Here is a 72,089-nt window from a genome sequence, read left to right as displayed (position 1 = left end):
TGAAATAGCAAGGTCAAGGCAGTGCAATTTTTCACATTAACCTGAAAAGGCTCAGAATGACAGCAGTGTGATGCTAATGGTAATGTCTTCTATGACAGCATCTCTCAGACTTAAATGATGAATGTGCAATTACTTTGTGTTAAAAACTTGCAGTCTGAGGGAGAACTTTTGGTCAAAACATGTTAAAAAACAATATCAGTCTCTGTGAAAACAGTTCAGTTTTATGTTAATTATTTTGTCTGTTTTACTGTCCAGCTCAAATTTTAACTGTGAGTATGGACTGCTATGTTTGAAATTGTTTATCTCTATCTATGTTGTGAACAGTCCCATCTATGGTCAGATGGCTTTGCTTTGTTAATCTTGAATGTAGCATTCATATAAATATGGACCTTGGTTATAAAAGCCCTTTTGTGAAAGTATCAAAGTGGGGGAAAAAGTGGATACTGTATGTGTCATTCGTTCTCTATTATCAAGAGTTATTTTTTAGCCATTAGTTTACAAATATTCTGTGCGGCCCACGAACCCCCAGTGATTTTCATATTTGGCCCACTTGCTATTGAAGTTGAATAGCCCTGGCCTACAGTATGTAGTTTAAAGGCCATGTATTGAGATGTTGTTTTATTACGTTTTCCTACTTTTTACATTTATATTATTACATTACATATATTATTATTTACATTATAGTTTTATTCTTTAACATTTCTTACTAATCATAAAATGCTACAATGAAGAAGTTATTCATGTTTTCTTACAGAGTAAATTAATTATCATCAGTTCAAATGTGTTCATGTTGATATAAATGACTTTTTGATTCATGAACAAATACTGAGACATCCTTTCATGTTTTAATGTGGAACTTTTTTCATTATTTGTGACAGATGATGATGTGTTGAACAAGTCAAGTTAAACACCAGAAAATAGTTTTTTGTTTTTTTCATCTTTTAACACAACTAAGTACATAATGACATGTGCTAAACATAATGATGATGATGATGATGATGATGATGATGAAGGCCTACAGTAAACAATTTAAAGGCTATGTAATGACTTTTTTTACATTTACATTTATTTTTACAATTTTATTCTTTAACATTTTAACTTTTTTCATTATTTTTGACAGAAACTGTTTTGTTGTGTTTTGAACATTTTATCGTTTCTTTATATTTTTTCATTTTACTTTTTAATGAGTACAACTATGTATATAATGATGATGATGATGATGATGATGAAGTACAAAGGCCATGTGAACATGTGTTTTCTAACATGTCATCAATATTCTTTAATATTTTATATAAAACAATTTAAAGACTATGTAATGAAACTTTTGACTTTTTACATTTTTAAATAGTTTTATTCTTTATCATTTCTAACTTTGTTCATTATTTGTGACAGATGATGATGTGTTGAACAAGTCAAGTTAAACACCACAAAACTGTTTTATTATATTTTAAAAACATTATTATTGTTTTTACTCTTTTCTTTCACTTTTTAATGAATACAAAGATTTTATTATATTCATATTTTAACAACTAAGTACATAATGACATGTTCTAAAGATAATGATGATGATTATAATGATGATGATGATGATGATGAAGGCCTACAGTATATAATTTAAAGGCTATGTAATGACATTTTTTACTTTTACATTTATTTCACTTTTTACAGTTTTATTCTTTAACATTTTAACTTTTTTCATTATTTTTGACAGAAAACAGTTTTGTTGTGTTTTGGAAATATTATCATTTCTTTATATTTTTTCATTTTACTTTTTAATGAGTACAACTATGTACATAATAACATGCTAAATATAATGATGATTCACAGTTTCATTTCTAACAGGAACATGCTAAACATTTGATCTTTTGATGTGTGTTTGATGAAAGTTAGTGAATAAGAAGTCTTTATGTTTAAATATTGTCTAAACAAGCCAACTGTGGGAATAATGTGGCATCTTCTGGTCTGTTGATCCTGTTGAACTTCTGACTTACATGTTTTCAGACACAATGAATTAAACAAGATACAAAGAAGTTGAGCTTTGTCAGTGTTTCTTTTTTCTTCTTTTTTTTACATGTTGACATAAAGTAAAGTTATGTGCATAATGATAAGTGATAGTGATAATATACTGTATGTACAAAGATCATGTGGCCAAATGTGTTTCATATTACCAATTACTGATTTGATTAATGCACAAATAGACTATAAAGTATAATAATGTATAAAGTTTAATTCTACAAATGTATTACTTTAGTTTTATGTTTTTAAAGCTGTGATCAAAGCCACTGCACTACTGACAACAATGGTGTCAGTCTTTACCAGCTGTCAGTAGATCCTTTATTTCCATTGTGCATTGCATTATGGGACAACAGTGTCAACAGCAGTTATCCATTATTAATCAACACTACAGACTCAGAACATGTTTAGATTTAAATTGTGTAAAATTAAGACCCAATGTTAGAAAGTATGATTCACAGAGTGGTGTACAGGTATTTGGAGGGTTATTATTACATGCTGGAATATCTCTCTATTTCTTGTTTTATCATCACAGTTTTTGAGATATTTGTCTCTGAGATTTTTATGATATTTAAAAGACTTTCATGTCTTTCTAAAACGATGTTCCCATATATTCTGGACACATTCTCAACAATTCTGAGATTTTCAATTTAACAAATTTGACATTTTTTGCAGCATTTTCTGAGATCTCCACAAATTAAATCCCATTAATATTCATTGAATTGTGATAGCAGCAGAAATACTACAGAAACATTTAAAATTGTAAGAGGTTTTGGGTGGACCAGTCCTTCAACAAACTCAGCCAGTGGACATCAGTAGATGCTCTGATCATTTAATTTACGTATATTATTGAAATATGCAGAAGATTAAAGGCTTTCTGTTGTATGAATAAATACTTCAGCACCACTTCACCATTTGAAAAGCACACAGTGAATGCAACAAAGTCATAGTGATACAAAGCTGAGCAGTTCAGACTTCTACCACATGAGGGCACAAGTGTCAAATCTACAGTCCAGCTTTTCAAATGAGAAATTAAGAGGTGATATTCATAAAAGTGTCTGTAATCAGCACAGTGAGACAACACAGTCTATCTAATCTACATATATAAATAAATGTGTTAGATGTAACAAGATGAGAATATATTTAAAAATCTGTATGTTAAAGTAAAAGTGTTTGTCCTGTCAGTCCCTTATTATTGTTAAACATCATAACTGATATTCAGCAGATTACCTGACTCCTGACTCTCTGTTTGTCTCTATCACTTATTGACTCATGTGTCAATTTAAGTTTGAGTCGGTCTCATTGTGCTTTTAGATGTAGGAAAATTCCTGTTTTATATTCTGACATTTGTTGTTTGAGACTCTCTCTGTTTGTCCAACATATTCTAACAACACTTGTATTGAGACAGGCTCAGTATCAACTGAATAGCTACATAAATATCTCACATGTAAACCCGTTAAGGTGGATGATAAGTAAACACTAATTCAATTTAGTGAAGATAGAAACAATAGTTATTACACAATAAAGTAATAAACCAAATTTGACCCTTTTGTGTGTTAATTTTAATTTGACCAAGCTTTTCAAATATAAACCGAAATAAATAGATACATTAAATTGAATTACGTTTTTTCAATTAACTTTTTGTTATCCAGGTAGTATCACATTCAGTTTATGGTCCTCCTTTATTTATTCCTCAGTTGCTAATTGTTGCTTTTTTCTTTGCAAGTATAGTTCAGTTCAGTCTAGTCAATAAGTTTCCTTTTATTCAGTCGACTAAATAGTTTCAGTTCAATTATTGTTCTTTTATTTTGCTTAAACTTATCTGACATCCAAGTGAAGATCCAGAACATCCAGGTACAGCAGCGTCCTGGCTCAGACTCTCCCACACGGACAGCAGGGGTCGCTGTTTTACCTCCAGCTCTCTGAAGATCCAGAACAATACCTCAGTTAATGTCAAGTTATTTATTTATTATAGTATGCTGATTCATATCAATATCTTATGGTTATTTTTACCCTTTTCTGAGCTTGCTGCTGGCTTCATTGTTACAAACAGTACATAACAAACATGCCAATAAATAAAATAAATAAATTTCACGAGGCAATAATGTCTGCCAGCAATAGTATCTCACATCACATATTACTCATATCACACACATTTTCACAGTGCCTCTGTTTTAGTTTTTTCCACTCAAAATCATGAAGTTAGCATTAGCTAACATCAGTTTCTTAATCTATTACTGAACAGAAAAACACACTCACCGGAGAATTTGTCATCAAAAACACATCTAATAGCGATCCTCCTTCTTCATCCTCTGGCAAACAACAACATCCTAAAACAAGGAAGGTCTCTTCTGGTGTTTACCGCCACCCGCTGGATGTTTAGTGAAACTGCAACAACATTAACAGTCAACCGGACTGAATATCTGTTAAATTTAAGTAAATGAAAGTTACATATGAATCTATATATATATAAATTAAATGAAGATTTAACTATAACTGCAAGTTTCTTATGTCTACTTGTATTGGAACTGTTTATTTACTGCTAGAACTTCCAGGCCAATAGGGGGCAATGTTCTTTCATTTATCGTTCGTATTGCAGCCTCAGCCGATAGCAAATAACAGGAAGTGATGCAACAAGAACTTGCTTTGTTTACCTACGCCACAATAAGAGTTTGGTATTGTCATGGCAACGGAAAAATGCTCCGCCTTTATATGAAGTTATTTAGTTGGTTATATTTGTTACTAGCCCTTTGAGTGGAAATATAAGTAAGTGAACATGTTATAGATAATTATTAGAATGTATACTGTTAATTATTGTGACATATTGGGAACGTTTAGCAACGTTTTTGAGTAACTTTGTTGGCACGTATGACCGTTGATGCAGTATAACGGTAGATTTCAGCCTTCACGAGACCGTTATATTGACCGTTGATGTAATATACTGTGTTGTTTAGTTTGAGTTCAATGACTAATGTGTTACTTACCTCATTACTTACCTGATTAGTTCTGTCATATTTAGTATCATAATTTGAATCATACTTACCCGTGAATACTTACATGTAAATCTACAGATAGAGATTAGATTGGTTCTCCTAGCCATGATAAGCTATTCTGTATTGTGTATTAATGAATGAACCATAATAAGCTAACTTTCATATATGACAAGCTATTCTATATTGTGTATTAATGAATGAGCCATGATAAGCTAACTTGTATATATGACAAGCTATTCTATATTGTTTATTTATGAATGTCTTTCTGTATTTTTATATGTCCATTTCAGTTTCACACTTTCTTGTAATAAATCCTAACCTACTACAACACCTGCCTGTTCCTTGGAGGATATGATGCAAGGGAGCGTTTAGCTGGCTGTGAATCTCAATACACGACAAGAGTCACATTGGGTGCAACAGTACACTCATGTAAACAACTATAAACAAATGGACTCAAACAATAGCTTAGTCTGTTAAATTTATGGGAGTTACAATATTATAACCTTTTATTCTTTTGAACCCATCAAAATTAATCACACTGGGCTTCATTTAATAGGAAATATCATATGTAAATGTAGTGATTGTAACAGCAGCACTAATGTCAAGAGTGCTGCTGTTAACACTAACCCTTCCACGCACTGGGAAGAGTTTTACCATCAAAACATTCATAAATGGCAACACATCAGTAATTAAATGCTTACATGCTCCTGTGGACAAACAAAGAGACAGACATCAAATCTCAGAACATTGGCACAGGTAACATAGAATATGTCACATCCAAACACTAGCATGAAGCCTGTCATGGCTCTCCAGCCACTCTGCATTTCAACATGAATCTACCAAAACTACTCTATCAGCGACAGATTTCAACACTCAACACAGTGACACCTGCTGTACTGAATGATGATTTTGTTTCAAACGCTTCCTCAGAGCAACTAGAAAATATGTAACTTCAGATAGAACTGTTAAATTGTATGGTGGTTGCCATTTTTATTAGTAGGTTATTATAAGAAAATATGTATATATTATCATGTGACCCTTAAAGTCAATCACCTGCTGGCCTATCATCTGTCCTCTATGGCCAACTGTTGAACTAGTAAGAAAGGCAGGGGAGTTGCTGCCATCTTTAAATCTGTATTTCAGTGAAAGGAAATTACATTAAAGGTGATCAAAAGTACTTTTTTAATTATATCCAACATACTCAGGAAAATTCATTGATGAGTTTTCTGAACTGCTGTCAGTTATCTGCACTGACTACAACTTTTTTTTAAATCATAACAGAGGATATTAACATTCACATAGACAATATAATAATAACTCTCTGCTCTACTGGACACTTTTGGCCTGTTGCAACATGTGAAAGGGCCCACACACACTCGAGGCCACACTCTGGATCTGGTTATCTCTAAAGGTGTTGACGTTTCTTCTGTTGATGTTAAGGACTTGGCTCTTTCTGATCATTTCTGTGTGTTCTTTGACTTACAGATCATTCCAAATGTTCAGTTAACCTCTGTGTCTGTTAGGAAAAGGTACATAAATGAGATTATCAGTGCCAAGTTTATGGAGGCAATATCTATGTCACCAACTGTGAGTGCAGAGTCAGTTGATGAACTCCTGGATAACTTTTAACTGGAAAATCTCAAACGTCATGGATGCTGTTGCACCTATTAAAACCAAGATCAAGAATCAAGAATACTTTATTGTCATTCTGCCCATGAGACATGAAAAGAACGAAATGCGGGACTCAGGTCTTGGTGTAATAATAAATAAGACACAATAAATACTTATTTAAATCACTGTATAAGATGACACTGAGTAGACAGAAAACACCATGGAGGAACACTATGATGGTAAAGGCATTGAAAACAGAATGCAGGAAAGAAGAGCGTAAGTGGAGAAAAACTAAACTTCAAATTCACCATGACCTCTACAAACAAAGTCTTTGTCATTTTAACTATGAGTTATTCAAGTCTAGCGACACTTTTCTGAAATTATTAATAATAACAACAATACTTGCATGGCTGATAAGCTTACAAATAGTTCCAGAGCTCCTTTCCACAGAAATCCACAGCAATTAATTTGATTTTGTAGTGAAAATACAACCTTTAACTTGTGTAGCTTTAGTAAAAATATTAAGATCATATTTGTATTCATCAAGAGTCTCAGAATCCCTTCTTTAAATTGTGCACATTTTAAGCACATAACTCTCCATAACAATAATAACTTAGCTTTATTATAGCAGATTTGTTTTGTCTGGTTATCTTAACTGGGATTTATTTGAACCAGTATCTTGTTGTGATTCCAACAATCTTGAATCCATCTGTCCAAATCTGCAATTCCCTGGAAAGTCTACCTTAATTGACTTAATTCTAACTAATGTTCCTCATAAATGTTCTGCTGTTTTTTGCAATGACCTAAGCGACCGTGTTGTTGCCTCCATCAGGAACACAACAGTCCTTAAACTGAAACCACGTCATTTGTAAGAAGAATCTTAAACATTTTCATGAACAGAGTTTTTTATTATCACGATTTGTTTCATTTTTAAATGGAGTTGAATGGAGCTGATTCCTGACGTGCAGACAGCCTGAATATTCTGTAATGATGGTTTTATGCTAATCATAAATACACATGCCTCCTGCAACAGAGGATAACTCTAGCAGATACTTTTTTTGAGTTTATCTTGGCTTGGACTAAGACAAAGACAGTAGCTTCAACCACTGACTGGCTTGTTTGTGGTCAACTAAGAAACAAATGTTCCTCCTTTATCAAGAAAGTCGAATCAGAATATTATTTGTGATTATTTCATCACTGAAAATTGAAATGACCCTTTAAAATCACTTTATGAAGCAGTACCTCATGAAGCACTCTGTTGCTGTTAATGACAAAATGGAAATATTTAATTGTTTTAATGAGCATTTTATCTCTTGCAAATCTTTTTAAACTTTAAGTTGAAAATAAAGAAATTCCAAGAATATGGAAATTTGCCTTTGTTCTCCCTTTATTAAAGGAGGGTTATACAACTATTTTAGGTAATTATAGGCCAATATCTAATTTACCAGTACTGGCTAAAAGTCTTGAAGCTCTTGTAAGTGATCAATTAAAGGAGTTGTATATGTCATTTTATCAATATATTAGTCAGGCTTTAGTAAAATGCCCGTAACTTGAGGGACAGTCATATTTATAACAGATGATCAAGGCTGCAAGTTAAGTCATCTGAATGCTTCAATGGAAGGGATACAACCTCTCAATCTGACCTTTTGTATAAAGGAGTTAAGTTGGTAAATGCCACAAATTTGTTGTTAGGTACCTAGAAATTGTACAGAATACTTTGTAATCGTATTTTACATGTCATTACTTCTTATGGTTTCTAAAAATATTTCAGAATATTTCCAGGTTTTACATAAAAAATATCAAAGATTTTCAATACTTTGGATCCCTTTATGTAATTTTCTGCTGTCTCTTTTTCTAATGATGAACATTGACAAACTGAACAATTTAAACTTGTTACAATACATTACATAGTAGACAATAAATTAAAATGAATCATTAGCATTGTAGATTATGTTGTGTGTTGATGACTGTGTATCTCTGTATATTATGCCCTCATTTCCTCCCCAACATAGATATGCAGATAGCCAAACCAACTGTTCACTATAAGACAGACAACTTTTATTAAGGTTTATTTGTTGTTTCCAGTGGCAGAGTGTAAATTGAAACAGATAATACAATTATTAATGTTAATAATATTTCTACATGTGGTGGTTTTATGCATTAATTATTTATTATGAAACTTGCAACATGATCTTTGTACATACAGTATATTATCACTATCACTTATCATTATGCACATAACTATACTGTATGTCAACATGTAAAAAAAAAAAAAAAAAAAAGAAACACTGACAAAGCTCAACTTCTTTGTATCTTGTTTAATTCATTGTGTCTGAAAACATGTAAGTCAGAAGTTCAACATGATCAACAGACCAGAAGATGCCACATTATTCCCACAGTTGGCTTGTTTAGACAATATTTAAACATAAAGATTTCTTATTCACTAACTTTCATCAAACACACATCAAAAGATCAAATGTTTTACATGTTCCTAGGGGTATCATAAAATCATAAAATCAAGATCACGATTTTATCACAATTCTTTTTTACATTGATTTTTTAAACTAATTTGCAAGTTTCTGAACAGTGCAACCAAACCATTTCCCTATGTAAAACATAGCCCTAAAAGAAAAAAGAAAACAGACAATTTAGGCCAAAGAACCTTTCTGAACAGATTTTAAATTAAATAGTTTGTGCAATTTTGCCAAATAAAAATGCAAACTTAAGTAACTGTGGTTATCTCTTAAAGTGCAATGATTTTGAACAAAAATTATCAAACTGTAATGTCTGTAGCAGCTCTTCTGCACTTTATACTGTATACTGGTTGAAGTGGCAATATGGAGACTCCCATTAAAGAGTCCGGGACCGGAAGTCTTCATTTAGTGAACATTTAATTATAATTCTTCATCAGCAGATGTTACAGGTGATGGTATAGAGATGATTGGAGGTGGATGATGTGAGGATGTGATGATATTTGGGTGTGTGTGGTCTGGAAACAATGTAAAAAACAGTAACGTTAATCACCATGGCAACAATGGTATATGGCTATCGTGTAAATCATAAACATTCAATAAACATAAGAATTGACTTCAATAAACATTACAATTTCTCTCAAAGCAATATATTAATGTGTTAATGGTGATAAAATAACTTGTTACTATTTATAGCACTGATAACAGAAAACTTATAACTGTTATAGAAATGCGCTAGCATAATGCTAACGAGTGCTTTAACTGCCGTTTAAATTCTATAAATGCCGTCAAATTGACATAAATCAATAAACAGGTTATGGTCAAACAAACAATCAGTGAAACATCACTTGACATAACTTACTTATCATTTAAGGACGCACATTAGGGAAAATAAAGTTAGCCGGCTTCATAGTGTGTAACGCATTAACCGGACGGGGAGGAAACCAAGGCAACAACAAACATGCATAATTTAAAGAAAATGTGTTTATTTGTTTTTTTATCAATGTTTACTATATCAGTTGGCCAACAATTTGTTTACATTTCCAAAGACTGATTTTGAGGTCTTATTTATTCATCCACTTGCTGGAACACACAGATGAGGAATGTGTAGGTGGATCCAAATCTCTCTAATTTACTAAGCCATGGCGACTTTAAAGCAAATCAATCAAATCTGACTGATTTCAACATACCCTTTTGAAACTGCACTCCACGTATATTCAGTTTCACTCATTAATACATAGCGTTGTGAAAGCTAACTGTCATGTCACCATGACTTTAAAGCCCCTTATGTGTATGATTTTAAAATCTTTAAAAAAACCTTCTTAAAAACAAACAAAATCTATGCAATATATATATATATATATATATATGCACGCCACTGTATATATATATATATATATATATATACAGTGGCGTGCACAGACATTTTGGGGGGCAGGTGCTCAGTGAAAAATAAGGGCACTTTGTGCGGCATGTGGAACTGCTGCCTTATTATAGCAGTGTGAGACACAAAAAAACATTACAGGCACATGTTGAATGTAATTGCATATTTATTTATGTCAATATGTTATCAATTCATCATTCATCAGTTATCAATTGGACTATAGCACTGATCAGTCAATCACTGTTGTCTTATTTCTCTGGAATATACACACATGGAGAGTTTTTTAGCAAGCTAGGCAGCTACAATGATAGATCAGTGTACTGGTTGCAAAATAAGAAACGTGTTTTTTCCTGTCAGAACAAAAGAAGTGTACAAAGTGTCAGTTTGAAGTGAGGAGTGAAGAGTGAGCATTACCATTCTCTAAAGCAGCATCCTCCTCGGTGGTCATCACGTCATATCTATTATTGATTTGGGCTAACGTCGCTATAGCTTGGCAACTGAGGCTTAGGGGGCAAACAATACACTCGACTCGATTCACTTATGTGTTACCTGGCTGGTGGGGCAGGGGAGGTGTGTGGGCTGCAGCTGTGCACTGCTGCTGCAACGTGCCTCTGTTTGTGTCCGCTCTGCGCGTTCACGTTGACAAAGGAAGAGAGGTGTGTGCGGAGGAGGAGGAGGAGGGGCGCATATTGGGGCATTATTATCACACGCTTTTAATTGTCGAACATCTATAGATTATCATGTCAACATGGGCCACATACAATACATTGTAAAAAAAACAACGAACTTTCGAAAGGGCACTTGCTTGGTCCAGAGGGCAAAGGTCAGGTGCTATAGCACCACCTAGTGTCTATCTATGCGCGCCACTGTATATATATATATATATATATATATATATTATATTAACTTCACTGGCTCCCGGTACAATACCGCATCCAATACAAAAACCTCCTCTTCACATAAAAAGCTCTCCACCATCTAGCCCCTTCTTACCTCTGCAACCTCCTCCAGGATTACAGCCCCTCCCGCACCCTCCACTCAACCTCCGCTGGTCTATTAACCATCCCCACATCACGCCTCAGCACCATGGGTGCCCTAGCCTTCAGCTGCTATATATATATATATATATATATATATATATATATATATAATAGCATGACTTTGCCAGTCTAGGAAACCAATGGCTTGGTTTGTCATTGGATAATATGTTGGCAAGTACATTTTGCTACTTGCTAAAGCAAATGGTAAGGACAATTTACACAGGTCGAAAGTCCACACAATACACAATCAGCAATATTGTTTTAGCTGATTTAGGTCCAGATGACACTTGGTCCAATGAGTTCTGTCCCTTTTACTCCCTACAAACACTATTTACAGTAAACCAAACACATAAATGGAAACCAGAACCCTTTCGATATCAAAATCTTGTTCCATGCCAACATATTCTCCATTTATATGCAGTTATTTGTTTATAGAGATCTTACCTGCCCTGTGAAGAAAGTCATGGCCAAATTCCTCAGCAATGATCTGGAATGAGTAGAGAATAAATTATTTGTGACTCGATACAATTTACTAAATTCAGACTGTATCAAACTAACTGTGTTCTATACCTGTGGTGTGAGGAACTTCTGCATCCTGCAGGAGAGGAAAGGTTCATCCAGTATGCTGCTGACTGAGGGTCTCTGTTCAGGGTCACAATTCAACAGGTGAGACAAGAGAGAACGCAGTTCTTGGGAGTAGTGATCAGACACAGGAGGGTATGAGCCACTGATGATCTTCTGATACATGTTTGCCGTACCACAAGCCTTAAACTGGAAATAGGAGGAAAGAAAAGATGACCCATTCTTGTTTGTCAACCATTAGACATACAGGGAACAGATCTAAATCAGTATGTGAGAGAGCTTATTAGTTTATGATACATTAAATCTACATGAATTAGTAAACATCTCACAAACAGAATACTTACTGCAGGCTTAAGAGAGCACAGTCCACACAGGACACAACCTAGAGCCCAAATATCACTGAAAGTCAGAGGAGAGAGGACAGAGCAGACAAACAGACAGGCTGGGATCAGTTATCTGCGTATCTCAGTTTCATTGCTATGAAAAAAATTACTTAGACATTGAGAATGAGAGGTTTAAGTTTATAATAATAAATCTCCACTGAGCCAAGAAACCCAGACAGCCTTCCATGACTGCCTGTAGATGAGTGAAAATTCTTTAAAACTGAATGAGGACGGGGGGCGCTCGAGAGCAGCAACATGTGAACATGTATCCTTCCTGAGCTCCGCATGAAAACAACAATTTCGCTAAATTTCAGCCTCTAAAGCAACACCATACCTATGTAAAACAAGTCATAAACCTCTTACGATAATATAGCTGCACTTTTTTTTTCTCTTATCTCAGGTTTTTTCAAACTTAAAATCAAGCAACGTGTTCATGTCCAGCAAGAACAGGCCAAGACCAACTACAACTAAAGCCTCGGACTTCCCTGAGACGGGACCCCCCAAGGGCACGCCGGATCTGGCCGTCGCTACCATCATGGAAGCCATCAAAGCCTCGGACAATCGGTCTTGACTAAAATAGAAGGCTCAGTGACCGCACTGTCGACAGACCTGCATAATAAGATAGAAAGCCTCTCCAAAGAGCTCCGTGGAGAAATGGCCAAAGTTAGCTCCGAGCTACACGAAGCCCTGGAGAATGCTAACCAGGAGCTAAAGCTACACGCTACATCAATACGTAGCCTGGAGGACGGGGCTAACCAATACTCCGACCGGGTCACTGAGCTAGAAACACAGCTCACATCATTAACCTCCCATGTCAAGCAACTGGCAGTCAAGACTGAAGATTTGGAGTCAAGGCAACGCAGAGATAATTGTCGTATTATTGGCGTGGATGAAAGCTTCGGGGATGTCCGTATGGAGCGGCCAGTCGCTAAACTACTACAGGACTCACTGGGTCTGGACTATACCCCGAAACTCGACCGTGCACACAGAAGCTTACAGCCGAAGCCTAAACAGGGGGATCCCCCGCGGCCGATTGTTGTTAAGTTCCACTATTTCCAGGAAAAGATGGATATCCTGAGAAAAGCATCAAGCCAGCGCCCCATCCAGCATAACAACAAACGGATCTTCATTTATCCGGACTAAATCGCTGCTGTGAGGAAGCGTCGGGCTGCCTTCAGAGAAGCAAGAGAGCTGCTGAGCTGCTGCCCTAACACCAAGTTTGGCCTCCTGTTTCCCGTGACGTTGAAATCACTGCCCCACACGGTGAACAGAGATCATTCGATAACCCGGCTGAGGCAAAGGAGTACATTATCCGACGCTTACAGTCTGGGTACTCAGGTAACAGAGGTTGTGAATCCCACACCCACATGAAAAGCTGTGATGCCGCATATGTGACACACGGCCAGATTTGCTAAGCTATAACAGTGTTGAAAGCTGACATTAATCGATGTGACAATGTTTCTTCTATCATGGGTTTGTTTGTGCAAATGAGTTCGTAAATTATTAATATGTTGGTAATCAGCTTTCTCCCCCACTGTGCTACTTCATTACTCTTCTTGTAGTCATTCAGTTATTTATTTTATCTCCAAAATCAGCAGGAGGGATTCATTTAGAGTGGCTTTGTAGTCCGATTGGCTCTCTCTCCACTTTTGGTTTATCTTCAGCTTATTTTACTTAAATGAATCCCTCTAAATTTATATCTGCTCACCCTTGTTTGTTTTTTTAAAATTTTATTAATGTTATTATTATTATTATCATAATTTTTTTTTTTTCTCTTTCTCAGTTTTTTATTTTATTTTATTTTATTATTTATTTTCGACGTTTTTATAGCAACTAATTTTGGGAATTCTAGTTTTGAGGACAGTTACTTCTCTGCATTGTTTGACTCATGCATAGCTCCCTTAGTGTTTAGTTTAGTACCAAGTGTCCTTGTCGATGGTATGCTCGCCTGGAGACGGAGCAACCTACTTGATGGGCTGTTAGCCTACGGGGATGGGTACCAAGAGTTTTTATTTTCTTACTATTGTTTGTTAGCTTTCCACAATTGGGCTTTAAATTGGTTTGAACTATGTGTCTGTATTGTTAGACCCGACTATCTTCTGCAAGGACTTGATGACATAGCATATCTTTGTAAGTTTGAAATAACATGACATCGCAAAGACAGATAAACAGAGCTCCTGGCTCTGTCTCCTTCATTTCATGGAACATTAGAGGCATGAGCAATGCAATTAAACGCAATAACATTTTTAGCCATTTGAGATCATTTAACCCAGACGTCATATTTTTACAGGAGACACATTTAAAGGTCAACCATCATACAAGGCTGAGGAATAATTGGATTGGTCAGGTCTACCATTCCAACTTTAACCATAACTCTAGGGGTGTTGCAATCCTTTTTAAGAAGGGAGCTCAAATTTAGCCATACCAAAACGATTACAGACTCCAATGGTAGATTCATTATATTAATAGGTAAGCTTTGTAATTTCCCAATTATCCTCGTAAATATTTATGGTCCCAACTGGGATGATCCACAGTTCTTTACTAAATTAATTGCCTCTTTACCTGATGTCAACACCCATCAGCTTATCATGGCCGGAGATCTAAATTGCGTACTGCACCCACAATTAGATAGATCTAATCCCAAACCGGACAGTCAACTATCTAAATCAGGTGGTGTCCTTCAGTCTTTCATGCAGTTTTACAGCCTCACAGATCCATGGAGGAAACTAAATCTGGATACAAAACAATTCTCTTTTTTTTCACCTGTCCACAAAAGCTACTCAAGGATAGACTATTTTTTAATTAACAATAATAATAATAATCTCTATCCACATGTTACCATCTAAAAGTACCACAGTATTGTGGTATTGGATCACTCTCCTGTACAATTGGACATCCATTTTCCAGATAATGTCCAGCCCCAACGAACGTGGCAGCTTGACCATTCTCTGTTGCTATGTACTGAATTTAAGAAATTTGTTGCAGAGCAAATTGACCTCTTTCTCGAAACAAATGATTGTCCAGACATATCACAACGCATTCTTTGGGAAACACATAAAGTCTACATTAGAGGCCAGATAATTTCATATGTAGCCCATCAGAATAAACTACGCAATAAACGTCTCTTAGAAATTGAACAGTCCATATTGGACATTGATAAAAAATACTCAACATCTGCCACATCAGAGTTACAGAAAGAACGCACTTTGCTTCAGATGGAATTCAATAACCTCTGCACCAACCAAGCAGTAAGAAACTTACTTAAAAGATAAACAAAAACTCTACGAACATGGTGAGAAAGCAGGTCGACTACTCACACATCAACTCCGTCAAACAAACAGTAACTCTCAAATCACAGAAATAAACGTTGGTTCAGGTGTAACTACATGTGACCCAAAATGTATTAACAGTCAATTCAGAAAGTATTATTCAGACCTATATACATCGAATACTGATGCAAAGGCATGTTCAATACAATCCTTCTTAGACTCTCTAAATATTCCCACTCTTAATTCAGATGCTCAAACTTCGCTTGATCAGCCTCTCACCGCTAATGAGATACAAATTGCGATTAACTCCATGCAGAGTGGACGGGCCCGGGACCCGATGGGTTTCCCATAGAATATTACAGGACATTTGCATCCAAATTAGTACCTATTATGAAATCAATGTATGACGAAACTTTAGAATATGGCAGCCTACCACCAACCCTCACCCAAGCGACTATATCACTTATATTGAAGAAAGACAAGAATCCACTTGACTGCTCATCCTACAGGCCCATCAGTCTCCTCTGTTGTGACTATAAAATCCTGACTAAATCGTTGGCAAACTATTTGAATGATGTGATACCAACACTTATTCACCAGGACCAAACTGGTTTTAATCCAGGTCGGCAGCCATTTTTTAATACGAGGCGGCTCTTTAATGTAATGTACTCCACTCACCCAATATAGCTGCCTGAGGTAATCCTATCACTTGACGCCGAAAAGGCCTTTGATAGAATAGAGTGGGAATACCTGCACGCAGTCATGAAGACATTTGGATTTGGCGAAATGTTTTGTAATTTGATCAAAATTCTCTATAGTAACCCTACCTAAAACAAATGGTTTACTATCAACATACTTTCAAATCTTTAACGGGACACGTCAGGGCTGTTGCTTGTCACCATTTTTGTTTGACCTAGCCATATAACCTCTTGCTATAGTGGTGAGAGGTGATGAGGGAATCAAGGGCATTACGAGAGGAAACAAAATTCATAAGGCTGCGCTATATGCGGATGACCTACTTCTTTTTGTCACCGATCCGATTCAGTCTATACCTCACCTTCTACTTTTATTACAGGAATTTGGGAGTTTTTTTTCTTCCACCTGAGACATGTTGACAAAGTACGACCATTTTTAACCCAACAGTGTGTTAACTAAGAGATCACATCACTCTCATTTTAACTGACTGCACTGACTTCCTGTTTCTTTTAGAAATGATTTTAAAGTCTTTTTCATTACCTACAAAGCTCTTAATGGTATAGCACCTTCATGCATCTCAGACTTTTAAAAATATCCAATCACAGAAAGGCCTGAGATCCTCCACAGCTGATCATTTGATCATGTTCAAAGCTCCACATAGAAAGAGAGAAGCTGCTCTCATGATATATGCCTCAGTAGAGGCCGTTCTCCTCCTCTATTCGTATGATATCGTACAAAAAGTTAAGCTCTACTTTTCGTACGATATTATTATCGGAATTTAAATACAAGCAGTAACACGAGTGATCTTTGCACCTGCAGAAACAAGTCTCACTGCAGTTCTTAAAATAGCCACAAAATGTAATCTATTGATTAATATCCACGAATGTTATGTATTACTTTAAAAAAATAAAGGCTATATTATTTAACATTTAACCAGGAGATTTTACCCCTGTTGTGTCTTTATAAGTCCCAGGAAGACCAGATAATTCACTGACGATTTTATTTATATCCTCAACATTTCTTGACACAAAAACAAGAAGGTGTTGTGGATAACGCAACTAAATGCTGGGTGAATGTTATGACCATCAGTTTAATTATTTCACATTCGAGTTTTGTTTCTGCTGTTTTGGACATTAGCGGCTACTTTAGCCTACCCATGATCCTCAGCGAATGTTATTTGTTGTGAGGAATAATAAGAGAAAAAAACATTTGTGTCTCAAATCTTCTGCTCATAATTGTCTACAGCCTCTGCAGCTCAGATACACACTATGAGGATAATTATAAGGCTATGAAACAAGAATTTACATTAGTGGGCATTCCCAGTGACATCATGCACCCCTGCAATTCTGTCAGAAAATACACCACCTCTTCTAGAAAACTGTTGAAATTACAAATGTTTTGGTATTCATGTTTATTATGTTTAAATCATTGGCACCTTGTCCAAATTGTAAGAAATAATTGCATTTCAAGCATGTGATGCTCCTGTAATTTATATTTAAATTCACCTGTGGCAAGTAAGAGGTGCTGGCAATATAGAAATCACACTTGCAACCAGTTAAAATGGAGAGAAGTTGACTCAACCTTTGTGTTGTGTGTCTGTGTACCGAGCATGGAGAAAAGAAAGAAGAGCTAATAGTTGACTGACGATTTGGGAGCCAAAATTGTGTAAAAACAACCACTGTGCACAATGTCATCAAGACGTTTACAGCCCATGCCATGGCAAAGCCAAAATCCTTCTGGGAGAACGTACTGTGGACAGATGAAACCAAAAAGAGCTGTTTGCAGCAGTTTGCAAAAGAAGATTTAAGTAGAGAGGTGTAAGAAACTCTTTCGTCATTACAGGAAGCGATTGATTTCAGTTATTTTTCCATTGGGTGTGCTACCAAACATTAAAGCTGAGGGGTGCCGATAATTTTGTGCGGTCCATTTTTTGAGTTTGACTTTTTTTCTCCGTTTTTTGTGTTATTCCAATGCAAACGAAACAAATAAACATGTATACCAAAACATTTGTAATTGCAATCATTTTCTGGGAGAAGTAGTGTATTATCTGACAGAAGTGAAGGGGTGCCAATATTTTTTGGTCTGGCTGCATGTTAGTATGAAGACTCTACATGGCTCATGCTTTAAAAAATACTGACCTTTGAACATATTAGAAAGCTTAAAATAGGGTTTTAAAATGATATTTTTACTCAGTGTATCTGCTTCAGCTGAACTAGTAACTTCTGTATTTAGATGATCTGTGTTAAGAAAAAGTAAAGTATTGCTTTATTCCGGATATTACAGCCAAAACAAGAGTCGCACATTACCGGCCATAAGGATACCGGGTTGAGTCCTTAGCAACCACCATAGCAACATAATTAGATGTGAAAAAATCAGTAGGGACTAATTATAAAATCATACCAGCTCCATGCTGTGAAGGGTCAGAATATGAACTGTTTCGTAACTATCTCACTTTGTAATCCATTTACATGAATGAAGATGTAGTTTCAATGTAGACACTCGTGGGATCACTGGTGTGTCTGGCTAGTGGAGCGATGAATAAGACAAAGTGACGTACTTCCTGTTTTTTCTCTTTTTATTCCTCACAACAAGTAACGCTGAGGATCATGGGTAGGCTAATGTAGCCACTCCCATCATTGTTGTCCAAAACAGCAGAAACAAAATGTATTTAGTCGAGTTATCCAGGACACTTTCTTGTTTTTGTGTTAAGAAATGTTGAGGATATAAATAAAATATGTGAATTATCGGGTCTTTCCGGGACTTATAAAGACACAACAGGGGTAAAATCTCCTGGTTAAATGTAGAATAATATAGCGTATATATATATTTTTAAAGTAATATATAATATTCGTGGATTACTGGATTTTAATCAACAGATTAAATTTCGTGGCTATTTTAAGAACTGCCGTAAGACTTGGTTCTGTACTGATCACTCCTGTTATTGCATGTATTTAGATTCGTATGATGTCGTACGAAAAGTAGTGCACAACTTTTCGTACGATATCATGCGAATAGAGGATGAGAATACATTGACCAAAACTGTGGAACACCCTGATTTCGTAAACTATATGGGCAACCACTGTGGACATATTTAAAAAATAACTTAAAACATACCTTTACAGCAAAGCTTTTAATTAGTCTGTATTTTTAATCTTGTGTTTAAAAACGTATCTTTATATAGTTTCATTTTTTAATCTTTTTAACTTTTACCTCCTCTTATTTAAGTTTTTTTTCCCTCTATGCTTTTGAATTTTACTTGTTGTACTTGTTTGTTCTCATTTTATTGCTCCAAATGTAAAGCACTCTGAGCTGCATTTTATGTATGGAGGGTGCTATATAAATAAAGTTATTGTTATTATATTTAAAAAAACACAACATATCAGACTATCAGTTATTGAATGGTGGAATCCTGGACTTATGGCCATTGTTGTCCCTGACATGTTGCTTAATTTACATGCATACTTTAAATTAAGTAAGTTAATATTAACTTTATTGTCCTGAAGGAAATTTGTCTTGGGCTAAAAGTGCTGAATACAGCTGCACATAAACAACATACATGACAGACACAGTGACAGGACCAAAATATGTAAACAGTGAACACAATAACATAAGTATCCAATGAGGTAGGTGAGTTTCCTACTGCACATAGTTGAATATTGCACGTTTTCTTAAATAAACACATTAACATATTAAGGCACAAGGTAAAGAAGAAAATAATTACAATAAAACTACAATAAATACGCTACATGTCAAGACCTGACCAATAATAAATATTAATAAATAGTAAGTCTGTCTATCCATCTATATACATTAACATTCATTTACTATAATTGCATTCACTAATTTAAACTGCTTCCAGTGTTCTCTGAGCTTTCTCTTTCACAGGTAACCCGGGATTATTGACGTCAGGATGATAGATTAATGCTGTCGACCCGCTATTCTCCCATCCAGGACCTACTAACTTGTTGATTTTCTTTTTCAATGTACTTTCTCTCTCTTTACACCATAAATGAGACAAAAACAACATAGTGCATCAAGTTAGTACCTTTTGTTGTTGTATGGTTTCTCCTTACAGATCTCTGGTGATAGGTAAAGTGGTGTTCCTATCCATGTTGTTGCCAGTTCTCCAGTGCTGGAAATGATGAGAGAATAGTAAGTAGGCTGTATTATTATTTACTATTTCCATTTTAATCTTGGCTCTACAGAGATCTGCAGTCAGGGGATATTTTACAAACCTGTTCAGCACTCTTGCAACTCCAAAGTCCCCAAGCTGTACAGTCCCATCTTTAGTCAAAAATATGTTCTATGTAGAAATCATAAAATATATAATATCATTATCATGAGAAAAATGCATCATCATTGAGAAGATCATGTAGTACATGAAGTAATACCTGTGGTTTAATGTCCCTGTGGAAGGTTTTTCTATCATGGATGTGTTTTAGTGCCAAACAAATCTGCACAAACCAGTCCAGGATCTAAGAAAGGCAGAGGAACGTAAAGACATACTGAAAGTATCAACTTCCACTTTACACATAGTTTGTAATTCCAATGACCGAAAAAGCCAGGAAATAATATAAGGACATTAAAAAGATTTTAAAGACATATACAGTTAAGTGAAATAGAAAGTGATGAATTGTATCAACATGTTGTAAAGTTTCATCCTACAGATTAACAGACAGATCCTAAACATTAATTATTAACTTCAATAGTTAGTATCTTACTTGCTCTTCTGAGAAAAGTTTTCCTTCCTGAGATTTGATCTTCTTGGAGAGGTCTCCACCTTCACAGTAGTCCATCACAATATACAGACAGTCCCCCTCTAAAAGATTTTATACAGCGTAAGGAACATACAAATATCTGTGCATCAGGATATCATTACAGTCAATGACCTCTGTGATTCTTAAAGGTTTCAGCTAAGAACATTTTTACCTTCAAAAGATTCCTTATACTGGACAATGAAGGGATGACTCATGTTGGAAAGAACTTTAACTTCTTGTTGAGCTTTCTGCCTCTCTTCAGTCGACATCTGTCAAAGTGAGAGGAACAGATAATGATGTGAAAGAGCCAAGTAGTAAAGGAGAGCTCATATGAACACTGAAACTGTTGAACATTATACATGGACTGTATTTATACAGTCCATGTATACATATGGTGCTTACATCAGATATGTTAATCTCCTTGATGACATATTGGTGTCCATCTTCTTTGGATTTGACAAGGATGACTCTTCCAAATCCACCTTTGCCAATTTCCTTAACCTGTTCATACTTGTCCATGTTAGTGGAATGACTGTCACTGCATGTTTGTTCTGCAGAGAGAAGAACATATTGTAAAGCTGGAGCCTATCAGGGTTTCATATCAAGAACTGCAGAGACTGTAAAAAAACACAATATAATAAATCATTTGGACTGTGTGTCATCTTGTAACCTTTCTATCTTTGGGTTAGGGTTACCAGTGTCAAAAAGATGGCTCACTTTTAACTCTATGGTTGTTCCACTCATGTGAATTTAACAGTCCTTAAACCTCTTTCTTGTACAATGATAACTCTTTCTCTCACACATTTGTTTCCTCTCCCAATTTTTTCTCAGCTTTTGTCTATTTTGGTGTCTCATAAGCAGATATTAGTGTTACCAATGAACAAACAGATAAGAGCATTTTAACTGTACACTTTTTTGGTATGTGATGAAGCTTTTAAATAGTTTATGTAGAATGTTTTCATAATTCTACATGAGAGCATTTCAATTGTGTTCAGTACACTTTACTAGTACATGTAAAGACTTTACAATATTAAATAATAAATAAAGTGTTCCAGTTGTGTATGTAACATACAGCTGTATGTGTGTGAATGAGCCTTGTTTTACATGTGTATGTGAGGAAAAGTACATGTATATGCATGGTAATTATGAATAATGTCCCTAATGTTGCCTCATAGTGAGATGCGCCTTAGTGAAGGGGAACATGAAGTGAGAGAGGTAAAGCAAAGACATTGCTTGAGCTGAAAGCTGTTTTAAAACTAAGTTAGTCACTGTCAGTGATCAGGTGCAGAATAGTGATGAATAGTAACTCGAGATGGGTTTACTCGCAGGAGCAAACAAGAGGACAGCGAGCGAGGGTGTAAATGATTCTGAAAATGGTCTGTTGATGTTAATTTGATGCATAGCCTTGTTTTCCCTTTAGTTCCGTTATCCACTTCCTGTTTCCTAAAGCTTTTGTTTTGACAGTGTATTTTTTTTTTTTTGGATCTTTTATTTCGAAACATGAAGTGGACGCAACTGTCATCTTAGAGACGGTGCCTTGACAACAAAAGGGGCCCGTCAATTAAAGGTGAATGGAAAGTTATTCAGTTAATTTGTGATAAATTAGTATTACGTCTGTGATAATCAAGTGGTATAGCTGGAATGGGAACAAGGTATTATTTGTTTTATTTTCTTAAAAGATTATATATAATATATTTATGTTAAGTAGCCTAATATTTGATGATAACAGATATATGTAAATGTTATATTATAACGTTACTTGTGATTTATGTTTGATAAAGATGTTAGTGAATCATAGCCTAATCTATCTGTTAATTTTAATGGAGTTTGATTGACGTTTGTGTTTGTGATTTGTGTTATATACGCTAATTTTTGAACATACATAATAAAAAGCTTCTTTAAACATCAGTACGCTTAACCACTCTCCGGCTGAGGTCGATACACAGATAGCTAGAGAGTGAATGAGAAAGAGGGATGACAAACTAAGTGAATAAGAGAAATTAGACTTCATTTGCTGGTAGTGATAATCACAGTGATTGTTTTCAAATAAGAAACAAAAAAACATCAAACACTCATCAGATTATTTACTGTGGAGACAGGTTCAGAGTACTGCAGTGAAGTTAGTTTTAAGTTGGATACTCGACAGACATTCGCTCCAGCGTGGGTAAACCTCTTTTGTAGCGCCCATGGATGGTAGCCTACCACCCAGTGCGACTCTAGCGACGCTTCAACATTTCAAGTGCACCCGTATTGCAAACACATTGTAGAACTTTCCAGTAGGCAGTTTCTGTGTGGGAGGGGGCGTGTGCTGTTCATTACCAAGGGCAGGTGGTTAAGTTTCGTTTTCATCATTACACTAATTCTCAGGACCGGTACGCTTGTCGGTGAGTAAGGAACAATAGTAGTAATATTTCTATGTTAAAATTAAGAGTGCAGGGATAAGTGTGTTATTTTGTGAATAATACCTTGTTCTGTGGTTATGTTGCAGGTTTACAACCTAATAATACTAGTTCTACAACTATGTATGTGCAATAAAATCGTGTGGAGAACTGAGTTGTGTCCACCGTACTTGTCCTGAGACCGTTCCAGAGGGAGTTTATTATACCAAGCAGTGTGAAAAGCAAAGCAGTTTAATAAAATCTGGACACACATGGACACAGAAGACGGCTACAGCGTGTACCGACTTCCTGTTTTCAAAATAAAAATTAATCACCGTCAGATCCTGATCGATCCGGTCTATCGCGTGCGTAAATGCGCACCTCCTCTCTTTCTCAGTTTGGAGATGGACTTATTGTTCAGCTGCTGTATGAAGTTGCAGCTGACTGTCACATACAGCCATCTGCGTGTCACTCTCAGCTGCAGATTAGCTCAAAATCTTTTGTGGGTAGATCCATAAAACAGAGCAGACTGCAGGTGAAAATACTTCACGGTGCTTTAACATTCTCAGAGAAAGCCTCTGATGAAACACCACCACACTCTGAACAATATTACACACACAGCATAGGCGAAGTTTGAACTTTAAAAATAACTAAAAATGTAATGTACAGCTATAGGCTGCAACACAAGGATTCATACATGAAAATTGATCAGGATAGCCCACAGGCTACTGCAGGTGTGTTTTCATAACTAATATGCCCAATGGATGAAATTACTATGGCAGCAGAATTCGCCAAAACCGCAAAATAAAACGGCTGCCGTGGCACCTACTGCAGCTATAATTAGGCTATAACACAGAGGTCTGTAGGATAAATTTTATGTAACCCATGTGCAATTACGCATTGCGCATGCACAATCATTTACTTTGGTTGGCTGACTGTGGGCAGTTTGTTTTCTGCTGGACCAGTGTGGGATGAATAGGGTAATATTTTATTGATTCATTTCTTGTTCAGTCTATGGGAGAGTCTGAGACTGAAACGAGACGGCTGAAGAGCTTTTCCACATTAAAAGCCGCAGGCGCAGCTGTCGGCTTCAAGAGCTTTCAAGAACTTTGTCTCGTCACTTCAAAATTTCAATTCATTTATTTTTCGTTCTCATAACAGCTTTATGCAGATGACACGCAGATATACCTAGCACTGTCCCCCAATGACTACAGACCAATACAGTCATTGTGTCACTGTTTAGAGCAAGTAACACATTGGATGAACCAACATTTCCTTCAATTAAACCAGGAAAAAACTGAGGTAATTGTTTTTGGCAATAAAGAGAAGAGGATTGCTGTCAGTAAACATCTCGAGTCACTCTCTCTAAAAACTAGCGACCAAGTCCGAAACCTTGGCGTGCTGATAGACTCAGATCTGACCTTCAGCAGTCACATCAAATCAATCACCAAAACCGCCTTCTATCAGCTTAAGAACATATCCAGAGTGAAGGGTTTTATGTCTCAAACAGACCAGGAGAAGTTGATTCATGCTTTCATCTCCAGTAGACTCGACTACTGTAACGGTCTTCTGACTGGACTCCCACAAAAAAGCATTAAACAGCTGCAGCTCATTCAGAACGCTGCAGCTCCAGTTTTAACCAGAACAAAGAGATCAGAGCACATTACTCCTGTTCTCTTTACACTGGCTCCCAGTCAGCTATATAATAGATTTTAAAGTTATGCTACTGGTCTACAAATCACTGAATGGTTTAGGTCCAGAATACATGAATGACATGTAAGGGTTATATGTATGTTTTAATGTTTGGGTTTTATTTTTATTTCTCAAATTGCATGTTTTTATGTTTTTTATTTCCAATTCTTACTGTTAAATGTTTGTTTTCTGTAAAGCACATTGAGTTACCATTGTGTATGAAATGCGCTATATAAATAAAGCTGCCTTTAAACATATTTCTAAATGTTTAAATAGCAAAACGAAAAATCAACTCAGTTCATAATAAAGTTCTCAAACAGTGATCGAAACATTATATCTCCACCAATACGTTATGGATCCATTCAGTAAAAAAGGCAAATAATAATAGAATTCAGAATAGAATTCACACAAAATAAATAAAAAGTAATTCAAGTGTGCTGTAATTTAGTAAACAAATACACAAGCTGTACAAATAGCTATTCCTTATTCAATTGTTTTTCTCCCATCAGGCACATCACAGAAAGATCACTGACAAAAGTATAACTCACCTTACATTTATCAATCTCTGAGTTGTTTTCACCCATGCAGCACTCAGCTGGTAAAATGTCTATTCGTCCTGGCTGTTGATGGAGTGAAACACTAACCTTCATATGTCAAAGAGGTTCTGCTTTACCTTTTTTTAACTGTTGGTGAAGCTACTTTCACTTTTAGTTTGCACATAATGATCATCTGGTTTCTCTGAAACAAAGCCTCCATTTACAGTAAATCACATGATGAAACCTAAACCTGTCTCAGTGCAGAGTTAATTTTAAAAAATGATTCAGGGTTAAATTTCTCACATAAACATTTCAGTTATAATGGAAAACAGATGTTCATTGAAATACAGTACACAAACATAAGAACACAAACAAGAAACATGAGTACAACTGCCAGGCAAGGTAAGTTTATTTGTTTAACACATTTCATCAACAAGGCAATTCAAAGAGCTTTATAAAACATAAAAATAAAAACCGGTGTATAAGGCTCAGTCTGTTTTGGGCAGTGTCATCCTGAGAAAAACACTTTTCAATTAAAGACTGGTTTATTTGAATGCATCAGTAGTTATTCATTTATAAACACATATGTTTATACTCCAAAACTTTCCCAATTGACTTTTATTAGAAACACAATTAAAACACACATATTACACCTGAAACAGTGTGTTGGGTTAATGGTCCAGTAATGATTTGTTTAACTGAACTGGACCAGTATATTAACTCAGACCGGGTTCAGTTAGGCTAAGTTTAAATAACCTTTTAAAATAACACAGTAACTTTACATATTTAATACAGTGTGTAGCTGTGTGCTCACTGAGTCCCAAAAACTTTTCATCAGAGCTGTCGCTGTGCTGTAAGTCTCACCAAGCTCTCCAAAATAAGACGATCCGATATGTATCTCGATACATGGAGTACAATACGTTTCAGGAACGATACATTTTAAAATGTGATTCGATTCGGTATGATTCAATGGATTATGATGTAATCTCATACAGTCCTTTGTTTAAAGTGGACATTAATTTTACATTATAAATTAACATTAATCAATCCTATAAAAATGGAATTGCTTACCTTCAAATATATGTATTATATAAAAGACCAGGGAACAAGTGTTTTTGTTATTTTTGACATGTATCAGTTCAGAACCACGTCATTTTGTTTATGACATTATGTTTTATAATACATTGCATGTTGAGAACGTTGCAATACCCCTCTGACAATGAAAAGAAACCTAATATTCAATCTTCATTATTGGCACAAATTAGAGGCAAAGAAACTAGTAAAGGAGGTGAAAGAAATAAAACATTTAGAGAGAGTTCTGTTTAGGCTCTGATCAGAGCCTGAGCTGCTGAGGTAGAACATTAAAACACAATTTAAAAAGACATCCCTTGTTTCATTTTGTAATGTCATAAGTGTTGAGCCAACACAAGAGAGTTAAAGTAAAAATCGGTATCCAGCCTGACATTTCCAGTAAAACCTGCAAATATAATTTTAACTTTGGAAACAGACAGATGACTATTTATTCTAAAGCTCTGCTCCTCTCTCAGCATGGACTGACACTGTGGGGAATTAACTGCAGCTTCCTTAAAAGACGAAGCGGGACATCGTTGTTGTAGTTTTGGTTTTTACTAACAAACGGCAGTAAACGTTACATCTTTCTCGTCTTACTTATTATTAGTCTAAACTACTTCTTCTTTTGTTCTCAACTTTGACCTCTCATACAACACAAATGCCACCTTGTGGTCTTAAAGTGCTATAACCTAAATTAAATAATGTTTTTACCTTAACTTAAAGGTACATTTTATCCTTAATATAAATCATGAAATATACATAAATCAACTTTACGCACCATTGTTGCCACCTTTTGGAGAAATCATCTGGCAGCTCCTCGTCCCAGTCTATGCCCCTCTGCCAAATGTCCTGAAAGAGACATTTCACTCTTATTGTGAATGGTGTCAGAAATCCCATAGGATCGAACAACTTGGCTGAAGAGCGCAATACACTCCTCTTTGTGATTTCTTTGTCCTTAAAATGTCCATAAGGTGTTGGATGTTAAAAACAAAATCATCAGTCTCTGGCCTTCACACTAGGCCAAGCACCTTTAACACACAGCCGTGTGTCTCCGTTTCCTTGGTGAAGTCAAAGTCACTCTGGAGCCACTTGGCCTTCAGTTCGAGTGAGTTTGTTGTCCACTTGCAGAGGATCATGCTTGCATCAGACATGATGTCCTTTGCACTCGTTGTCAGTGTGTTAGCTGACTTGTGGATGACTTGTTTGGTATTTCTCTAGATCAGTGGTCTCCAACCCTGCTCCTGGAGAGCTACTGCCCTGCATGTTTTAGGTATCTCCTCACTCTAACACACCTGATTCTAATAATCAACTCGTTATCAAGCCCTTTGACGAGCCTCAGCTGCTTGATAACGAGTTAGAGTGAGGAGATACCTAAAACATGCAGGTCAGTAGCTCTCCAGGAGCAGGGTTGGAGACCACTGCTCTAGATGATGCCTAATTGTGGCTGCCAGCAAAAATGGACTTGATGACACACCAAACACCACACGAGTTTTTCTGAGTACACGTAGCTTGGTGTCCTTAGCATCAGGGGGACCAGTGAGCCACAGGAACATCAACACATCTCTGTCCTCTTCTGTGATGGATATCTGTAGGAAGGCCTTTGTAATGTCTGACATGAATGCAATTGGATGCAACCTGAACCTGACAAGGATGGTGAGGAGGTCTGGGTTCAAGTTCGGCCCTGTGAGCAGACAGTCATTGAGAGATGGACAGTCGTCCCCATGTGCAGAGGCATCAAAAACGACTCTCAGCTTGCTCGTTGCCTTGTCCTCTCTTATCACAGCATGGTGAGGTAAGTAGTTATTTTCAGCTCCAACTGTGACCTGGGTCTCTCGGACATCTTCACATATCCTCTGTTGGAGATAGTCCTCAATCACATCATTGTACCTCTTAAACAGAGTCACATCAACCTTAAGTTTTCTTTTCAGACCTTCAAATCTCTTTTGGGCAATTCTCAGATTGTCTGGAAGTTCTGGTGCATCTTGGTGCCATGGCATCTCAACGTCATATTGCCCTTCCTTGTAGTTGTCCTCTGCTCGTTCCTCACCTTTGCTGGATATGCCCAGGAACTCTATTTCCCAGAATGCACACAGCTGGTCTGAAACCTGCACAGTCTCTTCAGTGCAGATCTTCATGCATGAAGCTTCACTCATGCTTAACATGGACACTGGGCCTTGTACTGTCCAGCCAAACATGGTTTCTATAGCAACTAAGAGGTCTGACAGTCTCTCAACTCTGCCAGAAACCATTCTCCAGTAGTAGTCAGCACCTATCAATACTGACAGTTCCAGGTCTTTATTAGTACTGTCTGAGACATCTGCTGATGTCAGTCCTCTTCTCTTTAACTGTTGTCAGATTTGCTCTCCAGGAACCTGCATGATGGCAGAGCTATCTTGTGGCCTTTCAACAGCTTCAATCTCAAGTGTTTTTTCTTTGTCACAGATGTTTTGCAGAGTTAACTTCACAACATTGCGCTCAACTGTTACTGGTGTGTCACAGTCAAATGTGTGTAGCTTTAAAGTCTCTTTTCTCACAACAGGCAATCCTAGGGCCTTTACCTGCTTCTCCAGAACAAAGCTCCGTTGACTCCCTCCATCCATAAGACAGCGCACTTCCTTCTTCCAACTTGTTCCCTCTGCCAAAGCTGTTATTGTTTGCAGGAGAACTGTATTCTGCTCTACAGGGCTTTTTTCTACGTAAATCATCAGCTACTCTTCACATCACACTGAACTTGGAATTACTTGAATGTGGAATTATCCTCACTGTGTTGTCTATAAGTTTATGAAGTTTTCAAAGTAGACAACGCATGTAGGCCCATATAAAGAAGGTTGTAACTGTTAGCACCCCTCCACTATTCCAGCAGCTATGTTCATATTCAGCCACATCTGCCTTATGTCAGGGCAGGAAATGTTTTCTTCATGAACAGAAATTTTCCCCTGGACTAAAGAGATTACAGATGTATGTTTATTTATTTTAAACATTCACTAATCAAATGACATGACAATAAACTGGACCGTGTGTTGACCACAACAGAGCGCGTCCCCTCATGCTGTGGCTGTAGTTATATCTCACACAGACTTCGCCCTCTACTGGACTCTATGGGTATAACCTTCCTCCAATCGCATACACGCGATGGCCCACTGAAAATTTACTACCGCTGGTCGCGTGATTTCCTTGTCCACCGTCGGCTCACGCCACGTTTGGCTAGGCCTCACCGCCCTCCCCAGAAGGGAATGAGAGGAACTTCTACGGCGGGGCAGAGGACAAACTGCCCCGCCGTAACGCAACGGCAAGGAGGAGAGAGCGTCGCCAGCGTCAAAGCTTCCCCACGGCGACCCCCTTTGCAAACCCCACCGGGGCGCTACACAGCAGCACCCTCCGTGGGACCCCAGCGCGGCTCGTCCAGCAGTACGCGGCACCAGCAGACAGACGCCCAGGCCGAGACTGTCCGGCTCCTGGGGCGTGCAGCGACCGGCCAAATGACTAACAGGAGGGATGGCGCAGACAGGCTGCCGCGCCACCCTCCCTCATTGATCACATGGTTTTGTGTGTAAATGTTCTGCTTGTGCCACTGAGTGTTATTGTTCTGTGGATGTTCAAATGTTTTTATTAAAACATGTTACTCCACCAAAAGAGATTTATCCTCCATGCCCCCGGCTTCCTGTGCGGCCCCGGCCGATGTAGCCCTCACTGCGCCGTCAGACGGGCTGCCGGTATTGTGTGCTTCATTGTTACACCCCCGCAGCGGGCCTCGTACACGGGCCCCTTCGGTCGCGGTTACACAAGCACACTCACACAACACACCCTCTGTCTCCTCCGTTGTGAGAAACTCGGCAGAGCGGAGCACTGTTGTCTCTTCCAACCGGGTAAAGACTGCCGTTGTTCCCCCATATGAGCGCTACAACCGGTGGCGATGCATGAGAAATGATCGCTCCCCACTGGTTGTAGCGACCACACAGTTAGCCTCACACGTTTCTGGCCGACACCATGTTACTCCCTCGGTCGGGCCGGTGCAGCGTGCTCACGGGCTGAGTGATGATTGTCAACGCTGTGCCTGTGGTTACGACGGCGAATACATCCATCGCTCAGGCCGGTGTGACAGGGCTATGTCCCCGAACAATGAGACGGTTGTCTCGCGTAACGCCCGCTCAAACCGTAACATTGGCTATTTGTTCTTTCGTTCGCTTAACCCGCACCGCTGTAGTGAAACGATCGGGTTAACGCGAGCTATCTCCCCGTCGAACACCGGAGCAGTCAAGGTTATTAGCTGCTCCACAACCCAGGGGATGACAGCTGGCTGCTCGCTGGTGGTACCTGCAGCCCCTCGCAAGCACCGAGTGGATCACGCTGCCTCGAGGGTCACGCTGCCTTGAGGGTCACGCTGCCTTGAGGATCCATGACGCATGAAGCTGCAACGGGGCCCACGTGTTACAGCCTTGACGGTTATGCAGGCGCTGGGGCACATGGCAGCGGACACCCGGTGGTTCCACTGGGACTGCTTCACATGCGTCGCCTGCAGAGATGGTTCGCCAGCCTATGCTTAGACCTCAGGAGGCAGAAGTTTCGGCTGCTGAAGGTCCCCCAAACAGTGCAGGGCAACCTGCGGTACTGGGGGTCCCCACAACGTTTGTTGACCGGGACACCGCTGGGACGAGTGACCTCGTACACGTCGGTGTTCACGGATGCCTCCCTGATGGGGTGGGGAGGCACCTGCCTGGGGAGGGCGGTAGGTGGTGTGTAGCATAACACAGACAAGCTAACAGTGATATTAAGTTAAGGAAACAAACACAGGCGGCTGGCTAAAACATAAATCTACATCATCTGAGGCAGAACCTGCTCAGAAAAAAACGACAAACTAGAAAAGAAAAACTAATGCAAACAGCGCCATGTGATGTCAACATTATCAACGTTAATCCTCAGACAAGTAACTGTGACGTTACTATAGTAACACGTTTCAGGCTAACGGCTCAGAGTATATGAACGGCTCCAACTAAACAGGTGATATTAGCTGCGCAATGTGTAAAATGCTGCGGTGCTGCGCGTTTTATCAGCTGATCAGCTACAAAACGTCAATTTTAAGTCACTCAGATGTTTCTCATTCAGCAGACCGGAAGAGAAAGAGTGAGGCAGAAACAACAAACACGTGATGCTACTGAAGCTGAATATCACTACTTAACTGTATAATACTATATAACTTGTAATTACTATAAAATATAGTACAGAGAATAAGTTAACTATATAAGATAGACTCAATGGCTTAACCTGTGCAATCTAATTTAATCCAATACAGCAGCTCTGCTATAAATTCTACATTTATGAAGCTTATACATTTTTTTGACAAAAAGGTGAAAATTCTGCTTTATGTTTATTATTGAGTGATGGTGGTGTATTAGGATGCATTATATTGAAAGGTGTTCCTAATATTTTGTCCACTCCATTAACATACAATGAGAGGGGCAAAATATTAGGAACATCATTCAATGTAATGCACCCGAGTACACCACCACCACTTAGTACAACCTCATTAATAAACAAAGTAGAATTATCAAATTTTTTAAAATGTCAACAAAAACTAAAAATGTATGAACTTAAAAAAAAGCAGAATTTATAGCAGAGCTGTTTTATTGGATTAAATTATATTGTATTGCACGTGTTCCTAATGAAGTTGCAGGTGACTATAGTTCAGAGAATAAAACTACTAAAGTGTATACTAAATAACTAATTACTATATTATATAGTTCAGAGAATACCTTAAATTGAAGGAAAGTGACAGAATACAATTTGCGGTAGTAGTAGGCTATCTGAAATTATTACAATAGGTGTAATGTTTTATTGTCAAGGCTAGTTTACACGTGGCTGACTTATAGCCTACTTTTGACAAGACCCCCCCCTCCCGGTCAGACGGCAACCTCTCTTTTTTGTGCCTCAGGATCATTGGGAGCATGATTAATCACAGAAGGAGGTGACCCCTTAGCCCATGAAGCTCCAGCATCCAGATAATTTCATAGTCAGAGTCATAACCATACCGTCAACTGTCAAAGTAGGGTGCACCCCAACAGAAACAATGCCTTGCACTAGACCACAGTCAAAATATTGATCCTTCCAGTGCCCTGACAATAATTACACACTCTGTCACGACCATCTTTAACATGAGAGGCTTTAAATAAAATAATTTGCTGGCTCAGATGCTGAACTGTGTTTGCTTTCTGTTCACTCACAGTTACAATGTGCTGAGGGAGGGAGTTTTTAAATTGCTCTAAACAATACTAACTCACAAAGTCCCTCAAAACAGCTAACATTACTTGTGAAACACCAGTGATTAAAATGATCATCTAAAGGATCATCTTCCTTTAGGTTAAAGACTGTAGACAGTAGAAAAGTGAATGTGAAAGCATGAGTCGACCACGTAATAGAAAATCAACGTTCTCATCTGTCTACAGAGGGAAGTCTAAACTGGGGTTGATGACCGTGATGAACTGGGGCTTGACACTCTGCAGAGGAGTTGAGAGGAACACAAAAAGAAGATGTGGTCACAGAGCAGACTGTTGCAGGCTGAGAAATGACAAATGTGCAACCTTCCACTTTACCTCAGCCTCTGTTTATGTGCAGTTGTGAACGTTCAGCAACCCATCAGAACAAAACATTTCTGAGAAAGCATGTGCGAAAGTTTCAGCTCCTGTGTCAACTGACACTGAAGAATGAACGTGAGAGTGTTGTAAGACACTATAGATGTACGACATATGACAACTATCAACAGGCCTAATCACAAACCCTGATAAAGGGTATTGTAGCTCAAATATGACAGCCAGTAAACAAACAGTAAATATGAATTTAATAAATGGAACAACCACTAATTAATCTGGTGGTGTTTCCCTGGATTGTCTTTCAGCTTATGGCAAGTTCTTTAGCAGCTAATATGCAGCAATATCAAATTTTTCCTGTGCACAGTGAACACAGCCTTCCCCCCTGGACAGCCAGGACGACCAGTCTGTGTCCACTGACTCAGTAATCTCAGTCTCATCAATCACGGTGGTCACACATAATGCCAAAATGTGAAGTTACTGTCATATTACGGCCAAATAACACTTTTTTCTGTTTCAATTTACATAAGCAGAAAGACAACATGCACACATGGCACTTTTACTCGTTACTGCCGACTAAATTATACCGGTAATGTGGGAGGATGAAGCCCAGGGAGGAAGTCACATTATGGATAACTTACTCAAAAAACGTATTTGCAAGCAGTGTATTGTCACTACACGCAATTAACATGAAAGTGATGCTAACATTAGCTTGCACGATGTAAAATCATGTCAAGTCGGTACATTTTCATGACATGCCCATAACATGAAAATCACTTTTTTACCCAAATTACCATTTCAACACTTTGTCAGTGTGTCTGCATTGGGGTCCACCTGCTCCGCAACTCAGTGACATGTCTGTGTGGTTTGAACCATTATCTTATCTCTCTTTCTTGTGCCTCAGGATCATTCACATGATTAATCACAGAAGGAGGTGACCCCTTAGCCCATGAAGCTCCAGCATCCAGATAATTTCCCAGAGTCATAACCATACCGTCTACTGTCAGAGTAGGGTGCACCCCAACAGAAACAATGCCTTGCACTAGACCACAGTCAAGCACAATATTATGCTGGAGCACCAATATCAGACCCATCTCCATCCCCCTACTCAAGATGAAATTTCCTGTTTCTGACACAGGTGGATAAAGTCAACACCAATTCCAAAAAGAATGTTTGACCACTGTATCCCATAAAGGCTTAATAGGCACACACTCCTCTCAACTAAAGATACTGCAGCATCAGCAGTAAAGGGCTCAAATCTACCAACCAATCATATCAATACATCCAGGCTTTAACTCTGGAACAAGACAAGACAGGAGTTGGAGCAGGTGAGACTTATTATTAGAATTATGCTTATTTCTAGAAATCTAAATATTGATCCTTCCAGTGGCCAGTGCCCTGACAATAATTACACACTCTGTCACAACCATCTTTAACATGAGAGGCTTTAAATGTGGTAGTTGGGACCAGCTGTTGAAACATGTTACCATAATGTGAGTTATCATAGCTGTCACACTGATGCCTCACATCACTCCCAGAGCACACGTCCACAAAACCACTTCTGAGTTAAAACAAAATAATTTGCTGGCTCAGATGCTTTCAGAACTGTGGTTGCTTTCTGTTCACTCACATAAGTTACAATGTGCTGAGGGAGGGAGATTTTAAATTGCTCTAACACTATTAACTCACAAAGACCCTCAGAACAGCTAACATTAGCTGTGGAACACCAGTGATTAAAATGGCACAGCCAGTGGTGTGCACACGCCCCAACTGTTGAAAAACGCCGCTCAATTCCCCTCTTGGGAGCCAAAACACACTAAACTGCCCTGTCTAAACTAAACTAAACTAAACTAAACTGTCAAATAAATATTTTAAATGTGTATTGTGTGCTGTGTGTTTTTATCACAGAGCCCTCTTGGGTGGAAAAAACACTATAACCACCAGAAGACTATTAGGACCAAGAAATACTATGAAACATTACAATGACTTTTATGTTGGGACCTTTTTTGATCTATATTGAGCCAGAATTATATCTCACAGAACCAGTTTGGATTATCTGGTGCTAATATGGTGTTAAAATGCACAAGAATACAGGAAATGGCATCTACTTGATTGAAAATTATGAAAATGTTCCCAAACCCACTAGGGAATTATTTCCTTCATACATCCATGTCTCTATGTGTTCTTCACAGTCCAACGTTGAATCTAAACAGTTCTCATGGACGCTGATCCTAACTACAAACTAACTTGAGTAGTCTGTCTAGTTAGTCTGTTTTAAGGCTATATAATGTGCCATTTATTTAACATATAAACATGTCTAAAGTGTCCTAAAAACACGCAGAACTTAGTGCCCTTTTCAGTGGCGAGAACGTGCTGTATGTGCCCTTTTTTTCTTTTCGCCCCTGCCCTTCAAAAAGTATGTGCACGCCACTGGGAACAGCAATTCAGGAGAAAATGTAACTTTAGTGTGATTATCATATTTATGCAGCATCTGAACTTCTGGTGGTAAGACTGCAGGACCAACTCACAGTCAGCAGCCCTTAACACCGTATATGGTTCTTGAGCCCTACCAGTAAGGACACACTGAAGCATGTGAATGTCAGTGAGGTCAATAGTGTTAAGTTAGCATGCGTGATGTGTGTGGGTGTTATAGGGTGGATAAAGTAAGTGGAAGAAAGGATGCATGCAGAGAGAGATTATGAGCACCAGAGCCAAGCTGTATACACTGGGAGCACAAGGTCCAGGTATCACCAGGAGCTCTGATTACTGCATCATCCATCAGTTCATATACAGAGTGCTGGCTATCAGCAGAGTTCGTCACATTGAAATAGAATCTGGCTCCATATATTCAGATATGTGAATGATCACAAAGTAAAAAGAGCCATTAATATATTGTTTCCTTCACTTTCTGTTGAAGGAAAAACAACTGAGAACTGAACAGCAGCAAGAAGAAATGACATTACAGAGAACAATTGTGTTATCTTTGTTAATGAAGATAGAAAATATTGTAACTTATATTTCCATTCTGCTGTCGGTTGCAAAGCACTTACACTCATTACTCATTGAGAAGAAGACATTCTGTACACAACAGATGAAGAGTTGTATGCATATTTTAGTTACAATTTCAAAGTTATAATTGACATATAAATACTTTGGCATCAAACTTGTTTTTATAAATACATGTCTGCATAGTGTGGGTTAGTGTTGTTTTCTGTTAACATTCACTTGATGAATTAAATTATATTGACTAATCTGAATTATAATATTCTTTTTATTTTAAATTATTGATTAAAGTTGGTTCACTGGAGTTTTATCAGTTTTTTCCACTTTACACAACTGAGTATTACAGTTTATATTATCTTTATTAATACAACAAAAACTGAAAATGTATGATCTTGGTGTGCATAATGAATAAAGACCATCTTCCTTTAGGTTGAAGACTGTAGACAGTAGAAAAGTGAATGTGAAAGCATGAGTCGACCACGTAATAGAAAATCAACGTTCTCATCTGTGTACAAAGGGAAGTCTAAACTGGGGTTGGTGACCGTGATGAACTGGGGCTTGACACTCTGCAGAGGAGTTGAGAGGAACACAAAAAGAAGATGTGGTCACAGAGCAGACTGTTGCAGGCTGAGAAATGACAAATGTGCAACCTTCCACTTTACCTCAGCCTCTGTTTATGTGCAGTTTTGAACGTTCAGCAACCCGGGGGGGGGGGGGGGGGGGGGGGGAGACAGAGAGATAGAGAGAGAGAGAGAATATTATGTCGCCATGTTGTTATAAAGATAAAGAAAGAGGAACTTAAAGTTGATGAACAGCACCAAAGACAGCAGTGTGAGAGAAAACTGAAGCTGCAGAGAAGAAAACCAGACTGATCAGGAACAAGAACATGTAAGTAACTTTCAGAGATTGCTTGATTCAGAAAGTTAAATGTATATTTACAGGATATATGAAGCACAAAGCTTTGAAGTCTCACGCATTTAAAGCAGCTCACACGCCTCACCTGACATTTCTCACACTGAGACGTGATAAAGTTCACCGCACAGACATTAATAATATACAGAAACAGCGGGGAGTTCATACTGTAGCTGTCCCAAGTCAGCGACCTACCAGCCAATCAGAACATAGTATTTTTTGTTGTTGGGTAATTTCGGAAAATCAGGTTTTATTAAATGTATTTATTTTTTGGTAAATGTGTAAGCACCTTCTCATACCGAGTCTGTGTAGCCTTTATCTACCCAAACAACTGCTTATAAAGTAAAACCTCTGTCATCAAGGCATCAAAATCTGAAAACAACCACAACACACCATTGAACTCAACAGCGGAGATGCGCACATATATTTGAGAACTATAAAAACACCCAAAACAATTTTTTACTTACAACTAAATTTTTCAACTTCTCAAAAACATTTGTGTGTAGCTGAAACATGTTTGACCCATATTTATTCAAACATTTAAAAAAAATACTGATACATTCTTCATATTTAATACAATTCATGTTTTTCTCCATAAACACAAAGTGTAAAAACCGAAGGATAAACTGTCTGCTCTCTGAAAGCTTCATTAAGGATTAAACTGTATATATGTGACTGATGATGAGGTATTCATGTCTGTTAGAGACTAATTATACCAGGATACTGTGAAGAGTCTGAATATGAACAGTGTGTGAAGGTTAAGAGACTCATTTGGGGCCATATGGCTTTTTTTCTTATTGATCCATTTGTTTTGTTTTTTAAATGCATAGATAAAACAATTTATTTTATTTAGCTGAATTAGTCTTTTATTTTGTGTGTAAAATTAAACTGTTTTTTTAGTAGCAATAATAATTGGGAGAACTGGTTGGGGCTGAGGGGCCAAAACACACAGAATGTCAAGTCGCTCCCTAACAGATGTAATCTCACTCCAAACTTTTAATGAAATTTGAGAAAAAATAAATGTAATTGGACTCACCCTGCCCTCTCTGGAGGACATCTTTAGGACCGGCTGCCTCCACAGAGCTAACAACCCATCATCACCTGTTCTCTCTGTTAGCCTCTGGGAGGCGCTACAGAGCACTCAAAGCGCACATCTCCAGACTGAAGGACAGATTTTATCCAAGAACCATCACTGAACTGAACAAACACACTGTCCCACCACTGAGTCATGAACTGTACTGAGAATCATCTTATTACAACCTAACTCAATGTGCAATAATGGGACAACTTGTGCAACACTGCTTTCAAGCTACTTTTAAATATTTTTTAAAATATATTTATCAGTGGTGTGACGATACACTCAGCTCACGACATGAGACGATACACGATATAGGATGAGACAAGATTTTAACACTATTCTTAAGAACTTCAATGATGAAATATATGAGAGGAAAAATAAAAAATAATCTTTTATTTAACTGAAAGTCATTTTGAAAATGTTTTAACCAATCATATTTTAATGAAAGTTACTTCAGTTCTACTTTTTAAGTAAGAAATATCATAATATGCAGTATGCAGCACTGTAAAGGTTCCCCTCTCCAACACCATATAGATGGGTCAATGACGTGACGCCTACATTTTCAGTCTAACTGCATTTTTTTCAGTTAGAAAAAAGGTTTACATTGATTTAAAAAAAAATACCATATATATGTAGTACCTTTCCTTTATATCTAATAACTTTAACTTTTCAAAAACCCCAAGTTATTAGTAATTTTTCTGTTATTTAAAGTGACAAAATATCATGTGGTGCGACCAATAAAACCAATAACTGTATTAAATTCAGAGTAAAATATCACTTTTAATATTAATCACTAATACAGTATGCTTAACTGAATTGTATTTTTAAATTTTTTCAATCATTTTTAAGCAATTTACAGGAAAATAAGTCTGGCATATATTTCAGAAGGCAACTGTGACATTATAGAACATAAATATTAGATTATTATTTACTAAAACTTAAAGGACATGCAAATAATTTGTTTCGAAACACTTAAATTCATTTATTTTAAGATAGATCATGGTCGCACCACATGACTTTTTTAAGGTCAGTTCTAATTTATCGAGATGGAAAAACACATAAAACACCTAATTTACTATTTTCATATGTATTTATGTGAACTCAACCTTTCTTAATGTTTGAATTACTGCAATAGATATTCCCATATTTATTATTTTTAAATATATCCTTATACGTCATTGACCCAGATACATGTTTTATAAATAGATCATTTTGGTATTTATGGAAATAACAACCATAAATACCAAAATTATATATAATCACAAATGGTAAATTAGTATAGTCTTCTGAGATTTCAAATGTCTTTAAAGATATTTTCTTGTTCACAATATAAATCAGAAAATTTAGGAAAAGAGGAGGGGATGAATATTCTCTTTCAAAAACTTAAATTACCTAAGGTTAGTGATGTTGATAGGAATCTGCTTGATGCTGAAATTACATCTGAAGAAGTTGAAAGAGCTATTACTAACTTAAAAAATGGGAAGGCATGTGGTCCAGATGGCCTCCCATCTGAAGTATATAAGACTTTTAAATACATTTTTGTACCTGTATTAACAAATATGTTCCATCACTCTTTTCAGGCTAGGAAACTACCTAAAACAATACAGTTGACCACTATTAAGGTAATACCGAAAGAACAGAAAGAACTGGAGATTCCTTCCTCATATAGACCTTTATCAATTCAAAATATACACACGTCTTAACTCAGTATTGCCTAAGTTAGTGGCAACAGATCAAACTGGTTTTGTTCGAAATCGCCATTCATATTCAAATATACGACGACTTCTAGGTATCATGCAGTATGTTAGATATAACAAGAATAATGCAGTAATACTTACACTAGATGCTGAAAAAGCATTTGATAGAGTAGAATGGAATTATTTATTCAGAACTCTTAATGAATTTTCTTTTGGTGATACTTTTATTGATTGGGTCAAATTGCTTTATGCGTCTCCACAAGCTGCTGTATCTGTTAATGGTTTGACTTCCCAGATATTTTCCCTAGAGAGAGGCACAAAACAAGGCTGTCCCCTGTCCCCTTTACTTTTTGCTTTGATGATAGAACCTTTAGCTGAAACTGTGAGAGCAAGTGACCAGGTGAAGGGCATTCAAACAAATGTTAGAACACATAAAATTGCATTATACGCAGATGATGTTCTTCTATTTATGAAGGATCCATATAAATCTATACCAGCTTTAATTAAGATAATTGATGAATTTAGTACTTTTTCCGGATATAGGATAAATTATGATTACATTTTTGGCCTTTCCTGTAGGGGAAAGCAGTAATAGGGGTGTTGCTGAATACCTGCCTTTTAAGGTAACTTACAATGGGTTTAAATATCTTTTTCCCGCCAAAGCTCTCTGATTTAACTAAATTTAATTTTTTACCTATAGTTACTAAAATCAAATCAGATCTTCAAAGATGGATGAATTTACCAGTGTCTTTACTAGGCCGGATTGCAATTATTAAAATGAATGTTTTGCCACGCTTATTGTATCCAATTCAGATGTTATCTACCAGTATTCCATTAAAATTGTTTAAATTAATACAATTCGTAGATTTGTCTGGAAAAATAAGCGCCCTAGGTTGAATTTACAAAAGCTGCAATCTCCCATAAGAAAGGGTGGGTTAGCCTTACCTAGTATGATTTATTATCACTGGGCCTCACAACTGAGATTTGTCACAGACTGATTCTTGATTTTACGGGAAGCCAATGCAGTGAAGCTAAAATAGGAGTAATGTGATCTCTCTTTGTAGTTTTTGTCAGAACGCGTGCAGCTGCATTCTGGACCAGTTGGAGAGTCTTTAAAGATTTATTAGGACAGCCTGATTATAATGAATTACAATAATCCAGCCTTGAAGTAACAAATGCATGGATTAGTTTTTCAGCATCATTTTGAGACAGAATATGTCTGATTTTTGAAATGTTACGCAGATGAAAATAGGCAGACCTTGAAATTTGTTTTATGTGGGAATTAAAGGACAGATCCTGATCAAATATTACTCCTAGGTTCCTTACAGTAGTACTGGAGGCCAAAGTAATGCCATCCAGAGTAGTTATATCATTGGATAATGTGTTTCTAAGGTGTTTAGGGCCAAGCACAATAACTTCAGTTTTTTCTGAGTTTAACAGCAGGAAGTTACAGGTCATCCAGGTCTTTATGTCCTTAATACATGTTTGTAGTTTAGTTAACTGGTTGATTTCATTAGGCTTTATTGATAGATATAATTGAGTGTCATCTGCATAACAATGAAAATTTATTGAGTGTTTCCGAATAATATTTCCTAAAGGAAGCATATATAAGGAGAATAGTATTGGTCCAAGCACTGAACCCTGAGGAACACCGTGTTTTACTTTTGTTTGCATGGACGATTTATCATTAACATTTACAAACTGAAATCTATCTGACAGATAGGATTTAAACCAGTTTAATGCTGTTCCTTTAATACCAATTAAATATTCAAGTCTCTGTAACAGGATTTGATGATCAATAGTATCGAATGCAGCACTAAGATCTAACAGGACGAGGACAGAGAGAAGTCCATTATCTGATGAAGTTAAGAGGTCATTTGTAACTTTTACCAGTGCAGTTTCTGTACTATGATGAGCTCTAAATCCAGACTGAAAATCCTCAAATAAGCTGTTATTATTTAGAAAGTTACACAGCTGATTAGCAACTGCTTTCTCGAGGATCTTAGAGAGAAAGGGGATAACAAAGTTATCTTTACAAGCTTCTTCATCCATGACCTGATGGAGGGATGCTGGTCATATACATAACAGCTTCATTTTGATAATAAATATTTCATGTCCAAAGCCTGGAAACATTTGGAGATATAGTACATTCCCCTCAAGATTTGGACTTTTTACCATGTTTAATAAATACACCATAACTGTGTAAAAATAACAGAACATCCCAAGAAGCATTAATATGTTCTTTGTATGATAAGTGACCTTTTTCACATGGCACAGAGTGATGAGATACATTGTCAAAACAGTGAATCATATCACTGTAACATTGATTAGTGCAGCTTTAAAAATGTAACTCAGAGTTTGTTATGTACTGTAGTTAAATTCAGTACATTTGTCTGTAATCAGCTATCTGTGTCTCTGCAGAACAAACATGAGGTGACAGTCATTCCACTAACATGGATAAGTATGAAACGGTGAAGAAAATTGGGCAAGGTACATTTGGAACAACCATCCTTGTCAAATCCAAAGAGGATGGACACCAATATGTCATTAAGGAGATACATGGCATATCTAGAGTAAGCACCATATGTATAATGTTTCACAGTTTCAGTGTTCATATGAGCTCTCCTTTACTACTCTTTAATATTATCTGTCTCTTTCACTTTGGCAGATATTTACTGAAGAGAAGCAGAAAGCTCAACAAGAAGTTGAAGTCCTTTCCAACCTGAGTCATCCCAACATTGTCCAGTATAAGAAATCTTTTGAAGGTAGAAATGATCCAAGATCTTAGCTGTCACCTTAACGTATCACAAAGGTCATCTACTGCAAAAATATCCTGATGTATATGTGTATGAAAGCATGTTCCTTATGCTGTATAAAATCTTGTAGACAAAGGCTGTCTGTATATTGTGATGGACTACTGTGAAGGTGGAGACCTCTCCAAGAAGATCAAATCTCAGGAAGGAAAACTTTTGTCAGAAGAGCAAGTAAGCTATTGTGTCTTTGAGATAATAATGAATGTTTAGGATCTGTCTGTTAATCTTTAGGATGAAACTTTACAACATGTGGATACAATTCATCATGTAACACTTTCTATTTCATTTTGCTGTATCATTTAAAAAAAATGTATTTGGACTTGTTTAATGTTTTTATATTCCTGGCTTTTTTGGTCATTAGAATTACAAATGATGTTTATAGTTCAAGTTGATACTTTTAAACTTTACATTCCTGTCTTTCTTAGATCCTGGACTGGTTTGTGCAGATTTGTTTGGCACTAAAACACATCCATGATAGAAACATCATCCACAGGGACATAAAACCACAGGTATTACTTCATACATCACATGATCTTATCTCAGTGATGCTTGTTTTTTATTTGTATTGTAAAGCCTCATGATAATGATATTATGTCTTTTATGATTTCTACACAGAACATATTTTTGACTAAAGATGGGACTGTACAGCTTGGGGAGTTTGGAATTGCAAGAGTGCTGAACAGGTTTGTAAAATGTCATCTGACTGCAGATCTCTATAGAGCCAAGATTAAAATGGAAATAGTAAATAATAATACAGCCTACTTACTATTCTCTCATCATTTCCAGCACTGGAGAACTGGCAACAACATGCATAGGAACACCACTTTATCTATCACCAGAGATCTGTGAGAACAAACCATACGACAACAAAAGGTACAAACATTATGCTTTTGTTTCTCATTTGAGGATAAATTAGTAGACCTGCTGTTAACATAGTAATCTAGTGGGAGTAAAGCCTTATATGTTGTGTTTTTTAAATAACAATCAATCTCAATGTCCACTTTATGGTTTTCTCAGCATTGAAGTCCTTTTTTCTCCATCTTAAAGTGACTTATTGAATAAATATAAAGCTGCCTTCATAACTGACCTCAGGCTGTTTGTCTGCTCTCTGCTCTGACTTTCTCTCCCTCTGCAGTGATATTTGGGCCGTAGGTTGTGTCCTGTATGAAATGTGCTCTCTAAAGCCTGCAGTAAGTATTCTATGTGTGAGCTGTTTACTAATTCATGTAGATTTAATGTATCTAACACAGCATTGCAATGTTCTCCCAAATAATGATTTAGATCTCTTCTCTTTATATTTGGCTAACACACAACAATGGGTCATCTTTCCTTTCCTCATGTTATAACTGTGTACTAAATGTTTTTCCTCTCAGTTTAAGGCTGGTATTATAGAGGAACTATGTCTGAAGATCGTCAGTGGTTCATACTCTCCAGTGTCTGAGCACTACTCCCAAGAACTGCGCTCTCTCTTGGCTCAGCTGTTGAATTGTGACCCCACACAGAGACCCTCAGTCAGCAGCATACTGTACAGACCTTTCCTCTGCTGCAGGATACAGAAGTTCCTCACACCACAGGTGGAGAACACAGTTAGTTGTCTCAGATAAAGTCTGAATTTACATAAAACAGACTGTGTTCAGTTACAAAATATTTGTCCTCTACTCATTCTAGATCATTGCTCAGGAATTTGGCCCTGAAGAGAGAAAGATACTGGGGTCAGCAGGTAAGCAAACTATTCATCTCTATAAACAGACGTCTGCATATGAATACAGAATCTGTTGGCAAGAGACAAGATGTTGATTTCAGAATAATTCTGATTTCTTTTCATGTTTCTGGTTTACTGTAAATAGTGCTTGTGGGAAGTGAAAGAGTTGGAACTGATTGGCTGAAATGTTGCCTGAATCTTAAACTGCTGTTATAAAAGAAACAAATTGCTCAATTTGCTTTAGCAAAATGCTAATTGGACTGTTGTCTGGACCTAAATCACCTACAGAAAATATGGATGTTTGTACGTTGTGTGGGGAAATGTTCAATTTGTGTAAAAAAAGAAACAAATTGGTTCCAGTTCACAATCCAACTGTAAACAATGACAGGTGCAATGAAGAGGTCAACTCAAAATATTAACTCTTTACAATTATTATATTATTATCTTTAGTATATTCTAATTATTACATTCAGACCAAATAAACATGTTCACAGGAAACAAAAAGGAGAAGAAGTGACAAATCAAAGTTTGTCTTGACATTCTTAAAAAAATAAACAATGCAACATGTGGAAAGCAGTGAGAGATGGAGCATCAGTTTAGAATGGAGAAGGTGGAGGTGAAGATGGTGTTGATATGGATGTTAATACTGAGCTAAATGAAGCCAAACATCCACTTGAGTCTCAATGGGCCAGATGCAAGAACCACTCGTATGCACAGATTTGTTCTTAAACCATGCGTACGAGTGATTTACGAGGATTTGCCGCATTCACCAATTTTCTCGTATTTTGGATTTTCTCTGAGGTACGAACAAAATGTACGAGTGATGCACACCTGCCGTACCTGTCACACACAACCAACCTGCAGTCCCCCAAAGCAATAAAACATGACTGTTACTGTCTAATTGTTTAATGGCAGTGTGCCAACGATATCATGTCTTTTGGGGAAACTCACATCTTTCCTGAGGCTGAGCGTATATTATATTGTCAGTATTTTAGAGACCTCTGAGTAATGGGTGTGAACTACAGGGGATGTAGGCAATGAGCAAGTGTATACTACAGTGGGGAGAACAAGTATTTGATACACTGCAGATTTTGCAGGTTTTCTATGGGCTGAAATATGTGCCACCAGAAACTAAATTTGAATCATTAGGGACCGAGCCGAAAGGCATTAACCCAGTCAGCTTTTTGAAATTGTCCTGTAATGAACTGAATAGGTCATCAATTTAAATTGTAATGTGTCAGTTGGAGGGGAGTCTTCTGAACACAGCACACAAAACATGGCTAGGTCTTTAATTTTCAGTAGTCATTGAGGCTGTTGGCCTGTTTAAGAATTCCTTGTGTCACGTCGTTTAGGTTGTTATCAGACGTTTATAAATACAATTCAATTTAAGTTGCCAGAAGTATGACCTATAGTCATTTAAATGTATAACAATAACTTATAAGCAGCAGCAGCTCAGTCTCCGTCTCAAACACGGTGTGTTTACTTTGAAAATCCTGGTGATATCTCTCTCACTTGTGGGAAAGTGGCAGAAATATCACTGTATAACAGTTATGAATTATCTAAATGATTTAGGCTATTTGTTGTTAGGTTGTATTTATTTCATTTAGCTCTCCTTAAACTGACAGCTGCGGCCAACACGCTGATGGTTCTGAAGAGGCGTCCTGTGTATCTGCACTCGATTGCTCAGCCTGCCTCAACTACCCGGATGTTTGTCACAGAAAATTGAATTTGAATTGTGAGAACTGAATTTAATGCAATTATTCAAGTTAAGCAATTCAAATTCAAATATAAATGATTCAAATTCAGTTTCTGGTGGCACATATTTCAGCCCATAGTTTTCCCACTAACAAAGCATGTACAGGTCTGTAATTTTTATCGTAGGTACTCTTCAACTGTGAGTGACTGAATCTAAAACAGAAATCCAGAAAATCACATTGTATGATTTTTAAGTAATTAATTTGCATTCTATTGCATGACATAAGTATTTGATACATCAGAAAAACAGAACTTAATATTTGGTACAGAAACCTTTGTTTGCAATTACAGAGATCAGACGTTTTCTGTAGTTCTTGACCAGGTTTGCACACACTGCAGCAGGGATTTTGGCCCACTCCTCCATACAGATCTTCTCCAGATCCTTGAGGTTTCGGGGCTGTCGCTGGGCAATACGGACTTTCAGCTTCCTCCAAAGGTTTTCTACTGGGTTCAGGTCTGGAGACTGGCTAGGCCACTTCAGGACCTTGAGATGCTTCTTACTGATCCCCTCCTTAGTTGCCCGGGCGGTGTGTTGCGGGTCGTTGTCATGCTGGAAGACCCAGCCAGGACCCATCTTCAATGTTCTTACTGAGGGAAGGAGGTTGTTGGCCAAGATCTCGCGATACATGGCCCCATCCATCCTCCCCTCAATACGGTGCAGTCGTCCTGGTCCCCTTGCAGAAAAGCATCCCCAAAGAATTATGTTTCCACCTCCATGCTTCACGGTTGGGATGGTGTTCTTGGGGTTGTACTCATCCTTCTTATTCCTCCAAACACGGGGAGTGGAGTTTAGACCAAAAAGCTCTATTTTTGTCTCATTAGACCACATGACCTTCTCCTATTCCTCCTCTGGATCATCCAGATGGTCATTGGCAAACTTCAGACAGGCCTGGACATGCGCTGGCTTGAGCAGGGGGACCTTGCGTGCGCTGCAGGATTTTAATCCATGATGGTGTAGTGTGTTACTAATGGTTTTCTTTGAGACTGTGGTCCCAGCTCTCTTCAGGTCATTGACCAGGTCCTGCCGTGTAGTTCTGGGCTGATCCCTCACCTTCCTCATGATCATTGATGCCCCACGAGGTGAAATCTTGCATGGAGCCCCAGACCGAGGGAGATTGACTGTCATCTTGAACTTCTTCCATTTTCTAATAATTGCGCAGTTGTTGCCTTCTCACCAAGCTGCTTGCCTATTGTCCTGTAGCCCATCCCAGCCTTGTGCAGGTCTACAATTGTATCCCTGATGTCCTTACACAGCTCTCTGGTCTTGGCCATTGTGGAGAGGTTGGACTCTGTTTGATTGAGTGTGTGGACAGGTGTCTTTTATACAGGTAAGAAGTTCAAACAGGTGCAGTTAATACAGCTAATGAGTGGAGAACAGGAGGGCTTCTTAAAGAAAAACTAACAGGTCTGTGAGAGCCGGAATTCTTACTGGTTGCTAGGTGATCAAATACTTATGTCATGCAATAAAATGCAAATTAATTATTAAATTAAATTACATACAATGTGATTTTCTGGGTTTTTGTTTTAGATTCCGTCTCTCACAGTTGAAGTGTACCTATGATAAAAATTACAGACCTCTACATGCTTTGTAAGTGGGAAAACCTGCAAAATCGGCAGTGTATCAAATACTCCCCACTTTATGTCCTGTTCATTAAATTGCATTTCTGAATCCATAATCATGATGACATTACTCTGTTTGTAAAATTATTAGGCTATTTAGTATAAAGAAGTAGGCTATTTAACAATTTAGGTAGATATATCAGTCATTTGAATTGACAATTGAAACTATGATATAATGCAAGCTTACAATATAAATATTAGCGGCCGAAACTAAAAAGCGACTTGTCCACAGTTACTTTTCCAAAGTTACTTTTCTATAAACTGACTATTTATTAATAACTGTTATTCATTTAATTGAAATATTGCTGATCGAAGTAAGTTTAACTCCCTGGCTGATGACGTCCCCTGGTATAATTCATGTTCAGTCATTTTTGTTTTTTATTTCTGTGACGGTGCGCGCGTGGTATTTTGGGGGCGCCATTCATGTTAATTTACTATTCTCGGGAACGCGCGTTCATTTAGAACAGGTGGGATTCATCATGTTTACGAAGGTCATTTACGACTGTTTCCTGGTGATACGAGTGTTTGGTGAATCCGACGTGGCACACTCGTAAATTCCACCTCCCGAAAAAAGTACGACAGATTTAAGAAGAAAAATACGAACATATTCTTGCATCTGGCCCAATGTCTCAGGTTTAGCTGCAAACTGTAGTGTAGTGTAGCCTGTTGAACAAAAAAGACTGTTTATCAATAAAAGCCTTAGTGCTTATTTTATGTTTGTAATAATCTCTTTTTAGATATACAAGTCTATATTTCATTAAATATGTGTGTTGTGTTTATGCTGGATATTCAGAGGTGAGAAATTTACCCACAAAACTGACAGTCATACATATTCCATGACCTTAAATCCAGCAGAGAACATAATCGACATCTGTCAACGTCTCCTGTTATTTGCACAATCTTGCCTGAAATGCATATGTGATGAGGAGAAAGATAACAAAATGTAAACACTCACGAATAACTTGCAGAACAGCAGTTTCAGTCTGCTATGACTGTTTTATAAATATGTTTCAGCCAAAATGCTTCACCTCTGCATTTGAAAAACAGGTGGAAAAGCCAAAGTAAATGTGTCCTGGTATGCATCTCTCTCTCTCTCTCACACACACAAAAGAGTTGATGGTTTTTAAAGTTATGTTTCGTTTCTCTTCCCCAGCCCTTTTCAACTTCCTCTCCAAACTTGGACTGGAGAAATTTTATCCCAACAAGCTCACTCTTCGCTCTCTCTTGGAAATCAACAAAAACAGTATTTATGATGAAACTGTTGAATCACTGGAGAAAATACCATGGTGCTTTCTCAGGAAACTCTTTAAAAACAACGCAGAATGCAGAAAACTGTACACAAGTATCAAATGATGATGATGATGATGTAAAGAACAGGAAAAAGCTAAACTATTTGGCAAAGGTGGGGTTTGATAGATACTATTAAAACTAATTTTGCAAAAAACAATTACAGCCTTGAGATAGATAGATAGATAGATAGATAGATAGATAGATAGATAGATAGATAGATAGATAGATAGATAGATAGATAGATAGATAGATAGATTGATTGATATACTTTATTGATCCCAAGCTCAATAAAGTATATAGATAGATCTATCTATCTATGATACTTTGATCTGACTACTGTGAGAAAAATGATTGGTACATGTCATAATTACATCCAGAGGAAGAGTTTGGCCCCAGATCACGTTAGAAGATATTAAAAAGCTAAAAGTATAGAAATTGATGAATCCATATTACACAGCTGTGACATATGGGTCTGATTTTTTTTGGTGGTCTATGCCTTTACAAATAAATGACAATGAATTTAAGGGTCCATTGTTGATTTACAGTTTGAAAGTGAGCATAGCATAAGATGATTCACCTGGGAACAGTATGATATTAACTTAGGCAACGTCCTCTTTTCCCCGGACATGCCCACTTTTTACGTCCTGTCCGTGGCGTCTGGGGGGGTTTTATTAATTGATGATAATGTCCGGTTTTCCTTCTGCCTTCACCTGCCCCGGTTGTCATTGTTTGGGTTAGCGTGTGTGACGTAATCCCAGAGAGGCTGCCCTGTGGGCGGATCTCCAAAACTCACAACAAGAAAGCAGCAGACACCGGCAGTGCAGCTGAAGCGTTAAAGATGCCAAAGCGCAAATGCACGTTCACAGATGAACTGCGAAAAAAATTCCCAGTTTACCGACCCGGTCGGTACATATGGGAGGCTGAATGCACCGTGTGCAAAGCTGGTACATATGTGTCTGTGTCCAATAAAGGTGCCGGGGACCTCACAGCTCATATGGACACCATAGACTGTATATAAGAAATGGACGTAATATCCGTGACGTCACCCATTGGTTTGTGGACTGCTGCTCGGAGGCCAATAGTATCGGATCTGAGCAGCGCCATCTTGAAAATTTCAGGTGCATGCCGGGAAAAATAAAAACACGGATTCTACTTATATGGGCATCAGGAGGAGCAAGAGGCGCCCTCCTGAACCTGTGAACCAATCAACCTGTCAATCACCACGTAGCCACGCCCTAATGCATACCCTGCTTTATCGTCAAATATAAAATCAGGAAGTCCAAAATGTCCCAAATGAACAACATACTGCATTGAAGAAGGCTTTAAACTAGCGATTGAGACCATAAACACATTTTGAAAACGTTTACTGAGGTTAGAAATCAAGTGAGAAGTTGGTGAATTCTCCATTGACTTGTATAGAGACGGAAGTCCTTTTGACACCAAAACGGTCGCCCCCTGGTGGCCTTTTGATAGAATGCAGTTGTAAGTTACTTCCGCGTTGGCCTCATTTCAGAGGTCCGGAACTCCCCACCTGATGGACACAGAGAAAGATAAAAAGGCAGTGCGAGGTGAGAGTAGTTTAGCAAAGTTGACTGAGTTCTTTGTTGAACCCGGATAAACAGAGCATGCTGTAAATGCAGCGGATGGTGCGTTGGCATTTCATACTGTGAAACACCACCACAGCTACAGGATTTTCTAATACAGAAGAGGTATTATTTAGAACATTATTTCATATTATTTATTTATTTACTTGTCCACTAAGACTTGAAAAGAGAGCGATTATTTTACAAGTTGATTTTTCTAAGACAAAAGAGACGTTATTTCTATCATTGTTTTATTCCAGAGATTTTACATTTATATATATATATATATTAGGGATGCACTGAAATGAAAATTCTTGGCCGAAACCGAAAACTGAAAATGAGGAAACCAAGGCCGAAAACCGAAAGAAATTATTATGCCAATTATTAGTACCATTGCATTTATGGCTATGACTGTGTACTAACCTCACTAAAATCAAGGCATTGCAATTCAAAGAATAAATCAATTACAAAAGTATGAAAATATTTATTTAGCACTGACATTACAACAATGCACAATATAAAATGAAGTTAAAAATAAAATTGTTACACTTGGTGGAGGGTTGCGGTCTAATAAGCAGCAACACAGAGCTATAAGGACGCTTTACTTTCACGCGCTGCATTTATAGTCACACAAACACACACACCTTCTCCTGTGCTGTGCGCTTCTCCGTCTCCATCGCGGCCCGGATCATTTCTGGTGCGCGCTGCTTTAATCCCACATCCAAGTAATGATCTTTATAACGCGGATCAAGTACAGTCGCGATGAAGTGCAGAGGATCCAAATAGATCTCAGTGAAACGTGTGCTCACAGACTCTAAGAGTGTACTACACTTTAGTGCAGCAATTAAAGGAATAACGTCTGCTACAGATGCATCAGAGGAGCTGATCTTTAGTTAGCTGTTTCGGCCGTGTTGTTTCGGTGGCCGAATTTTCAGTGCATCCCTAATTATAATATATATAATAAAGAAAGTTCAGTAACCTCTGAGAAGCCTATCTGAATTTCTGTCTTTGAGAGATATTATTTTGTAATATAACAAAATATTCTATCCATACATATAAACTTTAAATATATTAAAATTATAAGGAATCTTTGAGTAAACTGCGAGTATCATTTAAGTGACCGGGCCTAGTGTCCTCTTTTTTGGAAATCAAAATATGGTCACGCTATATTAAGTTATCACATTTTCAAATAAGTGATGCTCTCCTGACTTTATTGGTCATACAGGACACCTTGACTGAAATGTTTAACATTCAATAATCCCATTGACAAATTATTCTAAACTGTTAAATCTCTTTCATCACTCACCACAGCAAAGGATCTATGCTCTGTCCCTGCATCCTGCAACTGTCTCTGACTTACTCTCATGCACCTAGATGTCAGCAGAGGTGGTGGAGTAATAATTATTTGGTGAGCAGTATCTATCCTTTCATGTATATAATCAGAACAAATGATACTGAATATAAATACAGGGTGTCCATAAAGTCTCATTACAATTTAACAAATGTATCACAAAAGCAAATGAATAGACAAATCTGTGGAAATGTAATCATTTAATAAACCTCTTTACGGCCACTATTGTGGGGCGGCTGTGGCTCAGGAGGTAGAGCGGTCATCCTCCAATTGGAAGATTGGCGGTTCGATTCCCGGCTCCTCCAGTCTACATGTCGATGTGTCCTTGGGCAAGACACTTAACCCCTAATTGCTCCCGTTGCTGTGCCAACGGTGTATGAATGTGAGTGAATGGGTAGTTTCCTCCTGATGTGCAGGTTGGCACCCTGCGTGGTAGCTGCCTGCCATCAGTGTATGAATGTGTATGAATGTGGTGAATGAGTTGTAGTGTAAAGCGCTTTGAGTGGTCGAAAAGACTAGAAAGGCGCTATATAAGTACAAATTTACCATTTATTAGTTGCACGAAGCATCAAAACGGTACTCGATTTCTTGCCATGTTGGCTGTAGCAGAGCCTCATCAATGGCATCAGTGATCTTTAGCTTCAGGTTGTTGATGTCCTGTATCTTTGTTCAATACACGATATCTTTAACATAACCCCATAGTCTGCGTATTTTTTTTTCAATAAACCATGATACACATTGCGCCTTTTCTTGAGGAGAAGCCATTTTTTAGGGGTTTATTTAACAGAACCTATTTCATCAACAGAGTACCTGAAATACACAAATGCAATGTGATTTAAAACTTTGATAACCTACATAGAACAAATCTGATTAACATATCTCATCATTTGCTTTTGTAAGAATTTTTTATATTGTAAAGAGACTTTGTGGACACCCTGTACAACTGACTGTAAAGTACCAGTCTGTGAAACTAGAAATTTACCCAAAGTCCTCAGCAGCAGGCCAAAGATTGCTCCTCAAAAACTAGAATATTTGTCAGTTTTATGAGCCAGTTTATAAATGAGGCAGCTCCTGTCAATAAGAGACTCAGGTGTAGTTAGCTGAAGTTAACTGATTACTACCTGTGATGACTACTTTACCCTTTTAAAAAAAACAACTTGATGTCCATGTTGTTTAGGTTAACAAACATCAAACCAAGCGACTGTCAGCCAAAAACAGACTGGTCCTCTCTACAGTAACAACCAAATAATAAAAATTAACCACTCTCCTCATCTTTTCACTGTTTTACTAACGTAGCAAGTGTGTCATGGATAAGAGTTTCACTGATTTGGGTTTTCACACAATAAACAAGCGGAATGGATTTAATAATGAAGCACTGACACAGCGCTCTGAAAACAGCGGATAGACTGATGTACTGATTTTTGTCATGGTGGAAGTGATAACTAATACAACTAATAATAAACAAAAAACCTTTACAGTATTATTTTTACAGCGTGAGAAATAGCAGTGTGGCGAGAGTGCATGTGAAAATGGTCAATTGCGTGAGATTTGACAGCTCTGTGTACCTTAGGAAAAATACAGAGGTGACCTCAATGCTGGGTACGGCTATACATGCAGGTGTTTCACATTCAGAGGTTTGAGGCTTAGCTGCAGGGTTGAGTGGAGGTGTGTGGGGAAGTTTATTTGTGCTGTTGAACATAACTGCTGTGAAACTATCAGAAAATAATGTTTTATTGATCTGATTCACCGGCTTTCTTACTGTCAGCGCTCCCTTTCTTCATTCACTCTCTAGCTCGCTCAAGCACAGCTAACACAACAGCGTCCTGTAGCCGCTTACTGACGGAGTAACTCTGTCCTCCATTCAGTGTCCAGACCTTTTATACAGAGCAGTGAGGATGAATAAAGTAGTAGTATTCCTGCATTGACCAGTGAGGAGAAATAAAGTAGTAGTATTCCTGCATTGAACAGACTCTCAAAAGGAGAGCAGCGCAATGACTGCTAATAGCAGCATAGGCTAACGTTAGCTGCTCCTCTCCTCTGTCTCAGCAGGGCAGAGCTGAACCTCCATGCAGCAGAAACAGCTGTGGAGAGTTGTCATAACTTAACTCAGTCATTTAGATGCAGTAATGATCTGCTTGCTTCCAACCCCATTTTAACAATTTATTGATATTTGGAAATTGACTTGCGGGCTGCCCATGTCTGCTCTGTGTGTTTGTTGTGATAATAATGTAGAGTATCACGTTATATATTATTATTATACCTTTGTTATTTTCATCAGATCTGCATTGATCTCATATATGGCCTTTCGGCGGTCCAATTGACGGAAATCCATTGTAGCGACGGGGAACTTTAATCCCTGTAAAGGCCTTACATTAATAACTTACTCTTTCATTCCCCCTTTTTCCAGGAGAACTATTTAAGTGCATAGCTGGAAAAGAGTCACAGGTGGCAGAGAACATAGCTCCTACTGTTGATGAGTATGAAGGGTGTGAAATGATAGACTGTTTTAACAAGTAAGTAAATGTTTAATTAATATCTTTATTTCAATGCAGGTCCATTGACCACTTCTACTTCTGGTGCAGAATCTGGTTATGGCACCCAAAAAGCTGATAATACTGGTAAGTTATGTGTTTTAGTTAAACCTAAAGAGAAGATAGCTACATTTCCCACTTTCATTGCTCATAAAACACTCAGAGCACACGACAGTTTGAGGGGCCCACAGCAGAATTTGATTAGGGCCCCCAAAGGTTTAGGGTCAACTCTGACCAGGAGTCACCAGGTCAGGATTTTTAAAATCATAACATTCAGGGGTTTAAATGTCACAGTAAAATGACAGTTAGCTTTCATAACGTGATGTATTACCAAGTGAGACAGAATATATAGATGGAGTCTAGTTACAAAAATGATTTGTTGAAAATAGATTTGATTGGACTGCATTAAACCTCAATCGCTTTCTTTGGAAATGTAAACAAACTGATATCCAAACATTGATAAAATAAAAAACTTGCCAAATGTCCTTCCCCTGTTTCAAAACATAAACATTAAACTAGAAAAACCTGTTTGTCATAAAACACGTCCGACTCTAAAATGCTGTTGTCTCCCTTCACATTCCAGTGTATGTGTGCTGCCAATGCAGTCTAATGTCAAAATGTGTAATTTGTCCACAGTGTTAAATATATGATTATAAATATATTAAATACATGTATCCTTTTATTCACAAGTGGAAATTTTAATATTTAAGTATTTGTCAGCATTAAAATGTTGTTTAATCTTCGCTCAGTGAATGTATATAACAGGGGTATTCAATTAAAATTCACTAAGGTCCAATTTGTGAAAATGTATCTCAAATGAAGGTCCAGAACATCATAATGTCTGTATTAATTTTCATTGTAGTTCCATCAGCATCTGTGTCTAGTGGGCAGATTGTAGACTGTCAAATAAATACAGTAGAATTCATTTATTAGTATTTACACTCAACTGGTGGGATTCAAATAAATAATAGAATTTAAAAAAATAAGAATAAATAAAGAATAAGATGGCGTGCAGGTAGTCGAGTGGTTAGAGCGCATGTCATATACGCAGCCGACCCCGGTTCGAATCCTGGTCAAAGGTCTTTCGCTGCATGTCACACCCCCCTCTCTCTCCCATGTTTCCTGTCGGTCTACTGCTAAATAAAGGCGTCTATGCCAACAAAATCTAAAAAAAAGAATAAGATAAATACATTTTTAAAAAGCTTTGATTGTGGTTCTTAAATAAAGTGTTTAGTTATAGAAAAATAAAAAGAATCCCTTTATACTTAAACCATAAAGTTAAACAATATACATTTTAGACTCCTTTTAAATCCAAACCCAAAAAAAGTTGCCACCTGGATTTAACTAAGCAAATAGGTAAGAGCCTCCTATTGGATAATTACTGCATGGGCGATCATCTTTCAGCTGGCAACAAGTTATTTAACCCCACTGATGCAATGAGTAGCTTCTTATTTCCTTAACAACCATGTCGAAAGACACATCCCGTGGTCATGGAAAAGATGTTAGTCTGTTTGAGAAGGGTCGAATCATTGGCATGCATCAAACAGAGAAAACATCTAAGGAGATTGCAGAAATTACTAAAATTGGGTTAAGAACTGTCCAATGCATTATTAAAGACTGGAAGGATAGTGGGGAACATTTGTCTTCGAGCAAGAAATGTGGTCGGTAAAAAATCCTGATTGATCATGATCGGCGATCACTTAAACGTTTGGTGAAATCAAATCATAGAAAAACAACAGTAGAACTCAGGGCTGTTTAGTAGTGAAAGTAAGAGCATTTCCACACGCACAATGGGAAGGGAACTCAAGGGATTTGGACTGAACAGCCGTGTAACCTTAAGAAAACCACTAATCAGTGAGGCTAATCAGAACAAAAATGGCTTCAATTTGCTAGGGAGCATAAAGATTGGACACTGGAGCAATGGAAGAAGGTCATGTGGTCTGATGAGTCCAGATTGACCCTGTTCCAGAGTGATGGGTGCATCAGGGTAAGAAGAGAGGCAGATGAAGTGATGCACGCATCATGCCTAATGCCTACTGTACAAGCCTGTGGGGGCAGTGCTATGATCTGGGGTTGCTGCAGTTGGTCAGGTCTAGGTTCAGCAACATTATGAAAGAATGAGGTCAGCTGAATATACTGAATAACCAGGTTATTCCATCAATGGATTTTTTCTTCCCTGATGGCACGGGCATATTCCAAGATGACAATGCCAGGATTCATCGGGTTCAAATAGTTAAAGAGTGGTTCAGGGAGCATGAGACATCATCTTCACACATGGACTGGCCACCACAGAGTCCAGACATTAACCCCATTGAGAATCTTTGGGATGTGCTGGAGAAGGCTTTGCGCAGTGGTCCAGCTCTCCCATCATCAATACAATAATTAATGCAACACTGGACAGAAATAAATCTTGTGACATTGCAGAAGCTTATCGTAACAATGCCACAGCGAATCGTGCCGTAATCAAAGCTAAATATTTTTAAAAAGAAACAAAATATTAGAGTGTGTGACCTTTTCTTTGGTGGCAACTTTTTCTTTGGTCAGGCAGTGTATATATATAATATAGTGAATGGACTATATAATATAATATGATACATAATATATTTTATAATAGTGAATGGACTATCATTTTGAATTGAAGTACATCAGACTGATGAGGTTGAAGTAATGCACTGATGAATCTGATGTATGGGCAGTGATGGGGAGGTGGTGGGTCGCACAAAACAACACCAAGAAAGCACCTGAGCAGAGAAGGAGAACATTTTAAAGCTCCGTCTATACATAGCCAGCAACCAATACTTTACTTTTATTGTTAACCTCTTGCTTCCCGGTCGATATTGTGAATGTGCAAATCTCCTCAGGTACTCAGCTCAGGAAAAACTATGTTAGTTCTGCATTATAGCACAAGAAACACGCACGATGACACAATTGACTAATGACCCGCAATTATATTGAGAGTAATGTAAATGTAGTAGTGGTATTTCTACTATGGTAACTAGTATACCGTAAGTGTCATACAATTTACTGACGACTTATTTTGAGAAATTTTCTGTTGATTTGCTGATTTTGGGTGTGTAGCATGAGACGGATTTGAATGAAGGTGTTTAGACCAAAATGGTGGCAGTGCTACTGTAGCGCCAAAAAAGCACCAGAATGTATAAAAATACCTCAACAACAAAAACATTGCATCTACTCCTTTTTCAGCCTTCTGTATGCTTGTTTGTCTGTAATCAGCTATCTGTGTCTCTGTAGAACAAACACGTGCTGACAGTCATTCCACTAACATGGATAAGTATGAAACGGTGAAGAAAATTGGGCAAGGTGCATTTGGAACAGCCACCCTTGTCACATCCAAAGAGGATGGACACCAATATGTCATCAAGGAGATTTTCATATCTGAAGTAAGCACCATATGCATAATGTTCAACAGTTTCAGTGTTCATATGAGTTCTCCTTTACTACTTTGCTCTTTCACATTATCTGTTCCTCTCACTTTGACAGATGTCGACTGAAAAGAAGCAGAAAGCTCGAAAAGAAGTTAAAGTTCTTTCCAAGATGAGTCATCCCAACATTGTCCAGTATAAGGAATCTTTTGAAGGTAAAATGACCTAAGATCTTAGCTTTAAGTATCACAGAGGTCATCTACTGCAAAAATATCCTGATGCATGAATGATATGTGTATGAAAGCATGTTCCTTATGCTGTATAAAATCTTGTAGACAAAGGCTGTCTATATATAGTGATGGACTACTGTGAAGGAGGAGACCTCTCCAAGAAGATCAAATCTCAGGAAGGAAAACTTTTCCCAGAACAGCAAGTAAGCTATTGTGTCTTTGAGATAATGATTAATGTTTAGGATCTGTCTGTTAATCTTTAGGATGAAACTTTACAACATGTGGATACAATTCATCATGTAACACTTTCTATTTCATTTTGCTGTATCATTTAAAAAAAAATGTATTTGGACTTGTTTAATGTTTTTATATTTCTTGGCTTTTTTGGTCATTAGAATTACAAATGATGTTTATAGTTCAAGTTGATACTTTTAAACTTTACATTCCTCTGTCTTTCTTAGATCCTGGACTGGTTTGTGCAGATTTGTTTGGCACTAAAACACATCCATGATAAAAACATCCTCCACAGGGACATTAAACCACAGGTATTACTTCATACATCACATGATCTTGCCTCAGTGATGCTTGTTTTTTATTTGTATTGTAAAGCCTCATGATAATGATATTATGTCTTTTATGATGTCTACACAGAACATATTTTTGACTAAAGATGGGACTGTACAGCTTGGGGACTTTGGAATTGCAAGAGTGCTGAACAGGTTTGTAAAATGTCATCTGACTGCAGATCTCTGTAGAGCCAAGATTAAAATGGAAATAGTAAATAATAATACAGCCTACTTACTATTCTCTCATCATTTCCAGCACTGCAGAACTGGCAACAACATGCATAGGAACACCACTTTATCTATCACCAGAGATCTGTGAGAACAAACCATACAACAACAAAAGGTACAAACATTATGCTTTTGTTTCTCATTTGAGGATAAATTAGTAGACCTACTGTTAACATAGTAATCTAGTGGGAGTAAAGCCTTATATGTTGTGTTTTTAAATAACAATCAATCTCAATGTCCACTTTATGTTTTTTTCAGCAATGAAGTCCTTTTTTCTCCATCTTAAAGTGACTTATTGAATAAATATAAAGCTGCCTTCATAACTGACCTCAGTCTATTTGTCTGCTCTCTCCTCTGACTTTCTCTCCCTCTGCAGTGATATTTGGGCCCTAGGTTGTGTCCTGTATGAAATGTGCTCTCTAAAGCCTGCAGTAAGTATTCTATGTATCTTACACAGCATTGCAATGTTCTCCCAAACAATGATTTAGATCTCTTCTCTTTATATTTGGCTAACACACAAGAATGGGTCATCTTTCCTTTCCTCATGTTATAACTGTGTACTAAATGCTTTTCCTCTCAGTTTAAGGCTGGTATTATAGAGGAACTATGTCTGAAGATCGTCAGTGGCTCATACCCTCCTGTGTCTGATCACTACTCCCAAGAACTGCGCTCTCTCTTGGCTCAGCTGTTGAATTGTGACCCCACACAGAGACCCTCAGTCAGCAGCATACTGAACAGACCTTTCCTCTGCTGCAGGATACAGAAGTTCCTCACACCACAGGTGGAGAACACAGTTAGTTGTCTCTGATAAACTCTGAATTTATATAAAACAGACTGTGTTCAGTTACAAAATATTTGTCCTCTACTTATTCTAGATCATTGCTCAGGAATTTGGCCCTGAAGAGAGAAAGATACTGGGTAAGCAAACTATTCATCTCTATAAACAGACGTCTGCATATGAATACAGAATCTGTTGGCAAGAGACAAGATGTTGATATCAGAATAATTCTGATTTCTTTTCATGTTTCTGGTTTACTGTAAATAGTGCTTGTGGGAAGTGAAAGAGTTGGAACTGATTGGCTGAAATGTTGCCTGGATCTTAAACTGCTGTTATAAAAGAAACAAATTGCTTTCAATTTGCTTTAGCAGAATGCTAATTGGACTGTTGTCTGGACCTAAAACACCTACAACAAATATGGATGTTTGTGCGTTGTGTGGAGAAATGTTCAATTTGTGTAAAAAAATAAACAAATTGGTTCCAGTTCACAATCCAACTGTAAACAATGACAGGTGCAATGAAGAGGTCAACTCAAAATATTAACTCTTTACAATTATTATTATATCATTATCTTTAGTATATTCTAATTATTACATTCAGACCAAATAAACATTTTCACAGGAAACAAAAAGGAGAAGAAGTGACAAATCAAAGTTTGTTTTGACATTCTTAAAAAATAAACAATGCAACATGTGGAAAGAGTGAGAGAGATGGAGCATCAGTTTAGAATGGAGAAGGTGGAGGAGAAGATGGTGTTGATATGGATGTTAATACTGAGCTAAATGAAGCCAAACATCCACTTGAGTCTCAATGGGCCAGATTTAGCTGCAAACTGTAGTGTAGTGTAACCTGTTGAACAAAAAAGCCTAAGTGCTTATTTTATGTTTGTAATAATCTCTTTTTAGATATACAAGTCTATATTTAATTAAATATTTGTGTTGTGTTTATGCTGGATATTCAGAGGTGAGAAATTTACCCACAAAACTGACAGTCACATATTCCATGACCTTAAATCCAGCAGAGAACATAATCGACATCTGTCAACGTCTCCTGTTATTTGCACAATCTTGCCTGAAATGCATATGTGATGAGGAGAAAGACACAAAATGTTAACACTCACAAATAACTTGCAGAACAGCAGTTTCAGTCTGCTATGACTGTTTTATAAATATGTATGCATTTGAAAAACAGGTGGAAAAGCCAAAGTAAATGTGTCCTGGTATGCATCTCTCTCTCTCTCTCTCTCTCTCTGTCTCTCTCTCTCTCTCTCTCTCTCTCTCTCTCTCTCTCTCTCTCTCTCTCTCTCTCTCTCTCTCTCTCTCTCTCTCTCTCTCTCTCTCTCTCTCTCTCTCTCTCTCTCTCTCTCTCTCTCTCTCTCTCTCTCTCTCTCTCTCTCTCTCTCTCTCTCTCACATTTAGTAAACATAGATTCAAACATATGAAGTCATAAAGAGTTGATATTTTTTAAAGTTATGTTTCGTTTCTCTTCCCCAGCCCTTTTCAACTTTCTCTCCAAACTTGGACTGCAGAAATTTTATCCCAACAAGCTCACTCTTCGCTCTCTTTTGGAAATCAACAAAAACAGTATTTATGATGAAACTGTTAAATCACTGGAGAAAATACCATGGTGCTTTCTCAGGAAACTCTTTCAAATCAATGCAGAATGCAGAAACTGTACACAATTATCTGACAATGGTGATGATGCTGATGATGATGATGATGGTAATGATGATGATGATGATGATGGTGATGAGGGAAACAATGACTTTGACAAAAACACAGATGACTCCACAGACAACACTGTTAACCCTCTCGACCTCATAGTTGCACTCTTTCTTTGTGCTGACAGCTTCTTGCAACAGGAAATGGCCCTCAAGATGTCAATGTGTCAGTTTTCTGTCCCACTGCTGTTGCCTCATGTTAATAACAGTCAGTCTACTCTGATGCTGTGGGCTCTGAGAGACATCGTCAAAGAGTGGCGTCCACAGGATTTGTCTGAATCAAGAGGATTTGTTGAAGACAGCATTGTTCAAGCAGATATACCATTCTTTACCTTTGTCAGGCTGAAAAACTGTAGTCTCTCCAAGTCACAGGTTTTGAATCATGTTCTCAATTGTGGCCAACAGAATCAGAACATCTTCATACACAGAGATATGAAAGGAGGAGCACTTACAAGAAGAATTGCCAACGGTTTGGTGGAGGTTTGCTGGTTCCTTCCCTGTGGCAGAGAAAATATCGACATATTTCCAGGACCAGTTGCCTTTGCCAATTTAAGAGGAGACATTTGTGAGTCACTGGCACAATTCAAATTTCTTTTTCAAGAGTCAACTGCTACCTTTGTGTTCCTGGAAAAAGTTGAAGAAAATGAGCACAAGATTCTGACTTCTCTTCAAGATGTGAAATCCAAACTCTTCTTGGTTGTTAATCGCAAGGAAAACTCTAGAGAGGACAAGTCTGTTAAGAAAACACTGAAAGAGTTACAGCTACCAAAAAGCAGTGTGAAAATTAAAAACTCAAGTAGAAATGTAGCAGAGTTTTCAGAGAAACTTTGTATAACCATCAAGACCTCACTGCCAGATGTATCAGCCACACAGAACATTGTTAATATGGTTGGAAAAGCCGTTGAGCTTCTATCTGTGGATGAAAACAAAAGTGACAAGCAGAAGAAAGCAGCTGAGGAGATCATGGTCGACATTGAGAAGCTGAGTATACCAGACTACAAGAAACAACAACTTCCTCTGCAGGGAGAAAACTGGAAAAGATTATCACAGTTAGAGAAGAAGGAGTGTAGATTGAAATGTGGTGAGTCAGGCCTTGAAGAGTATAAATGCCAACTACGGGAAAAAAAAAAAAAAATTAGGAAGGAGCAAAGCAAACAAAAACTGTCTGAAGGAATGAATAGTTTTATTAAAACTGTATCTACAAGTGACAAGGAGAAAAGAGATTTTTTTCTCAAGTGGATGAAACTTAAGCTTGATACACATTCACGGATCAAACAGTCTGAGCTGCGCTACAAATTTAAAGAGCAATGCAAGAAAAAAGACAAAAATCAAACATCAGAGTTAGATCAGGCTTTGCTGGAAAGCTCGTTAGGAGTAGAGCATTACATGAGAGAGATGGGACTCATCTATGAGTTCTCAATTAATGGCTCAATAAACACTGCTGATGAAATATCTCGTCTGCCTGGTTTGGCTGCTGAAATGATGTTGGATGGATTTCCTTTAGAGCTCTTGGATGGAGATGCTTCCAACATCCCAGAGAGATGGGTGACAGATGTGCTGATGGAGCTTCACAAGAAGGTTGGAGAACAGAGCAGACTGTTAGTACTGACTGTGCTGGGTGTTCAAAATACAGGGAAGTCAACACTCCTCAACACCATGTTTGGTGTGCAGTTTCCTGTCAGCAGCGGCAGATGCACAAGAGGAGCTTATATGCTCTTCCTCAAAGTTGGAGAGGATATGAAACGTGAGTTGAACTGTGATTTTATAGTTCTCATTGACACAGAGGGTCTAAAGTCTCCTGATCTGGCAGAACTAGAGGGCAGTTATGAGCATGACAACCAGATGGCAACCTTTGTCATTGGTTTAAGTGATGTCACCATTATTAACATCGCCATGGAAAACTCAACAGAAATGAAAGATATCCTGCAAATTGCTGCTCATGCTTTCCTGAGAATGAAGGAAATTGGTAAAAAGCCAGTTTGTCATTTTGTGCATCAAAATGTTGCTGAAGTTTCAGCTCATGCAAAGAACCTCACAGAGAGACAGCATCTTCTGGATCAGCTCAATGAAATGACACAAATTGCTGCTGAAATGGAAAGGAAGCCTTCTATTAAAGCATTCACAGATGTGCTGGACTATGACATGGACAAAAACAACTGGAACCTCCCAGGACTCTGGCATGGAACCCCTCCGATGGCACCAGTGAACACAGGTTACAGTGAAGCTGTAGCAGATTTAAAGAAAAATCTTTCGGAGACAATGAAAACAAACGGAAGCAGTGAAGTCTCACAGATCCCAGACTTTCTAGAATGGATGAGAAGTCTCTGGAAAGCTGTGAAATATGAGAACTTCATCTTTAGTTTCAGAAACGTTCTTGTGGCTCAGGCCTATGATAACCTTTGCAAAGAGTTCAGTCAATGGGAATGGCAGCTCAGAAAAGAAATCCTCTCCTGGCAACAAGAAGCAGAGTTGGAAATCTTAAATTCTGACAATGAATCTGATATTCAAACTTGGAGTGCATTTGTTGAATCAAAAAAATCTGAGGTGTCAAATAAAACAGCAGACGAAGAAAGAAAAATGAAGGAGAAACTTACCAACTATTACAAAAAGAAAGACCAGAATGTAAATCTGATACAAAAATACAAAAGTGACTTTCTCAAAAGTATCAGTAGTCTTGCTCAGGAAATCCGACATTCAGCAAACAATAAATTGGAATGTGTCCTTGAGCTAAAAATTAGTTCAAAACAGGTTCAAGATATTCAGAGGAAATACAGAGGCAGGATTGAAGAAAAAGTCATGAAGCTCCTGAGTGACTGTAAAGGCTCCACACTGTCTGATGAACAGCTGACAGACGAGTTTGAAAAGATGTGGACTGAAGCCACTAAAAATGTGTCTGGCCTGAAAGAGCGAGATATTGCAGCATGTGTCCTGGAGCAGTTAAGAAGACATTTCTCAAATCAGAATGTTAATGAGGAATTGCAGAATATTAAAGATCTGAAGGATTTTGGGAAGGATCCATTTAAAACCAAACATGGTCATATAGACTCCTATAAGGAAAAGTTAAAACATCTGTGGAAGGGAGAATTGCAAAACTTTGTTGACACAGTTATTGAGTCTTGCAAATTGTTTGTGCTTGATAAAGCAAACACAGATTACCATGATTCTTTTACAAAAGCTCTTCTTGAAAAAATAGATGACTACCTCGATCAAAATTACAAGCATCACAAAACAAATGCAAAATTTGGGATTGACCTGAAACTTCACATTTGTGGCATTGCCTCAAGGGAATTCCTCAAAATGCACAGAAAATACTTGTCTGATAATGATCCCCGAACTCAGCTGGAGAAATACAAGAGACAGTATTTGTCAGATTTTCTTGATCTATACAAAGATAGAGATGATTGTCAGCGCAAAGCAAATGATTTTGTCAGATGTTGCATCAAACCTGCTGTGGAAGAGTACATCAATAGATCTTTGGGAATACAAATTTTGGATGAAATTTTGAAAGGTTCTCATTCAGCAGTGTACAGCTCCCGCTCCTTTTTCCAGTATAGCCTTCAGGAAGAGTTGCTGCAACAGGATGACTTCAGTTTTTTTACCCCGTACATTGTTATGTATGAAATATATGTTAAGGATTGGATAATTCAGCAAATCCAGAAACAAATGTCAGAGGACAAAACTTTGTGCAAATTGAAACAAAATAATCTGAAAGTCATAGTTGACAAAATCACAGCAGCATTAGAGCAGGCCTCAAAAGGACCAGGTGGTGTTCAACTGCCAGACAACAATAAAAGCATCAAAAAGCTCATCAGCAACATGCGGAAGTATTTGATTAAAGACATCTCAATCTCAGTGGAGGATGAAAAAACCACCTTGTTTCAAGTCAGAAGCACATGTCATCCATTTATCAACAGCCTCAAAATGTCAATAGAAGACTTGAAAGAACAGCTTCAGGAGGAATTCTCAAAGTCTGAAGACGTCACTGAGACTCTGATCAAACTTCCAATCAAACCACAGGATGAGCTTTTCAAGAGAGTGTTTGGTTGTGGAAAGCAATGTCCATTCTGTAAAGTTCCCTGTGAGGCTGGAGGAAGAAAACACGATAGGCATCATGCAGCTGTTCATCGACCACAAGGTCTTGGTAGAGTCAGGAATGTAGACACTGAGAAGCTGATTGAAACACTGTGTACAACTGATGTGCACAGTGACCGTAAATTCAGAAACTCAGATACTAAATGGGAGTTTCAACCTTACAAAGAGTACACCAAGTACTATCCAGACTGGAACATTCCACCAGATTCCAGCATAGAGTCATCTGACTACTGGAAGTATGTACTGGTACGATATAATGACAGATTTGCTGATATATACACTGCTGAGCCAGCTGATGTTCCAGAGGCCTGGAGAGATATCACAAAGGAAGAAGCACTGAAGGGGTTAAAAGATGCCTACAGCATAAAGTGAAGAACATAAAAAAGTATTTAAACAAAACCACATCTGAAATATGCAAGATTTTTTCAAACACAAATAAATGCTTTGGAGAGCTTGGCTGGAACATTATCATTACCTGGAACATATTCATTTTTTTCACGTTTTATTTTCAATGTATGTTATTTTTTTATGAAGTGCCTTTGTGGTTTCAACTCAAATACAGACTAAACCAGCTGCTGACAGTGAATAGTCTGACATCATTTGATCTGATGAACATGATGAATAATAAATGATGAGTTGAACAAGTTGAAGGGTTGAAAAGCTGGAAACAGTTATGATAAACCGTTTTAATACTAATTATTTTACTGTTTATTATTCTGTATTTTTATTTTATTTTACAGATGTTTTTTTTTTCCTCTCATGCATAATAACTATTCTGCATGATAACGATGAAGAAAATAATGTTTTTATCTTCATTTTTGGTTTGTGATCATACAGATGTTTGTTTTTTTGTTTTCGTTATGATGATGTTCTACAAAGAACACATGACAAAGGGTCATGATTTAATATATTTTGGGTTTTTATTCTTTTTTTTATGATTACAACTGTTTATTTTTGTCCTTTTTCATTATGATGTATGGCTCTGTGAATAGTAACCAGTGTGATGATGATGATGATGATGATGATGAAGGCCTACAGTATGCAGTTTAAAGGCCATGTATTGAGATGCTGTTTTATTACATTTTACTACTTTTTATATTTATATTATTACATTACATATATTATTATTTACATTAGTTTTTATTCATTAACATTTATATTATCACATTACATATATTATTATTTACATTATAGTTTTATTCTTTAACATTTCTTACTAATCATAAAACGCTACAATGAAGAAGTTATTCATGTTTTCTTGCAGAGTAAATTAATTATCATCAGTTCAAATGTGTTCATGTTGATATAAATGACTTTTTGATTCATGAACTAATACTGAGACATCCTTTCATGTTTTAATGTGGAACTTTTTTCATTATTAGTGACAGATGATGATGTGTTGAACAAGTCAAGTTAAACACCACAAAACTGTTTTATCTTTTAAAACCATAATTATTGTTTTTACTGTATTAGTTCACTTTTTAACGAGCACAAAGATTTTGTTATATTCATCTTTTAACACAACTAAGTACATAATGACATGTGCTAAAGATGATGATTATGATGATGATGATGATGATGATGAAGGCCTACAGTATAACATTTAAAGGCTATGTATTGACATTTTAAACATTTACATTTATTTTACTTTTTACAGTTTTATTTTTAAACATTTTAACTTTTTTCATTATTTTCAACAGAAGTTTTGTTGTGTTTTGAAAATGTTATCGTTTCTTTATATTTTTTCATTTTACTTTTTAATGAGTACAACTATGTATATAATGATGATGATGATGATGATGATGATGATGAAGTACAAAGGCCATGTGAAACAGAGGTTTTCTAATATGTCATCAATATTCTTTAATATTTTATATAAAACAATTTAAAGAATATGTAATGAAACTTTTTACATTTTTAAATAGTTTTATTCTTTATCATTTTAACTTTTTTCATTATTTGTGACAGATGATGATGTGTTGAACAAGTCAAGTTAAACACCACAAAACTGTTTTATTATCTTTTAAAAACATTATTATTGTTTTTACTTTTTACTTTTTATCTTTTAACCCAACTAAGTACATAATGACATGTACTAAAGATGATGATGATGATGATGATGATGATGATGAAGGCCTACAGTATAACATTTAAAGGCTATGTAATGACATTTTTTACATTTACATTTATTTTTACTTTTTACAGTTTTATTCTTTAACATTTTAACTTTTTTCATTATCTTCGACAGAAAACAGTTTTGTTGTGTTTTGAACATTTTATCGTTTCTTTATATTTTTTCATTTTACTTTTTAATGAGTACAACTATGTATATAATGACACAAGTTAAATATAATGATGATTTACAGTTTCATTTCTAACAGGAACATGCTAAACATTTGATCTTTTGATGTGTGTTTGATGAAAGTTAGTGAATAAGAAGTCTTTATGTTTAAATATTGTCTAAACAAGCCAACTGTGGGAATAATGTGGCATCTTCTGGTCTGTTGATCATGTTGAACTTCTGACTTACATGTTTTCAGACACAATGAATTAAACAAGATACAAAGAAGTTGAGCTTTGTCAGTGTTTCTTTTTTCTTCTTTTTTTACATGTTGACATACAGTATAGTTATGTGCATAATGATAAGTGATAGTGATAATATACTGTATGTACAGAGATTATTATGTTTTTAAAGCTGTGATCAAAGTCACTGCACTACTGACAACAATGGTGTCAGTCTTTACCAGCTGTCAGTAGATCCTTTATTTACATTGTGCATTGCATTATGGGACAACAGTGTCAACAGCAGTTATCAAAGTCAAAGTCAAAGTCAGCTTTAATGTCAATTTCTTCACATGTACTAGACATACAAAGGAATCGAGAAGACTAAAAAGTAAACATTGAAGTGCACAACAGATAAGACATTTACTAATATAAAAAGATAGACAATGAATCCATTATTAATCAACACTACAGACTCAGAACATGTTCAGATTTAAATTGTGTAAAATTAAGACACAATGTTAGAAAATATTATTCACAGAGTGGTATACAGGTATTTGGAGGGTTATTATTACATGCTAGAATATCTCTCTATTTTCTTGTTTTATCATCACAATTTTTGAGATATTTGTCTCTAAGATGTTTACGATAATTGAAAGACTTTAACAGTTTCATGTCTTTCTAAAAACGTTGTTCCCATATATTCTGGACACATTCTCAATAATTCTGAGACTTTCAACTTAACAAATTTGACATTTTTTGCAGCATTTTCTCTGGATTATTCACAGTAACAGTCACACTTTCTAGAAAAAACATACTGCTATTTTTAATGCCAAGACCTCCACAAATGAAATCCCATTAATCTTCATTGAATTGGGCTAGCAGCAGAAATACTACAGAAACATTTAAAATTGTAAGAGGTTTTGGGTGGACCAGTCCTTCAACAAACTCAGCCAGTGGACATCAGTAGATGCTCTGATCATTTAATTTACGTATATTATTGAACTACGCAGAAGATTAAAGGCTTTCTGTTGTATGAATAAATACTTCAGCACCACGTCACCATTTGAAAAGCACACAGTGAACACAACAAAGTCATAGTGATACAATGCTGAGCAGTTCAGCCTTCTACCACATGAGGGCACAAGTGTCAAATCTACAGTACAGCTTTTCAAATGGGAAATTAAGAGGTGATATTTATAAGAGTGTCTTTAATCAGCACAGTGAGACAGCACAGTCTATCTAATCTACATATATAAATAACTGTGTTAGATGTAACAAGATGAGAATATATTTAAAAATCTGAATGTTAAAGTAAAAGTGTTTGTCCTGTCAGTCCCTTATTATTGTTAAACATCATAACTGATATTCAGCAGTTTACCTGACTCCTGACTCTCTGTTTGTCTCTATCACTTATTGACTCATGTGTCAATTTAAGTTTGAGTCGGTCTCATTGTGCTTTTAGATGTAGGAAAATTCCTGTTTTATATTCTGACATTTGTTGTTTGAGACTCTCTCTGTTTGTCCAACATATTCTAACAACACTTGTATTGAGACAGGCGAAGTATCAACTGAATAGCTACATAAATATCTCACATGTAGACCTGTTAAGGTGGATGATAAGTAAAACACTAATTCAATTTAGTGAAGATAGAAAGAATAATTATTACACAATAAATTAATAAACCAAAATTTGACCCTTTTGTGTGTTAATTTAAATTTGACCAACTAAAATAAATCAATTTTTTCCAAAGCTTTTCAAATATAAACCAAAATAAATAGATGAATTAAATTAAATTGTCCACCTTTCAGTTATTTTTGTTATCCAGGTAGTATCACATTCAGTTTATGGTCCTCCTTTATTTATTCCTCAGTTGCTAATTGTTGTTTTTCTTTGCAAGTATAGTTCAGTTCAGTCAAGTCAATAAGTTTCCTTTTATTCAGTCGACTACATAGTTTCAGTTCAGTTATTGTTCTTTTATTTTGCTTAAACTTATCTGACATCCAAGTGAAGATCCAGAACATCCAGGTACAGCAGCGTCCTGGCTCAGACTCTCCCACACGGACAGCAGGGGTCGCTGTTTTACCTCCAGCTCTCTGAAGATCCAGAACAATACCTCAGTTAATGTCAAGTTATTTATTCATTATAGTATGCTGATTCATATCAATATCTTATGGTTATTTCTACCCTTTTCTGAACTTGCTGTTGGCTTCATTGTTACAAACAGAACATTAAAAAACAATAATAAATAAAATAAATAAATTTCACGAGGCAATAATGTCTGCCAGCAATAGTATCTCACATCACATATTACTCATATCACACACATTTTCACAGTGCCTCTGTTTTAGTTTTTTCCACTCAAAATCATGAAGTTAGCATTAGCTAACATCAGTTTCTAAATATATTACTGAAAAGAAAAACACACTCAGCGGAGAATTTGTCATCAAAAACACATCTAATAGCGATCCTCCTTCTTCCTCTGGCAAACAACAACATCCTAAAAATAAGAAAGGTCTCCTCTGGTGTTTACCGCCACCCGCTGGACGTTTAGTGAAACTGCAACAACATTAACAGTCAACCGGACTGAATATCTGTTAAATTTAAGTAAATGAAAGTTACATATGAATCTATATATATAAAAATGAAATGAAGATTTAACTATAACTGCAAGTTTCTTATGTCTACTTGTATTGGAACTGTTTATTTACTGCTAGAACTTCCAGGCCAATAGGGGGCAATGTTCTTTCATTCATCGTTGGTATTGCAGCCTCAGCCGATAGCAAGCAACAGGAAGTGATGTACCAGGAAGTTGCTTTGTTTACCTACGCCACAATAAGAGTTTGGTAGTGTCATGGCAACGGAAAATGCTGCGCCTTTATATGAAGTTATTAAGTTAGTTATATTTGTTACTAGCCCTTTGAGTGGAAATATAAGTAAATGAACATGTTATAGATAATTATTTGAATATATACTGTTAATTATTGTGAAATATTCGCAACGTTTAGCAACGTTTTTGAGTAACTTTGTTGGCACGTATGACCGTTGATGCAATATAACGGTAGATTTCAGCCTTCACGAGACCGTTATATTGACCGTTGATGTAATATACTGTGTTGTTTATTTGAGTTTAATGACTAATGTGTTACTTACCTCATTACTTACCTGATTAGTTCTGTCATATTCATTATCATAATTTGAATCATACTTGAATACCCGTGAATACTTACATGTAGATCTACAGATAGAGATTAGTTTGGTCCTCCTAGCCATGATAAGCTAACTTTCATATATGACAAGCTATTCTATATTGTTTATTAATGAATGTCTTTCTGTATTTTTATATGTCCATTTCAGTTTCACACTTTCTTGTAATAAATCCTAACCTTCTACAACACCTGCCTGTTCCTTGGAGGATATGATGCAAGGGAGAGTTTAGCTGGCTGTGAATCTCAATACACGACAAGAGTCACATTTGGTGCAACAGTACACTAATGTAAACAACTATAAACAAATGGACTCAAACAATAGCTTAGTCTGTTAAATTTATGGGGGTTACAATATTATAACCTTCTATGTACTTTTCAATACATCAAAACTAATCACACTGGGCTTCATGTAACAGGAAATATCATATGTATTCATATACGTAGCTCAGAAGTCAAGGTGGATGGAGCATTCAAGTCTTTTATTCTGCAGTGAGACAAACAACCAGTCAGATCAGGAACATGATAGATGGATCAACAGCATGAAGATCCTACTCTGCTGTAGATTACTGTGTTAGCTTGAAGAACTTA

The 72,089-nt window shown here is 37.1% G+C and overlaps 3 protein-coding genes and 1 long non-coding RNA gene across 4 annotated transcripts in view; 3 read left to right on the top strand and 1 right to left on the bottom strand.

Moving 5' to 3' along the window:
* Positions 1-12,076: 12,076 nt before the first annotated feature.
* LOC133983343 (serine/threonine-protein kinase Nek1-like) lies at positions 12,077-21,718 on the bottom strand. Its single transcript, XM_062422437.1, has 8 exons — positions 21,602-21,718; positions 21,372-21,468; positions 21,164-21,261; positions 20,834-20,917; positions 20,678-20,745; positions 20,488-20,574; positions 12,439-12,493; positions 12,077-12,283 (listed from the first exon to the last, which is right to left on the bottom strand). The coding sequence occupies exons 1-8, from the start codon at positions 21,716-21,718 to the stop codon at positions 12,077-12,079; spliced, it is 813 nt and encodes a 270-aa protein (XP_062278421.1).
* Positions 21,719-42,566: 20,848 nt separating this feature from the next.
* LOC133997490 (serine/threonine-protein kinase Nek1-like) lies at positions 42,567-44,480 on the top strand (the record flags this gene model as incomplete). The annotated part of the gene is made up of 8 exons (XM_062437128.1): positions 42,567-42,720; positions 42,816-42,912; positions 43,034-43,131; positions 43,386-43,469; positions 43,576-43,643; positions 43,747-43,833; positions 44,096-44,150; positions 44,340-44,480. Coding segments are annotated over exons 1-8 (750 nt in total), but the record flags the coding sequence as incomplete, so codon positions are not given.
* A 12-nt stretch (positions 44,481-44,492) lies between these two features.
* On the top strand, positions 44,493-49,338 carry LOC133987828 (uncharacterized). The gene is made up of 3 exons (XR_009925589.1): positions 44,493-44,534; positions 44,629-44,680; positions 49,191-49,338. It is a non-coding gene; the product is annotated as an uncharacterized LOC133987828 (long non-coding RNA).
* Positions 49,339-58,347: 9,009 nt separating this feature from the next.
* Positions 58,348-72,089, top strand: part of LOC133977810 (interferon-induced very large GTPase 1-like) — a 250,066-nt gene continuing 236,324 nt past the window's right edge. Inside the window, exons 1-6 of the mRNA XM_062416136.1 lie at positions 58,348-58,390; positions 58,511-58,608; positions 58,867-58,950; positions 59,057-59,124; positions 59,228-59,314; positions 59,576-59,630. Of these exons, the coding sequence (XP_062272120.1) occupies positions 58,348-58,390; positions 58,511-58,608; positions 58,867-58,950; positions 59,057-59,124; positions 59,228-59,314; positions 59,576-59,630 (435 nt within the window). The remainder of the gene's footprint in view (positions 58,391-58,510; positions 58,609-58,866; positions 58,951-59,056; positions 59,125-59,227; positions 59,315-59,575; positions 59,631-72,089) is intronic.

This window comes from Scomber scombrus, chromosome 1, assembly GCF_963691925.1.
Source record: "Scomber scombrus chromosome 1, fScoSco1.1, whole genome shotgun sequence".
Taxonomy (NCBI): Eukaryota; Metazoa; Chordata; class Actinopteri; order Scombriformes; family Scombridae; genus Scomber; species Scomber scombrus.
The sequence above is the reverse complement of the archived record's forward strand: the minus strand, read 5'-3'. Positions and strand labels throughout refer to the sequence as shown.

Excerpts from the sequence above, each read along its gene's own strand:
- LOC133983343 (XM_062422437.1), bottom strand. The coding sequence starts at position 21,718 with ATGGACAAGTATGAACAGGTTAAGGAAATTGGCAAAGGTGGATTTGGA. Across the intron at positions 21,262-21,371 it reads GTATAAGGAATCTTTTGAAG|AGGGGGACTGTCTGTATATT; the intron begins GTAAAAATGTTC and ends AAAATCTTTTAG. Across the intron at positions 20,918-21,163 it reads AACTTTTCTCAGAAGAGCAA|ATCCTGGACTGGTTTGTGCA; the intron begins GTAAGATACTAA and ends TGCCTTTCTTAG.